At 44.5% G+C, this 72089-nt stretch overlaps 2 protein-coding genes and 1 long non-coding RNA gene across 3 annotated transcripts; 2 read left to right on the top strand and 1 right to left on the bottom strand.

Moving 5' to 3' along the window:
* Positions 1-444: 444 nt before the first annotated feature.
* paqr9 (progestin and adipoQ receptor family member 9) lies at positions 445-8955 on the top strand. Its single transcript, XM_005465288.3, has one exon. The coding sequence runs from the start codon at positions 1392-1394 to the stop codon at positions 2541-2543; it is 1152 nt and encodes a 383-aa protein (XP_005465345.1). The 5' UTR covers positions 445-1391; the 3' UTR covers positions 2544-8955.
* On the bottom strand, positions 8623-21354 carry aco1 (aconitase 1, soluble). Its single transcript, XM_013267279.3, has 21 exons — positions 21208-21354; positions 20017-20131; positions 19759-19927; positions 19169-19306; positions 19015-19084; positions 18757-18940; positions 16886-17025; positions 16624-16795; positions 16435-16535; positions 16209-16325; positions 15700-15859; positions 15482-15617; positions 14841-14925; positions 14528-14684; positions 13652-13776; positions 13454-13558; positions 12214-12356; positions 11843-11990; positions 9605-9727; positions 9346-9531; positions 8623-9269 (listed from the first exon to the last, which is right to left on the bottom strand). The coding sequence occupies exons 2-21, from the start codon at positions 20123-20125 to the stop codon at positions 9153-9155; spliced, it is 2685 nt and encodes an 894-aa protein (XP_013122733.1). The 5' UTR covers positions 20126-20131; positions 21208-21354; the 3' UTR covers positions 8623-9152.
* On the top strand, positions 16253-16765 carry LOC112842780 (uncharacterized). Its single transcript, XR_003214802.1, has 2 exons — positions 16253-16350; positions 16546-16765. It is a non-coding gene; the product is annotated as an uncharacterized LOC112842780 (long non-coding RNA).
* Positions 21355-72089: the final 50735 nt, after the last annotated feature.

Genomic DNA, 72089 nt, shown 5'->3' on the forward strand with positions numbered 1-72089 from the left:
CTCATATGTGGCTCTGATTTTTCATAAAAACAAAAATAAGGTAAAAAAAAAAATTCTGGTAATTCTTTGTTTTTACATTTATCGGGCCCCAATATGCCCAAATATCAAAGAGAAATTGAAAATGCATGCCGTGGAAGAGTTCGGGTCTTAGGAGGTTAAAGTAAATTCTGGTACTAAACTGTTTTTCACACCTAGCTCAGTTTTTGCTTTAGTTTTAGTCCGAATAATAAAGCTTGGCTCAAATCAAAGTTTCACCTTACGTGTCCTTTATTTGGTGCTGACCTTGGTGCGTGTTGTAATTAGAGACTGTGCGCTGGCAGTGCTGCACTGAGGGCATAATGAAAGCGGCTGGGTTATAATCAGGGACGGTTTAAATGGTAGGTAAGTGGACACAATGACCTCTTAGACGTGTTACATCATAGCCTCGGTGTTTCCATGTGAAAGTGCTGACCGGAAACTCGCTGTGACTGTGCGTAACTTGACGAAGGTACCTGTCAAAGTGCCGTTCCGCTCGGTATTTCGCAGAAACGCCGGCTGCCGTTGCCCTCCTCGGGCATCGCGCTCTCCTCCCTCATCGACCCTTTACGCGTGGAATATATAAAGTCACGCTCTCGGATCTAAAATGCTATTTTTAAACGTGACCTTGCGTCGAAGGACTGAACACCGGCTCGTGCCAGTCCTGAAGGATTTCTTCGTCCCCGCAGCGCACTGCATTGTAACAGATCGGCAGCTGAATGAATAGAAACCGGGACGTGGAGACTCGCTGCGGCACAACAGGACGTTACAGTGCTGATGAACAACACGGCCTACATACCACCGAGCTTAAGGGTCGCATCTCCAGGACATCAGTGCGGTATGAACTCCTTCACTGACGCGCTGTTAACCTTGTAACACAGTAATAATTGAGCTCCAATTTATTCGCTGCTGCAGAACTATGCATCACAAGACAGGTGAATGTGTGTGCTTGATCCACCAATCCTATGCAAGAGAAGGAAAGACCAGCAGGGAGATGGACTTTGCATGCTGGATGTTTTTGCTGACCTTCAAAGAAAAACCAAAATGAAAAATTAACCAAGCGAGTGGCCTAAGCTCTTTGGATATTGCATAACTCTTCTTTGCTCTTGGTTCACTCCTGGACTATGTAGTAGCTGCTCTCTGGATTAGTGTGCAGCTCATGAGGCCTGGAGGTGCAAACAGAGGGTGCTGAAAGGTCTTTTAGAGCTGGGCCCGTCTGTAGATGCCTTATCCACCCATGAGCAACGGATTGAATCGCAAACCACGATGTGATCAGCAATAAAGTCAACAGCCAAGCAATAAAAAGTGAAGAACTTATGCAAACAAAGATCCCAGCGCAAGTTTTTGGCCATCGGCAGCATAAATAAAGTCTAACTATGCTTCTGAACTGCGGTCAGCCATTGCCTCTCCTGAGGCACACGGACGTGCCGCCTCGAGTCATAGAAAACTTTATCCTGACGGGCTACCGCTTCCCAAACTACAGCCTGTGGGACTGCTTACTGTCAGCATTCAGGCCTACCAATGAAACCGGCAATTTCTGGACACACTTTCTTCCCGTTTTCATCTTTTTCTACTATTTTGTGGAGGTTTTTGGTTGGGAAGGTGCGCCCGATAGCGGTGAACCGTTCTTCTATCCGCTGTGGAATTACTTTATTGGGGTGTTCTGTTTGCTGATGGCCAGCAGCATGGCTCACCTGCTTAACTCAATGTCTCTTGTGGTAAGAGAGGTTTGCTTCTTCGTGGATTACGGCACCATCAGTGCGTACACGGTCGGCTCATCGTTGGCATACTACTACTACATCCACCCTCAGGCAGGAATAGCGGAGACAGGAAGCAGCTCCCGGGTGGAGTTGAAACGTGAAGCTGCAGCGTTTACCTCATCCTATGCAACCCCAGAGTACAGCGTGTTCTTCGAGACCTGCTACATCCCGTGTGCATGTGTTGTAGCAATCATTTGTGTTTTATCCTGCTGCAATACTCGGCAGAGGTGGAGGCAGCATCGATACATCATCCGGACGCTGGTTTTTCTCCTTCCGTTTCTCATCTCCTCCACGCCAATCTTCTACCGCCTCCTCACTCGATCCCCTTACTCCACCTCCTCCTCCTCCTTCACCGCTTCCACCCCCATGGCCTGCTTCTTCTATCGCCACTGCCTCTGGTTGCTGGTGTCAGCCATCTTCAACATCAGCAAGTTCCCCGAACGCCTTGCGCCAGGACGCTTTGACATCTGGGGGCACAGCCACCAGTGGTTCCACTGTTGCACATTTCTGTCCATCCTGGATGAACTTCACATGATCAAGGCTGAGATTAAGGCCATCTTGCTGAGCCCAGCTTTGCTGCTGCCCCCCACCTCCCTCTCCCACCTCCCTGGACCCACCATTGCATCCACCTACGGAGTGATGCTCCTCCTCCAGACCACCATCGTCTCCATCATCGTGTGGTTCTCCTGGCGAGCCAACTGTATCTATGGATCCCAGAGAGAACAGCTGGAAAAGGAGCCCCCCAAGAAGCACCTGAAGTGTCACTGATCACGGAGAACTCTGTTTTCATTGCCATCATTGAACCCGTCGTATGTTCCCGTCCCCTTTGGATTATAAGGATTATATGCTGAGCTCATGTGTGGTTGATGCATATCTTTGCCAGTTCTTTCCCAGACCTGCTGCAGCACGTTCTAACAGGATGTCTGAGCGCTGGGATAATAACTACCTCTCAGGGCTCTACAATTATGGTTGCTGCCCAGGAGAACTAATGTTCCACTTTATGACTGGTTAACATGGCTTAGACGTTAGTGGGACCATTAAGAACATTTGCTGATGAGCTGTCTGCTGTTAGGTCCTTTTTTGTTGTTCCGCTTCCCTTTTTTATTTCCACCTTAAACGGCCTGTTGCCGCGGCCTGTGCCGAGCCCATTGTTTCATGTCTAATGATTCCTTTGATAACATACCTTTTCTTCCTCTTACTTGCACAAACATACACACACGAATCTCATTTCCTGTCTGTTTTGCAAGTGACCCTTGCAGCAGGAAGTGGCCCTTGCACACGCCGACAGAAATAGCTGAGAGCTCTTATCGGTCTTACAGTGAAGCACTTTCAGGGGGCTGCTGGTACTTCCCCCGTCATTAAGAAGCCATGCTTAACTTTCAAATCTGTGAGGACACAACACTTCAAAGCGTCCTTCTGAGTTATTGACATGTGAAATGTGTTTGCGGTGGTGTGACTGTGTCTGCTGTCTGTGTGGTTTTCATCGCACCTGGAGCCAGTTCCCCATACGTTCTGCTGCGTACAGCAAACTCTCTTTTTAGACATACTGGTGCATTTATATCTTTATGGTGAGAGCAAAGTCTGAGCTTCAGAAATACTGCAGAGCACTGCTCCACTGTAAAGCTTTGCTTTGTTAACGTGAGCACAGTGACTGCAGCAGCAGTGGGCTCTGTGTCTGAGACCATGAACAGCCTGTCAGAGTCAAAGCCATAGTCTGCAGAAGTGTTGAGGTAACATCACAGTTTCAGTTCTTTATGCCTACGAGCTGATACGACCACGTGTGTTATCGTCTTATTACAGTCACGTAAAATGTTCCTATAAAAGTCTCCAGACTGCATACATGACAGCTCAGTTTGTCCACAGCTCAGTTTGTACACAGCTCAGTTTGTACACAGCTCAGTCTGTACACTACGTACGTCAGAAATTAGGAATCGATCTTACAGTTTCATACAGACGTGTTTTACCACAGGTTTAAACACAGTGAACAGACTGAGGCTATAAGTTAAATGTTAACTTTACCAGAGAAGCCACCGACTCTTTATTGAGCAAAGTTTAGCTTTATGGTGTTTGATCACAGCTCCTCAGCCATGAGACTTGGACCCTGTTTTGTAGGGTTTGGTTTAAACACCATCCATGTACATCCTGATATTTAGATGTGGATTGTCCAGAGAGAGCACTAGTAGATGAAGTGAACATATAACCTCTCATATGCTGAGAACTATAACATGGTGGCTGTGGCTGAGGAGCAGGTCAGCTACTAAACAGAAGGTTGGTGGTTTCATTTCAAGTATACTGGGCCAGATAAACCACCAGTCGCTCCAGTTTGAGTGTGAAAGATGTAGAAAAGATGCTCGTATGAATCTGTGGGTGAATGAGAGCTGCTGTATAAAGTGCTTTGAGTAGATTAGAAAAGCTGTATAAGAACCAGATTTCACCATACAGTGACTAATGTCCCCAAATCTGCACTGCTGAACACAAACGTCAGTGTGTAATAATAATAATAATGATTTTAGCCAAACAGAAATATTCTTCTGATCATTTAGTTTCACGTCTTCCATAAAAAGACATCGGTGTAGTCCGGTCCTCCGCGTCAGTGAAAACTGCCGGGGGATGAGACGTAGTTTGCACACTTTAAACCAACAATGACCGTCAGTGTTTTTCTCTTTGACCTCTTTTGTTAATCTCACGTGATGACATTGTGATTATGTACTAAAATCTGCACATATACCTGCTTATACTTGCACACCAGAAACTAATTAGACATGAATCCGAGTCGTTTATTACACTGGAGGATGTATGGAGGGAACATCCTGACAGGGTGAAATCATGCTGCACTTTCTTTAGGCTCCTCATGTGGTTCCTCTGAGGGTCTGTGGTACTGTGACATTTCTGTACATTTCAGGTTCAAGTACTGCTGTGTGATGAACGGCCTGAGACAGTCTGGTTATCAAGGATCTGGTGTTGAAGCAATGTTTTTACCTCAACTCAGCAGTGGAATGGTTGTTGCTGAGAGAAACCATCGCTGGGACAGCTCGTGTCCCTGAGTCTGTTAAGCTGTGTTCAGTATGTGAATGTTAGACTCACCGACTACTCATCTTACCTAGTGAAGTACTCAGGGTGAAGAAAACTCTAATACATTATTTACACATGCATTTAATGATGAATGACTTCAGGTCATTATAGCACTCGGTGTACAAATCCTTCTTAATCAAATAGTGTATCTTTGAGTTTTCAATAAATTACACAGAGAACTTTTGTCATTGTGGGTCTTTATTTTCTTTACTGTGCATATGTTTTCATAATTAATGCAACTTGAGTCCTGTCATTAGCTTTAGCTGCACAAACAACACGCTGGTGAAGAAACACTTCCTCAACCGTGTGTAGGTCAGAGACCAGGCTCTGCTTACACAGCAGGTAGTATTGAGCCGTGATGTGGAGCAGCTTTGTGTCTTAGGCAGCAACTGAACACAAAGCAGACACGACAAAATAATGTTTGGTTCACATGCAGATCAGAAAGTATTCAATGAACTGCAGTTTTTTTCGTTTCAAGCAGTTTTGAACCTGCAAACAGTGAAGCTGCTCCTTCCTGTGTGGTGGCTTTAACGTGTGCAGCTCAGCTCCTCTGTTGTTTCCCAGCTTCTCTTTTGCATCGTTTGGATTAAAGACGTGAGATAAAGCATATTAATTGCACCCTTATCTCTGTCCATACAGATGCTAGTAGGTGTATTTTTGAACCTTTGAACAGCGGATTTGTTATTAATCTGATCATTGACACAAGAACGTAAATGAAAATGTGACGTGTTCAGTGTCAGCCATCGCACACAGACCTGGTTCCTGGTTCCTGGTGTGGTTCGTGGCCCCACAGCTGCAAACATGTCTATAGATGTTTAGACTCGGTAACTCATCAGATCTCAGAGCTTTGAATAATTCAAATGTTTTCAAAGAAGTTCCCTGTCCTGCCCTGATTTGCAAGTCTAGCACTTCCTCATCTCAGCCTGGTGCATGCGTGGTTTCTGTGTAGGTCTGTGGACCCTACGCTCGGCCACGTACCTGCACACACGACGCCACTCCTTCCCCACTGCATCCCTTTGTCTCATTTTACTTTAACATCCACAGCTGCAAAAACAGTCAGAGGACATGAGCAGAGTGGAGATCATCCTCACGCAGAGCTACTGCTGAATCAGGGAGAGAAGTGTCGTGGAGGCAAAGGCGGATGTAGATGAAGAGTGGGAGAACACTGTTACAACATCAGATGTATGCAAAGAGATTTGTTTTATACTTTTATAATATGACTTCTTTAATGTGTTTTATGAAAATGTACCAGTGCTTTAAACAAAGCAAAAGGAAAAAGCAGGTACGAGCCCGTTTGCAAAAAGCCCACAGCAGCTCTCTGAATGTCAGATTCATCCACTTCATGTTCAGTCAGCTTCAAGTCTCGGCACCTCGACACGCCTTTCAGTTTGTGTTGCTGAAAAGCGTTTCCACAGCATGATGCTGCTGCCACCATGCTCCATGCCAGGTGACGACCACCACCTGATTTCTTCCTGACATGACGTTTGGCATCAGACCAGGTTTGCTGATCTGAGAGTCTGCCAAACTCCTGCCTTTCTCCACAGAGCGGTGCTGGAGCTTTGTCCGAGTGAACACTGGGCTCGTGGTCACCCCGAGTTCCCTTCTAAGAGTGCTGGTTGTTCCAAACTGCTTCCATTTCTGGATGATGGAGGCCACGGTGCTCACTGGGGCCTTCGGTACCCTCCCCCAGATCTGTCTCAGAGCTCTACAGAAGTCCTTGGACTTCATGGCGTAGTGCTCCAACATGCACTGTCCACACACGTCCTATCAGCTGAATTTATCACAGGTGGACTCCAGTCAGCTTGTAGAAACAGGCTGCAGTTTGAGTGTCGTGGCAAAGGCTACATATAGTTTTTACATATAACCTCTTAAGGCTGATATCTTACATATATAGATTAATGAGACTTTTCAAATTACTGCAAGTATCCAAAACATGTAATGTGGGCTCACTGGGTGGCTTCAAAACTGTGTAAACTCCAGTTTGAAGTGAGGAACTTTAACAACATGTGAGAACCTGAAGTCAGACTATTCAAATATCAGGTGGAATATTTGCAAATTTCTGTACATTCACAACTAAGACGGTTTGTTTCAGCTGCATCTCCTCATTTCTGACAGCTGAGAGCTGAGATAAGCTTCGTGGAAGAGGTCTGAACTGGGGAGGGGCCAGTGTGGTACTCACTGCTGATAGGCTGGAAACACGGCCCTGATGCGTCCACTGTTATTTTCACATGACACTGACACAGTGGGCTGCAGGTCGGTGAAACTGTGTGAAATAATCAGACTGTGCTGCATTTATTTTGTCTGGTGAGATAATCATGAGCTGAGGGACAAAGCCAGCTGCCCACAGCTTCAGCCATCGCTTCCTCGGCTGTCTGTGTTCAGTCTGGATCTGGTCTGCAGGACTCTGTGTGACCTCTAATGCTTTTTAAATGTAGCACACCGTTTATTTGAGAAATGTCACCAAACTCACAGCCCACACTTCTCTGTTCCCCCACACAGCTGGGGCTGATCAGCTTGTCCCCACCCACACAGCCCCATTCTCAGCCATTCATGCGTGCAAGTCTCAGCAGCTCCCTGAATGTTTCTGTGCTCCAAACAATCTCACCAATGCCTCCGGGTCAGCCTGGCTGCCACACTGCTGAGGAGTACTGAGATCTGAACCAGGGACTGGACTCTGGTGTCAGTCTGCCAAGTGTCTGTTCCCCTCTGTTGTACTGGTGGATCTCCACACCCAGTAGGTGGTGTTCCACAGAGAACCTCCACTTCTTTCTCCAGATGAGCTCATAACCCACAGCAGCTGTCTGCTGGTGGGCAAAGCACAGCATGGAGAGGAGCGAGCTGAGCCTTAAAGTCTGGATTTGTTAGCTGCTCTTTGTGCTGTTCCTGCGGTCATGAACCAACACAAGCTGAAATCTGTTTCCACGTTCTCTCTGCACACTGGGAGTAACTGGGAGTAACTGGGAGTAGACCTGCTGCTGCACACTGAGAGGAGCGAGCTGATTTGGTTGAGGTGCTTCACGCCCTCTGCTCACCTGGCTTTAGATATGCATCAGGTAGACCTCAGAGACGGGATCACAGCTTCATCGTGGCAGAAAGGAAGCGTGTGCATCTTTGCTTCGCTCGTTGGTGCTCCAGAAATCAGCGGTTCAGAAAATAAAATCAGCCCTGTGTGCGAACAGAACTTTAAACCATGGAGTAGCTGCTTTCATGTGAGCCGTCTGTGCCTTGGTGAGAAGCAGGAAGCTTCACCTGCCGGTAAACTTCCTGTTCTGCAGCTCTGTTCACCCTCTAGTGTCAGAAAAGAGCAGACAGTGAGGTACGCCAGAGAAACCCAGGCGAACCACAAAGCTCTCACTTCCTGTCAGAGATTTAATGTAGACGAAGTCGTTTCAGTCCTACTTTTACCTTCAGTCAGCTCGCAGCCTGTTTGTGCAGCTGAGGGGCGTTCAGTGACTGTTTCACGGCTCCATCTGAAGACCAGCAAAGAAGAGCAGCTACACAAGTGAATGTGATTCACATATGAACTATAAAGAACTGATGACAGGACAGCGGCTCCAGAAATCACCTTTTATTTCACGTATCACTCTTCTGATACGTCAGAGTTACAAAAACTGCTCTGAGTCATAATTAAAACGATGAAAAGCAGGACGACAGCAACATTTGTGAATGAAGGAATGTCTTAATGCAGACGAAGCCATGAACTTCACACACAGCGAGGATGGACCGAAGGTTTAAATCCCAGCAGGAATAACTGGGAGAAACGTTCAGTTTCCAGTTAAGACACTGGCTGTGAGTAAGTCTGAGCACAGAGCCACAGCTTTGTCCACTCAAACTACCTGCTGAACTACATGACCTAATGTGTTATTGTCATTATCACCATATTTATCCTGTCACAGGGGCACGTCTGGCTGTTCTAACATGTGTATAATACTGAACTTTCAAAATGAAGAAGCACTTTGTTTTAATGCACAGGGGAGGACAAACAACAGCAGGACAGCTGATGGTTCATAAAGCAGAGGTGTGACAGGACAGTGGACTCGTGCTTTGGTGCTGCTGCCTCTGAGACGCCCGATGACCCGGGGAGGCAGGAACCAAGGTGAAAGAACAAGTGTTGTTTTCCATGTTTGAATCAAGCATCATCTCATCTTTAGTATGGTTAATAAATACTCATCATCATCACCAGTCAAACACAGCTGATGGCACCAGTAGTAAAACCCGACTGCACCCGACGAGGGAAACCACTGATCAAGAATCACATGAATTCACTACAGTCGTGCTGCTGTAGCCCAGAATTAGACGCATTAGTTAGGATTCAGACATCTTGCGGATCATGTAGTTGAGGATCCCTCCATGCCGGAAATACGCCAGCTCCACATCCGTGTCAAATCTCATCCGCACCTGGAATGTTTTCCCCGTGTCGAGCTGTGAGAGCAGGGAGAGAGCAGGTCAGCGGTCACATCCAAACATGGCTGCAGCAGTTTACCCTCTCTGTCTGTACCTCGATGTCTACCACCATCCTGGGTGTGAGCTGCTCAGGGATGACCACGGTGTAGCGCTCTCTGCCGGTCAGACCCAGGCTGTCAGCAGTGTCTCCTGGTAGATACTCCAGAGGAATCACTCCCATCCCAACCAGGTTACTCCGGTGGATCCGCTCGTAGCTCTCTGCTAGAACGGCCTTGACGCCCTGCAAACAGAACCAAACACCTGAGACCTGCAAACAACTATGTGAGCAAAAGCCCCAAACAGTTTGGGTTTACCAGCAGAAAGGGGCCCTTTGCTGCCCAGTCCCTGGAGCTGCCAGAGCCGTACTCCTTCCCTGCGAGAACAATCAAAGGGATCCTGGACTGCTGGTACCGGTCTGCAGCATCGAACACGTCCAGCTGAAACAGGAACACACATGCTCCCGATCAGAAGACACGCCCGGCAACAGCACTACATCTGTTATCATGGTCAGTAATGCCACACAGTCTCTATACTCGGGGATCTAACAAGTGATTCTTTAAAATATGCTGTTATACAACAACCATGATTAACCCTGTGAGCTCTGAACCCTGACTGCCAACACCTGGGTGAACAACTAAACAATGACACTTTGGTTCAGGGTCATTGCTGATGAGGTTAAAGCATGAAGGAGAGAAACACACAGACAGTAACCTGTACGTCTCTGCTGTCAGAGAAATGAAATCCAATGATTCAGTTCAGTTTTAGGCACCATTCATAACCACTGCCTGTTGGGGGCAGTGTTTCAGGGTCCTGTTGTTGTAGTAAATAAAATGGAATTGAAGGAAAGGAGGTCCTGGGTTTGAATCCACCGTCTCCCCGTGTTTGCATTGGCTGTCTCAGGCTTCCTCTCACAGTCATGCAGCTGTGGGACTCTGCATCGATGTGAATGTAAATGTGAACTGCTGTCTCTCTGTGTATTGTTATTAATCTCTGGCTCTCTTCCACAGCATGTCTCTATCCCGTCTACCAGCAGATGGCCCCGCCCCTCCCTGAGCCTGCCGGAGGTTTCTTCCTGTTAAAAGGGAGTTTTTCCTTCCCACTGTCACCAAAGTGCTTGCTCATAGGGGGTCATATGATTGTTGGGTTTTTCTCTGTATGTATTATTGTGGGGTTCTTATCTTACTACATAAAGCACCTTGAGGCGACTGTTGTTGTGATTTGGGATTATATAAATAAAACTGAACTAAAGTTATTTAACAAACACCACAATCTGTTATGAGGAAGGTCAGTCTATCATTGGGTAGTTAAAGAAATAAAACTCCACATGACTTTTCCTAATATGGTGCTTATAAATGAATGATTCTTGGGGTTGGAAGCTCAGCGAGTCATCCAATATTCTCTCCATCTAAAGTGCTCTCATTATTATTATTATTAATATTATTAATGTACCAATTCCAACTGGTTCCTCCCAGCAGCGATGGCTGGTCCACAGTGTTTGGATTCACAGCTCCATTGCTCTGACAGCCAAACCAAAGATCTGGCATCTCACCAAACGGTCTGATGGAGCTAAAACAATAACCGGCCTCTTGGCGTCGTTATTACAGATATAGAGTCAAGAAGCTTTGACAGTTTCTCTCAGGCCCATTTCCTTTTTCTGCTGCTACATTTGATATCACAACAAGAACAAACCTAACAGCACCATCAGCTACACTGACTCGACAGGCAGCATTGGCACCAGTTACAAATGTAATAGTGTTTAATGTAAATGAATCTACATGTAGCTTCCACTTTATAGCTCCTGATGTCAAAAACATAACACACTTCTTCATAGCTCAGATATTATCAAGGCAAAGAGTCACAGCAGTCTTTGGTCATTTAAAGGTCTGATCTTTCTCTTTCAGGCATAACCGTTGATATAATACAATAAATATTGGAAACATATAGACGTGTCTAACATTTGTAATGTGCAGTTATTTATGTAGTCATTCACAGCCAGCTCACATTAGCTGGGTGTTTGATGTGAGCTGCACGGTGGCAGTTACACTGCCCTCTGATGGACAAACTATGCAACTTCAAACTGCAGGCTCTCCTTCAGTTCATGGCCAATTAATATCACCAGATTGACTAAAGACCATCAGAAAACTTTACATTTATGATCATTAATGAACTGTTCTTCACACTTCTTTAGATGCACTGAAAACAGAAGGTCATGTAAATATAGACAGTGTTCATGTAGTTTGGTTTTTAACCAGTTTGAATAGTGGCTGGTTTGTAATTTAAATAAAGAAAATCTAGTCATAAATTAAATCTAATTTAACATCACAGTTTAAATAGCATGTGTCTGACGTCTGTTGAGCAGTTGAAGTTGCACAGTTTGTCCATCAGAGGGCAGCGTGCAACCCTGACTGGGGACATCAGTGCTGGCTCGGATTCAGGCGGTCTGTTGTCAGGTTTGGCACAGCTGCGTCCCTTCTTGTTATAAATAAGTGTTGCACAGTGACTCGGCGTGAGGCTTTCTGTAACTCAGTGGTAACAAGGTGTTGCAGTCCTACCGTTTCTGCTGTCGGCAGGTGGATGGTTTGTGGCGCCTGCTTGTTGAGAAACTTATTGAAGAGACGGATGTTAGCGAACGTCCCTCTGGCCATCACAGCGTCGTTACCTCGCCGAGAGCCGTACGAGTTGTAGTCTCGAGGGTTCAAACTGCCAAAAGAGTAGCAGCAGAAAATGTTTATGGGTAGTTCAGGCATGTTTACACTACCCCAGCTCCACCCACCCCCACCTTAACCCTTTACACAGCGACATCATCAGGTGAAGTGAAGGAATATGAAAAGCTGCACAACACTGTGTGTGATGTGGGGTAATTATCATTATTATTCAGTTGCACTTATTAGAAGCTCGCAGTAACACGTGTGAGCTGACTCACCCTCTGCTGGTCAGGTAGCGTGCGGCGGGGCTGTTCCTGGCAATGTTCCCTGCAGGTGAAATGTGGTCTGTCGTGACCGAGTCTCCCAAGTTCAGAAGCACACAGGCATCTGTGATGGAGGCAGGAGGCTGCAGCTTCTTGGTCTGAGGTAATACAGGGCGGTACAAGACACAGTCACGGCTACACTGCAGTAGAAATGACAGCGTCTGCTCAGACAGAGCAGTTAGACTGAGGAAGCAGACGGTGTTTGGTCTGAATGTCTTCAGATGTGTATGAGACGCAGGTCTGCTTGAACGAGAATCAAAGCACCGCAGATGATGTTCAAGGTATCAGAATAAGATCTTGTTATTTCCTGGTTTTTCACCGCAGCAGAATCTCGTTAGTCCAACCATCATGTTGTGAGTTCAACAGGTTTTCCTCCTGAGCGTGCAGCAGGAACACGCTCGCCAAACCAGACGGCTGAGGACGGAAAAATGGTTGGCTCAAACTTTCTCACTGACCGTCTTAAGATGTGCAAGACTAGTCAACGAGCTGACTGTCACTGTTGTCACTGTGTTTTAGCTGAAGCTCAATCCCAGGAAATTACTGTGTCATAAATGTTATGCAGCCATCTTCCACCAGATGGCGTCGTTAGTGAGAAACACCATAAATCAATGAATCCATCTGTTTGTTAACAGTGGAAATGAGCTTCTCTGAAAGGTGGATAGGCTCTCCAGATAGGGGGCGGAGGTCAGAGGTTTAGAGAAGGCCCACCTCTCCGGCTGAGGTCACCCGGACAAGGTGTTAGAACTGGGCGTGTCCTACCGCGAGGAGGCCCCGGCGTAGACCCGGGACACGCTGGGAAAGGCTCAAGGTTTCCCCGGATAAGCTGGAGGAGGTGGCTGCCCCCGCGACCCAACCCCAGATGTTGATTTGTCCCATTTACCTGAACATAAGTGTTTTTCTTCTCTGCTGTGTGTCTGCAGTACAACGTGTAACGCTGATGATGATGATGCACGATGTGAGGTGTCACACTGTTAGGCAGAATGACTTTATGCAGACAGGCCCAACCAATAACACGACGGCCTCCTGGTGACAGGCTGTGGAGCTGTGGTGGAGCACAGGTCACCACTTTACACTGTAAGCTAGACCCTACACTAGTGGGCCAGTTGCTTTATGGAGGCAAGTCCACTCTTCTACTCAATAAAAGCAATGAATAAGTCTGCAGATGGACGTCGGTGTAAGCTCCTCATGTACTTACCAAACCATCAAAGAATGGTGGTGACTTGATGTAGGTGGATTTGTGGTCCCAGGTGTAGAGTTTATCAGAGGGAGCAGCCAGCGAGTTCCAGCGTTCATTCACGTTCTGCACGAAACCACAAAGACAGCACGAGGCTTTCTCTCAATAAGACCTTCATATATCAGCAGTGCATCTCCAACAAATGTACGATGACACTACCTCGATCTTCTCATAAACCTCTTTGAACATGGATGGAATGACAAACGTTCTCTCCACAGCCTGGATTTCCTCTCGAGTGGGCCAGATGTCCCTGAGGAAAACCTCTCTGCCTGCAGAGTTCATCGCTACAGTGGAACAGAGAAAGAAAGAGGACAGCAGTCAGAAGGCTTTTTGTAGTGTTTCAAGCTGAGAGTGAAAATATAATAACCTAAACTATATACAGACGCTTCAGTTTAAAGGGTATCAACACATTTAGAGCCAGGATAACATCTGGTGGCTTAAGATGAATTTAATCTACATCGAAGGAATTTTTAGGTCCAAAACCAAATAAAGTAAGGACGTGACAGGCTGGCTCCGTCACAAATGACCCCACAGAGCAGCGCTGTGAAGCCTCTGAGACGTCTCTACAGCAGGATGAACACTGCCTGCACGACGACTCAGTCAGGCTGAATGAGAAGCACAGCCTGCTGTGACTGGCTTCCTTCTGCTTGAAGGTTTAAACCTACAGGTTTCTTTCAAACAATATCACTCCTATTTATTTACACCTGTACCTGTTTCCACCAGTAAAAAACCCATCATCACTAAAAGGCTTCAGCTTATTATCTCAAATGTTTTGAGATAAGTGAAAGCTTGGAGACCCAACTCAAACCTGTGGCTTAAAAAGGAGAAAATAACTGCAAATGTCAAGACTTTCCAATCATATCCCATTGGATGCATCAAAATACTAACAAATGTGATATTCTTTGCAGATATTCCAGTTTGGGGGATTCAGTCATTCTTTAGATTTTTAAAGTTTTGTCTAAATAAAACGCCACAGAAACAAAAAGCAGGCAGAGATGGTGAGCAGCAGGTGTTTAAACTCAATCAGTGACGTACCAATGGGCTCATTTTCAAAGTCTATTCTCACTGTGCCAGCTAATGCATAGGCGATGACGAGCGGTGGGGAAGCCAGGTAGTTGGCTCTGGTGTTGGGATGCACTCGTCCTTCAAAGTTTCTGTTCCCTGACAGGACGCCTGCAGCGATCAGATCCCCCTGAAGCACAACGCAAACACATGAAACACAGAAGGCTCTCACTTATGGTGACTAAACACCAAGCTGCTTCAAATCAACACAAAGAGTGTTAGGAATAAAAAAAGCCAAACATCAGAGGAGGAAGGAGGAGGAGCCTCCGACGTAAGCCGTTAGTACCTGGGTTATGGCCTCCACCACTGGCTCTGGGAGCGGCCCACTGTTGCCTATACACGTCATGCAACCATAGCCAACAACCTCAAAGCTGGCAAAGACACAACGTGATTACTTATACAGCTGCACATCACACACTCACATCACATACTTCTTCAGATGTAAACACAAGAGACCAGTTCTAGGGGTGCCACACGGGTGGGTCACACGGGTGGGCCACACGGGTGGGTCACACGGGGTGCCACACGGGTGTGCCACACGGGTGGGCCACACGGGTGGGTCACACGGGGTGCCACACGGGTGTGCTACACGGGTGGGCCACACGGGTGTGCTTCAGAATCAAACAGCATTCATGAAGAGACATTAACGGCAGTGATGCTGAGCGCTTAGAAATGAACCAACAGTTCCCTCAAAGAAAACAGGTGTAACTGTGTTGTTAACACTCCTGAAGTCTTTTTAATGTAAATAATATTTAAAAATAATTATTGGAAACCTTCACTGCTCACTGTGCCAACACAGCAGCTGATGTCCCCATTCTGCTTTAAAACAATGATACTGGTTACACTGGATCCTACCTGGTCTCTACCAGGTGAGAGGTGTGAGTCTACACATAAACGTGGGATCAACAACAAGGCTGAGCAGCTTACCCGAGCTGAGACAGGTACTCCATGACGCCGCTCTCTCTCAGGTAGTAGGTCACCACTCCGCTGCCAGGGGACAGGCTGGTTTTTATGTACGGCTTCACACTCAAACCAGACTCCACTGCTTTTTTTGCAAGGAGTCCTGAGACAAGAGAGACTCTCATTCAACACCTGTGTCAGGAAACTGTGTGACAGTGAAGCTCAGAACATTGCAGAACACCCACCTGCTCCAAGCATGACTGATGGATTGCTAGTGTTGGTGCAGCTTGTGATGGCAGCGATAACCACTGAGCCGTGACTCAGCGCGTACTCCTTTCCGTTGAACTGGAAGGGGACTGAAGCGTTGTGGTGCTCCGGAGCCACCTGGAAACCCTTGAACCCTTGCTGAGGAGAGAAGTATAGAGAAGAACGTTTTCAGAGCATTTTATGTGACAAAGGTGTCGGTTATCAACAATCCTGTACAAGCACACGGGTGACTCCTGGAATCTCCTCCACACTGATAAGACTGTGCAGTGAATGAGCCATCCTGGAGGAGCTAAACACCTGTGGACCTTTGCTAGAGGCGAGGTATCACCTCATGCTACGAGCAGTGACACTGACCAAAGCTAATGCTTCAAGACTAATGAAAAACCTGCAGAGGGACCAGATCAATATGATCAATGTGTGGTTCATCAGATGTGTTTACTGTAAAACTTTGTTTCAGGGTGTAAAAAATAAACGTGTATGAACGCACCTTTGCTTCTAGACAAACTTCAAAATCTTTTTTCATGTCAGACACGGGAATTCTGTCCTGAGGTCTTTTGGGACCGCTGCAGCAGGGAACCACCGTGCTGAGATCCAGTTCTACAACCTAAGGAAGACAGACACATCCCATGGTACTTTATTCTTATTACATTTGCATCATGTCACAATTTTCTCTTGCCATTAATATCTGCACAAACATAAAGTCAGAGACTGGCCTGAGTGAACTCTGGATCCTGAGAAACATCGTTGTAGTCTCTGAAGATGGCCACCGCCTTCAGGTACTTTGTAATGTATGCTAACCTTTCTGGTTCCCGTCCTGAGTTTAGACAAACGAGTCAAGTAAAGAACAACAAACAGAATCGCCTGTAAGACCTTTGTGCTGCCATCAAACACCAGCAGCTCACCGGTTTGTTCCAGATACTGAAGGCTGACATCGTCCACAGGGAAGAAGGCTGCCGTGGCGCCGTACTCTGGACACATGTTGGCGATGGTGGCTCTGTCAGCGATCGACAGCTGAGCCACACCTGGGCCGAAGAACTCCACGAATTTTCCTACAACGCCCACCTGACGGAGGTGCTGCGAGCGCACACAGAGAGGACAGCTATGAGGTCAGTAATGCTGAGCACTGACTGCTGTGCTGCAACAGCTGCATCGACTCCTTCCTACCTTGGTAACAGTAAGCACGATGTCGGTGGACGTGATGAACTTGTCTGCAGCGCCGTGCACCTTGTAGCCCACCACCTCGGGGAGCACCATGCTGATTGGCTGACCCAACATAACAGCTTCTGCTTCAATCCCACCCACACCTGAAGGGGCGAGGCTAACTTTTATTTAGGGCCCAAAGTTCACACCTGTTTTTTCACTATTACACCAATACAAGCAATTCATTAATGCAAATCTTTCTGAGTAATCCTGGAAAATCAAACAATCTCCTAATACTTATGTATGGATGCATAAATACAAACAACAATATTACTACTACTAATGATAATAAGTTAACAAAGTAAGTGTTGAACTGTCAGAGGTTACACAACACTGTAAAATACTGCACATTCACAATGACACAAACAGGCCTTTTTCAGGGACAACACGAGTTAACAGTTTAAAGCTGCTCTGCAGCAGTGGAGGCTGATCAGCCGTGAAAGCTGCTGCTAACTCCTACAGGTGTTACTTCCAGCCCCCTCTGTGTGCATAGAGCAGTGTTGGACACACTGTGGTCCCAGACCCTCGTCAGCATCAGCTGAACAGTGCTGTACTGCAGAGAGTAGAGTGATGTGAGGAAAAGGGGATTAACGATGGACAGAGAGAGACCATCATAACACTTATAAATGCAGCTCTGCGCTACAGAGAGACTGCAAACAAAGTCAGGGTGTCAGTCAGTCCAGTTTCCTTCGGCATCAAACGCACTGAGAAACAACCTGTGACAGGAAGAGGTCTGCAGACCCAAAGACACAATCAGAGGACAAGTTTCTGAGAGTTAACAGCTTGTGTGATCGGCGGCTCACAGGACAACAGCTTCAAGCAGCTTAATAGTGGTCGTAGTAAGAAAGTCTCAGTTTCAGCTGTGAAGAGAAGACTTTGAGCTGCAGGTTTGACAGGACGAGCTGCAGCAAGACGTCAGAATAAAACAAAGAGGTTTGTCTGGGCCATGAAACACTGACACTGGACTACAGAAGACTGGAAGAAGGTGTTATGGACTGAAGGATCAACATTTGCATCACACAGGATCTTTGTACGCCGGGGAGTAGGTGAAAGGACGGTTCCACAGTGTGTGGGATCAACTGTCAAACATGGAGGAGGAAGTGTGATGGTCTGGGGCTGTTTGCTGGATCCAGGGTTGCTGACTGAACCAAAACAGCTCCCACAGCATCCTGCAGCACCCTCTGCTCGGTCAGGGGTTCATCCTACAGCAGGATGATGACCCACAGCATGAGTCCAAGCTGTGCCAGAACCACCTCAGGAACAAAGAACAAGATGGTGAGCTTGGAAACATGGAGTGTCCGGCACAGTCTGCAGACTTAAACCCCATTGAGCTGGTTTGGGATGAACTGGACAGAAGAGTGAAAGCAAAGCAGCCTACAGGTGCCACATTTATGGGAGCTTCTGCTACAGATATGGGAGAATATTTGATTTCTGTTGTAGACAGAATGACACGGCTGTGTTCAGCTGTTACATCTGCCAAAGTTTACAATACACTTTGATCTATAAACAGACTCCATGATTTCTGTGCTATGCTTTGATTTCAAAGTGCAATGAGACACTAAACTGCATCATTTTCAATAAAAAAAAACTGGAAAATTGGTTTATTCTAAAACTTCTGACTGGTAGTGTGTATTTTATAAGGTGAAGATCCTACACAGAGCAAAAGAAATCACAAACAATAAACATGGCAAAAAGAAACTATGAGCGAATATAATCACTCTCATTCATGGTGGGACGTCCCCCAGCAGCAGCCTACAGCATAACTGACAATAAATAAAAGAGCACGAGACAAAGGTTCATCATTAATAACGGCTCCTACACATTACACGTCTTACCCCAGCCCAGGACACCCAGACCATCGATCATGGTGGTGTGAGAGTCAGTGCCCACCAGACTGTCCGGATAGAAGAGCCCATCCTGGTTAAACACCACGCGGGCCAAGTACTCCAGGTTGACCTGGTGAACGATTCCTGAACCAGGAGGAATAATCCGCATGTTTCTGAAGGCTTTCGAGCCCCACTGCAAAGATCAGAGATCACATTTATGGACTGAAGCATCAGACTTAAACAGACATAAGAGGTTCAGTTTCACACCTTTAGAAACTGAAATCTTTCTTTGTTGCGGTCAAACTCCAGATCCTGATTTTTCTGAAGGCTGTCAGACCTGCGTGAGGAAAAACAGGTGAAATCAAGCAGTGAATAAAACATCTATGAACTGACACACAGTGGAAGAAAGCAAAGATCTTACTTCCTGTTAAAGTCCACTTGGATGGAATGATCAATGACGAGGTCAGCGGGACAAACTGGATTAATCTTTTCTGGGTCGCCACCTAGTTTCATCACTGCATCACGCATGGCAGCAAAGTCGACCACCGCAGGAACGCCGCTGCAGGACGCAGCACAGGCTGATCAGGGACAGTGCAGCTCAGAAAGTAATATTACCTTTTTAAATGTGCACTAAATATGACTAATAATAGACTCCAAAGCCATTTGTTTGGGCTCTATGTTAAAGTAGAAACCTGCTGCTTACACAGTGGATAACTTTTTTTAAAATACAGCTTGCTTTTAGCAGATGCTGCTGCAAACTGCACTTAAATCCAGATCTAGTTATTTCACTCAAAGGTTCTTTTCGGACCTGAGATGATGTCTGCTGAAACAGTGATTTAAGAACACCTGCACACACCTTGTGATATAACTTTCTTGTTACAGACCAAGGCGAGGTTATTTTGATGACATCACTGAGACACCAATGTGCAGTACACGTAATTAAATGAGTAAAAGGCTTCTTTCTCTGCTAAAACAAATCACTGACATTTAAATTCTGAGGAAAAGACATACGTGAAGTCCTGGAGGATGACCCGAGCTGGCCTGAACGGCACCTCCACAGTTTGGAACTGCGTCTGCTTCCAGTTCAGGATGCTTTCCACATCCGAACGCTTCACTAGAAACTCATCACAGTTCCTGACAGCAGATTCCAGGAGGACCCGGATGGAGAACGGCAGACGGTCTAAGGAGCGCATGTGCAAGTGAATACTCCTTGGTTGTATGCACCAACGAGATGCTTCACATTAGCATTAGGTGTAGATGTGCTCCTACCATATCTGGGATCTCCAAGCTTGGATAGATTGAAAAACTGCTGCTTTGGCTCTTTGGGGTCCAGAGGCTCAACTATGTGCTGAAAAGGATTTTTCACAGCTGCCGACATCTTTTCCTAAAAGAAGATCAAAAGCCTGACTCACATGATGCAGGATAAAGAAGCGTGGATAACAATAGTCCCTTTACCATCTGTTTTTCAAGTACCTTTCAAATATGTCAACAACATACAAACCAAACAAAGACTCACAGGAAGGTAGAGCCTCGGGCCTATTACTAGTCTCATAACGGGAGGTGGATTTGCTTGGATTTCAGGACAGGGTTAGTGGAGGGTCGTTGACCTCGTGCTATGAACATTGCATAACTCCATTTCTTTAACTAAAATGTGACAGTAACTGTGCATCAGTCACTTGCAGCTCAAACACACATTAAGTGAAATTCAGGTTGTGGGGCATGACAGACCTTAGAAAGAGGCGTTATCTGTGTGAAAGGTGAAATGTCTGCGCACCTTGCATGACCACATACTTGGCTGGTTAGCTGCAGTTCAGGCTAAACCTCTGCTGTCAAGTGCAAAGTCAAACTGCCACGACAGTGACAAAGACATGCACCGTTGCTTTTCTTCTAATGATTTAGTGTAACAATCTAGACGTCACACTCCTGCCAATACGTGACGCTGACTTTTAGCTCACATTTGTAGCCTCGGTTTATGCCAGCTGACATTTTTACCAGAATGGTCCCAGTTTCAACCAGAATGTTTACACTTGAAGCCTGATGATAGTACAGCTTTGTCTCCACATCAGTCACGTTTATATATCATCAGTAAAAACGTGGAAGTGTGAAGAAAACCTGACCTGCTAACTATCACGGCTAACTGGACCCGTTTAGGAATTAATGTAGTTGATGCTACGTGTTAGCATAGCTTATGGGTCAAAGTTCAGCATGTATGAAGACAGGTATCAGACTTTTATTCAAAGATAAACATTTAAATTGAATACTAAAACCAAGGAAAGAAACAATAAGCATATTATTAGCTAATAATTCAGATATAATATCTTATTAGCGTGAGTTGGTATAAAGCATAATGTGAATAAATTAGCTTTCATAGCGACATAACGAGAATTTCAGTTCAGATTTTCTTCTGGAAAATCGTCAATAAGCCAAGAAACTAAATGTGGTCGGATAGTTATCGCTTACTTTAGATGCAGTGTTGAAGTATCACCGGATCACAGCAGAGTTTGGTCACAACCAGCTAGTCGCCACAAAACCTGCTGCTGGTTCCGCCCAGGTTCCGCCTCCACTGGCGACACTTCCGGTTAGTTTTTTATTCAGAATAAAAGCTGAACCGACGCCGGGCTTTGCAGCTTCATATCCACGTATATCTGACAACTATGGAAAGGAACTGGAACGGGAAATGGATTATTTATTTATTTATTTTCGGTGGGAGAAAACAAAACAATTGTTTGGCTTTTATTTATATTTTATCTATATTAAGAGGGAGAGAAATGCTGAGTGTGACAGAAAGACCACCAGAACCACAGTCAAGCATGGACTGTTATGCTTTGGAGCTACTGAGGGTACAGGATGACTTCACCACATTGAGGGGCCAGACGGGTCTTTCACCATAAAATCTTGGATGTGAACCTTCCTTCAGCCAGAACACTAAAGATGGGCTTCCAGCATACCACTGAGTGAAAACATACTGCCAAGGCAACAAAGCAGTGACTAAAGAAGGAGAACATTAAGGGCATGGAGTGGACTAGCCAGTCTCTAAACTTCAGTCCCATAGAAAATCAGTGGAAGCTTGAAAAAACAAACTAGGTGATTAAGAGAATATCACGTAGTCTGGGCATTTAGTTAGTATTAGGCAAGACATTAACTAATGCTATTAAAAACTATCATGAGCAAACCAACATGAACCAAAAATGGGGAACAGCAAACCTAACACAATAATTTATTTCTTATATTGTACACATTCATAAAGAGAATAATGACCAGCATGTTTCACTGCAACCAGGGAACATAAGATAAGATGAGATAAGAACACCTTTATTAGTTCCACAGGTGGGAAATTTGTTTCGTTACAGCAAAAGTGCAAAGTTATGCAGCAGTAATTAGAAAACACTGGAATGCAATAGAATAAAGTAGAATACAAATGCTATATACAACTGAGTAAGAAAATACAAAAGTACAACTTTGTCAGAAAGAGAATTGCACATATAGCATCTTATTGCACATGTGTGTGTTTGATCAGCTGCAAAAGTCTTTGTTGTGGAGTCTGACAGCAGTGGGGAGGAAAGACCTGCGAAATCTCTCCGTCCCACACCGTGGGTGCTGCAGCCACTGAAGGAGCTGCTCAGCTGTCACAGTCTCCTGCATGGGGTGGGAGATGTTGTCCAACAGGGATGACAGCTTAGCCGCCATTCTCCTGTCACTCACCACCTCCACTGGGTCCAGAGGGCATCCCAGAACAGAGCTGGCCCTTCTGATCAGCCTGTTCATATACAGGAAGGCAGCAATCCGACTATCGCCTTAAAATTGTATAAATGAGAGTTCCTCCGACTGGCCAAAGCAGCCGTCCTACCTGAGAGTATAACTCACAGTGGTGAGTGTGAGATTTACAGTTAGTGATGAACCTCAGGGAAGCACAATACACAGTATCAACTGTTCAAAGACGTTGAGCAGAAGCATTCATATATAGAATATCTCCATAATCCAGCACAGGTAACAATGTTGCAGCAACTAGCTGCAAACCCAATGCTACAATATAGCATAGTGCAGACTGTATACTAAAAGATTAGCTGCTTTTATCAAAATGACCAGTAGATGGTGCTGCTGCTATGTTCTTACATGTATTGTGTCATTGCTTTACATCTTGATGACATAGTAAATACAGCACGTATTTGACAAGGGTCAGATAACAGTCGGTGTGTGGCTCGTGTTAAGCTAACACATCTTTATGGTTAGTAGTTGCAGAACTACTTACTTACGCTGGTTGTGTTTTACACAGTAGCATACTGCAAGTACAGCATTGCTTGCTTCCAAGACTGGCTCTGTGTGGACATGCTGGTTGAGATATAATATGAAATGGACTGGTGCTTGTATACAATCCAAGGAGCTTGAAAAGAAAGCGTCTGGACTTCTTTAAGTTTTCTTGAAGACGTTTCCTGTCATCTGAGAAGCTTCTTCAGTTCTAAGTGTAATTGTTGGAGAGTCCCAGATTTTAAGCTCTATGGGAGAGTCCTATGGGACTGCTTATACACGAGCAACTACAATGCTCAATACAGCATGGATGTAGCTCCTGGAACACTGTAGAAGGAAACAGTCATCCCCAGTCAACACTTTCCTGATGAGTATTTTACCAAGATGACAACAGGGCAAACATTCATCTCAAGGTTTCAAAATGAGACTTTACAAACCACATTTGACCTTTTACTTTTCCATCCATCTTCCATTTATCTGGAGCTGGGTCTGAGGGGCAGAAACCTAAGCAGAGTAACACAGACCTGCCACACCACAGCCAGCTCTTCCAGTTTATCTGGGCAGACACTGTGTTGTTTCCAGTCGAGAGATCTAATCTCTCTAGCATGTCCTGGTCTTACCCCGGACCAGGACCCAGCAGGACACGCCCTGAACACCTCGCTCATGAGGCGCCTAGGAAGCATCCTAGACCTGGCTCCTTTCAGTGTGGAGGAGTAGCGGCTTGTATCCACAATCTCATTTTTTCCAAAGCTATCCAAAGCTTGTGGCCACAGCTGAGGGTACGACTGTAGTAAACTGACAGCTTTGTCTTTACATTCAGCTCCATCTTCACAATGACTGACATCTACCCATCTGTCAATCTCCTGCTCACGTCTTCCCTCCCTTTAGTACAAGACCCCGAGATCTAAAAACGCCCCCACTTAGAGCAGTGACTCGTTCCTCACTGGGACATGGCTGAGGATCGTGGCCTGAGATTTGTGGGGCCTCATACCTGCTGTTTCAGCTACTGTGCTGTGGCTTCAATACTGATGAAGAAATCATACAGATTTCTTTATTCAGTACATCAGGATCAGCGCATCCACGTAACTGTCAACTGCTAAGCTAGCACACGCACATACAGCCGGCGTACCTGTGTACTTCCGCTGGTTTCAAAATAAGAGTTCGAACATTACATACTCCAGTGTGACCTGGAGGTCACCTGATGATGGCACAGACCCACCAAAGCAAGACTCAGCTCACCTCATTCCAGGCGCTTGTCTGCTGGAGACCATGAGCCTTGTTAGTCACACATTAGCACCGTGGTAGGAAACAGCCTCCATCATTTCATTAGATCTGAATTTGGACTGTTTCCCTCTGGATGAGAACCAAGTCTGTCAAATCTATTGATCCAACACAAACTATCAAACACATTGGCTCACAGTCAGATTGGCTTTGTATGGATGGTGTAACAGGGGCTGGGAAAGGATGCTGAAAGCTGAATATAATACAGAACAATAACAGGACATATAATCATGTAGAAACATGAAACATAAAACATAAATAGAAGAAACTGGCAGCTTTTTCTGTTCTGTGCTTCTTTATATTTGACACACATGCTTCTCTTTGTGCAAACACACATCGCACTATAAGGGTAACCTAGCACACAATGATTGGACAGCACAGTGATGATGCTGGGAGATCCTATACGAAGCAACACAGAAACACTGAGAACTTTAAACATTGATTATATTGAGATAAGCAGCCGACCCAGTCTAGATAAAGGCGAGCAGCTGGGACCGCTGCTGCACCAAAAACAGGTTTCAGTGTTTCCATGTGTGTGTGTGTGATGTCTTTACTTATACTGGTCAATAGACTTTAGTCAACACATGATTGAAAGGTGTTACACATGAAATAAAAACAGTGTTTCATCTTTATTCCTCTGAAGCAGCTGCATTATAACCAATCTGCTCCTTTGTGGCCTTTAAAACAGCTTAAATAACTGTTGTTATATTTGTTTCTGCTCCTCTTGGACAGACGACTCTTGAAAAGACATTTTTGAATTTCAATGTGACTTTAACTGGATAAATATGGGATATATAAACGTCCCTCTGCAACAAACTGATTCCAGCTTCTACCTCATGATAGGAATGTTTTTGTGGCTCAAGATGACCTGATATCTTTCATGATGGAGACATTTGACACGTTTCACATATTATAGACCAACAAGTTATTCATAGCAGTTTAAATACGGGGAGTCACTTTTGGGCCCAGCAGATAAAACAGAGCCAATATTTCCTTCTTTATTTAAGTGACGTGTGTCACAGATGTGACCTAGTAAAGTGTAGCTGAACATTAGTAACGTTATTAACACTCTCAGCTGGTCCTTGTTCCAGACCTGAAGATCCTCTTCTTTCATTCAGCAGCAGCTTCAGGTCTCTGATGGTCCAGGGCTTGTTGTTGGGAAACAGCCCTGCTGGGATGATGGTGTCCTCACAGAAACAGTCAGTGATGCTGTTGATCTCCATCACAGAGCACGTCCCAGTCTGCAGTCTCAGTCCTGCAGGGCCTCGCTGGCTTCCTGACTCCACCCAGTCAACAACAGGAAGTGTTTGCAGGAACAAAGTGAGGCTGTGGTCAAACAGGAGTTTTTATCTCCTGGCTCTGACTCTCACTGCGGCCCCGCTGCTGTGTCAACATGTGTTTGTGCTAAACAATGATGGAAAGTGTTATAAATGACTTGTTGGCCTCTGATCTGTCACAAACAGCTGAAACGTGTCTCTCATGAGTCACATGAAGGTTTCTGACAGAAAGGACAAAAAGTAGCTGCAGTCAGTTTGTGTCATTTTTATATTTATTCATCTGGGAGAAAAATCTGAGGGACATTAAAATGTGTTTTTCACCAGAGACAAGAACATAAATATAACGTCACAGGTAAATGAACATATTTCAAGTAAACAGCTGGACTGATCAGGTCCAAACACAGAGTGATCAACAAACAGCTGTCATATCTTTATATATAAGCTCTTTATAAATCCTGTTCACTGCAGTCTGTTTCCTAATAATGTCAAACTGTTAGAAACACAGAAACATCAGAATCGTCTTTGTTGACATAAACCTGTCTGGGATCCTTTGTTGTTCTTTGGATGCAGAGTTACATTATAAATATAAAGAGTTATTTCAGAGTCTCATCAGTTTTCCTGCATGTCTTTATTGAACACATCAGCAGGGCTGAAGCTCTCATGTTAAACACACACTGATCTATGGACACGTTCATGTGTTTCTAACAGCATCATAACCAGGCTGTTATCAGCTGCACTAACATGATGTCACACACACTGAATGTAACAGTGACAGTTTACATCATCACACAATCAGCTGTGATTGTTTCACTGTCATCAAACTAGTCAACAGGAAGTAGAATCAATAGAAACAATCATTTACTGACAGCATGTCTGATTGAAATAAGTGCAGATTATGTATGAAGTCTAACTGCACACAGTAACTGTGTTACAATAAGGACTTAACAGCGCCCTCTGCTGGAGTGTTTCAGTACTGCGTTAACTAGAATACACCACCTCCTCCTCCTCCTCACACCACCTGCTACAGCTCTACTCTTCTATGACTACAGTCATCCACAGCACTGATGTGAGGTCACATGGTTCATATGTAAGGAGCACAGAGACGTCCTAGCAGCTGACCTCAGGTCAGTTTAATGACTGTGAGCAGCAGCTGTGTTCTTGTCACTGTGACAGGGAGACACTCTCAGACACAGCGCTCATGTCAGCTTGTTCTCATGCAGGAGGATCAGGAGCTCCATGTTTGTCTTCATGTTTGAATCATGATGTGTTTGTGCCATCAGAGTCTGTCATGAGTACTCAGGGTTTCACAGCAGCTCTTCTGGATGCTGACGAGGACTCCAACCTCATGTTTCACCTCTCTGAGCTTCTGCTGTCTGTGAACACTCGTGTTTCTTCTCTGGGCTCATCTGGACAAAAACACCTTTCTGTGTTTGGCTCCAGCCTCATTCTGACTGACAGGAAGTGTGTTATCCATGAGCTTCTTTGTTTCCTGCTGTGTTTCCTGTCTGTGGACAAACACGAGTGTTTCAGCTGAGGACTTGGTTCCTTCCACCTGTCCATACAGGACATCACGCTGTCTTTTGTTTGTTTCTCTGACTCGTGTATTATGAACTAAATGTATCCTGATACACACAGAGATGGATGAGCAGAGGTCACATGATGAAAGAACAAACATGGAGTCTTTGATTTATTTAGATATTTATTGATGAATGCAAACAAACCCTGACACTGAACCATCGTCCAGCTTTCACAGAACAAACCTGATCACATGACCTGCTGACCCAAACAGTGAAAAGCTCCATGGCAACAACAACAAACAGCCTCACATATGTTAACAGAGGCTGTTAGAAGCACAGAGTCTTTACAGTCTTTCTCCTGTTTGTACACAGATCTCTGCACATCTTCATCACAGTTACTCACAGACGTGCAGAGTGTGTGGATATCAAAGCTAAGTTTCCACCATGTTTGTAGTCTGTACTGGGACTCATGGAGCATCTCTCTATGAGCACTCAGTGCTTTAAACAGTGAGTCCCAGTTTAACCAGCAGCCTTCACACCACACATCACACAGACATGGAAACTTCAAACCCTCAGACTGAAGACACCATCAGAAATGAATAGATTGTGATGAAGATGAAGAACTGGACCAGTTTGCTGTGGTTTCTTCTGTTCCTGTCAGAAATAAGAGTCTGGCAGCACTTTGCTCTCCTTCCACATGTTTAAGGAGGAAGTGAAGAAGAGTGAGAGAGTCGTCTTCCTCTGTGGGCCCAACATCAGGCAGCAGCCACGTGTTTTTAAAAACCCAGCACACTGCTTCAGAAACACTGAGTCCAGGTGACCAGAGTCATGTGATCAGTGAGGTCTTCACTCAGGACGTCACAGCTTCAGGACCTGATTCAGAGGTTTATAAGGACGTGGATCATTGGTGCTGATGTTGTGTGAGAGCTGGTGAACCATGGGGAACATAAATAACAACCAGGCCATCAGCAGTTCTACCCCCAGCTCTAAAACCTACATAATACACTATACATATAGTTATATAGGTTATAGTATGTTATATATAAACGTAGCTGAAGCAGTTTAATTTGTAGCTTCACGCTGCACTTCATATGTTTGTCCACCAGATGGCAGCACAGAGGCCTGTGTTGGAAAGCTTTGAGTAATGAAGCGTTTTCAATCCAAGCTTCAGAAAGCTTCATGTGGTCATCAAGGAACCAACCAGGAAACATCTGCTGTGTGTAAAAACACCAACACAAGAATCCAGGATGAAGACAAGAAACTCAAAGCTCACAAAACAGGTGGAGCTAATTTTGTGACGTGTTTCTGTAAAAACACCACAGAAGTGAATCATCAAAGTTTCCATGTGAGCTGATGATGCTGCTGCAGAGTTTCTGTGAACCTCCTGTGACCCCGCCTCCTCATACAGAGACATCTGATTGGTCTTCAAACTGCATCACGTGGACACATGTGATTGTGTAGTATTGATCCCAATGCTGGTATTAGTCCTGGATCAATAACACTGGATGGATGCGTTCAGCATGGAGCCCCTGAGCTGTGTTACAGACAAACATGAAACTGACAGGTCTGTGTCATTCACAGTCTGTAACACTTCTAAACAACAGAGGCTGACCCAAGTGCCTCAGAGCCAGGCACGCTCACATCACAGCTCTCTAAAGAAGTTTCAAAATAAGAGCTGAAAGCTGTGTTTGCTTGTGTTAGCTTATTATTGTGGAGACTAACATTCAGTGATCATGTGTTCAGACTCATAATGATTACTCTCAGAAATCCTGATCTTTGTATTTACTGTGTGTTGGATCAATAACTGAGATTCATGGTATCACACAGCTGTGCTGCTGCTGCTGGTGATGTCAGCACATCTGGAACAATCCGAGGTATCTGCTACCAGACTGAGCAGGACGTGAGACCTGTGGACTGTTTAAAGCTGTCCCTCCACAGGTCACTCAGACCTGATCCACACCTCAGTGAGATTCTCTGACTTCCTCAGTAGAGACAGAAACCATTCAGATCTGGGACCATCAGCTGACTGATGATGTCACACAGACTGTGTTTTTCAGGAACAGTGATTCTGATGTGAGCCTGCTAGCTGACAGCAGACCTGATGAAAGCACATGTTGACATCTGTGAGGACAGACTGGACTCTTTGACTGCACCTTGGTTCTCCTCAGAGGTCTGTACAGGAGCATGTCCACCCCCACTGAAGATCTCAGTCACTGTGAAACATAGAAACCTGCTTGTGTGGCCTCTGCCTCACATGTAGATGCAGCTACAGGTTTCTCTGTCAGTCAGACTGAAACAGTGTCCTGATGCTGCATCATTCAGCTCTGTGCCCCAGTCAGCATCACTGTGTCTACCAGTGTCAGTGTTTCTTTTCCTGTAACACTCAGCACAGGCCCAGCTGGTATCCAGTGTTGGACTTTCAGCTGCTGTGATAGATCCTCTAACATAGATCAGCTCTGCTACATGTTGTTAGATCAGTGCAGCTGCCTGTCATGTCCTGATGTTTCTCTGGGTCAGCAGCTTCTCCATCAGAGGTTCACATGGAGCTGATCCAGTATCTCCAGTAACTGTGTTCTGTGCCTCACTGGTTCATCCTTCTGTCTGTGTGACGTCAGTCAGATGTTAAACTCTGTAATCTTCACTGTGTCACAGAGTTCAGTGAGTCCCGTTATTCACAGGATCAATCAGATCATCAGAGATGATCAGCAATCAGTGGTGCCAACAGCGCCTCCTGTGGTGAGAGGATGCAATAATGCAATGGAGCATTTTTACACTGAACACTTGCAGTCATGGAAACTGTCTGTTGGATCTGTGTGACGTTGCTTTCTTGTGTTGCTTTCTTGGTTAGAGTTCCTCACAAATGTCCAGATGATTCTTCTAATGAGGCGTCGACCATGTTTTCAGTTCTTTGGAAGAAAACATCGCCCTTTGCCATCCTTACTTTTCTTTGACTTCTTCAAATGCAGCTGAACTCCAGCTGGTATTTGATTGGACTCTGCAGCTGTTTCTGGTCATCAGTTCATTCCTGCAAACCTCTGAACCTGAACAACAATGATGCTGCATTGCTGGCTGATCCCAAAAGGTTGATTCTGTTCATCTGGACGTTTTCAGAAACGTTTGCTCACTGATCAGGTGACTTCTTCAGTCTCAGCTGACTGCAGCTTTACAACCTTACAAACAGCACATTTGCACCATGACTGAAACCAGCAGCAGCTGATATATATGATACTAATATAATACATATACATATATAATCCATACTAATGATGAAGGAACTGAGCTCACAGTGTTCATTCAGTGAACTACTCAGTTTATTTTGGCCTCAGAAATGCTCACTCTGTTTGTACATCACTGTCAGCAATAGACTCATTCTGCTGTGTGGACAGGAACACATGTGACATCACTTCCTGTTTGTTTGTGACTGAAGAGGAAGAAGTTTACAAGGAATCATTGAGAAGAGTTTCAAACATCAACTGATTGAATCCATGAATGTGAAAACGTGTTTGTGAGTGAAAGAGACAGACATGTACAGACTGAACTATCTGTTCAACAGTCAGAGTGTTTCTCTAACAGGAGACACTCTTTACACTCAGCACAGGGACACTGAGGAACCAGGAGACCAGAAATAAAACCCAGGATAAAGAGTTTGAGTGAATGTGGTGTTGAAGGTGTGGAGGTGGATCAGAGTGTCAGAGGAGACTCTGTAGAAGGACAGAGTGCCAGCAGGACAGTCCACATACACTGCTGCTCTGTTAGAGACAGAGGAGGAGGAGGAGGAGGAGGAGGAGATGGATGTTACCCTGTTATTGTGCCTGACAGAACGAGGACCATCATCAGTGCAGATCAGACTCCAGGACTGATCATTGTTTCCAAACCAACAGTCACCACTGCCTCCTTTCCTTCTGATGCTTCTGTAACTCACTGATATATAAACGTCTCCTCTCCACTCGACCTCCCAGTAACAGCGACCAGTCAGACCATTTCTACACAGCAGCTGAGCCCAAACATCAAATCTGTCTGGATGATCAGGATATGACTGAACATCCTCCACACGTGTCACCTTCCTGTTGTTGTCAGACAGTTGGAGCTTTGTGTTCACTGTGTTTGTGTCGATTGTGAGTTGACAGGAATCTGATGGAGAGAACAAACACAATCCAGCTGCAGTTATTGATCCATCATCTGTTCATTGATTGACACTTTGATGATGACTCCTGACATGATGAAGATGGTTGAATGTGTGCTGCTTTGTTTTCATGAATCCCATTAAAAACACACTTACACTTCCTCAGACCTGGTCTCAACCATCGGACTCCAGCAGGCTCCGCCCTGAAAGGAGGAGGGGTCAGAGCAGCACAGTCAGCATGCACACATGGACATTACATGGCTCTCACACACACACTGTTACACACTGAGCTCAAAGCTCGGCTCCACTGTTTGATTCAAAGAAATCTACATTTATTTATCAGCACATTTAAAAACAGCTTGAGCCAAAGTGCTGCACAGAGTAGAGATAAAATAGGAAACATACACAGTAATTACTATAAAGACTCGTCAGAATTGAAAGCTACAGAGTAGAAATGTGTTTCCAACCGGGTTTTAAACATGTCGAGTGTTGGTGACGACCTGATGTGAAGGGCGACTGTTCCAGAGTTTGGCTGCAGCCATCGATAAAGCTCACCTCTGTTTTTACGGCTAGTTCTGGTCAGAAGCTGCTTATCTGCAGACCTGAGGGCTCGACTTGGATTATTTTGTTAAAGAGAGATAAGATGGAGCCAATCCACTCAGAGATTTAAAGACAAACAACAAGATCTGGAAGTGGATTCTACCACGTACTGGTAACCAGTGGAAACAGCTGGAAAAAGCTGGTGATGGGTCGTCTAGCACAGAGCCACCGCTGGAACCAGACAATTCATGAGGGAGAGAACTGTGACAGCGCCGTTCCTTCACTTGACCTCAGTCGCTCTCGTCTGCTCCCTCGTAACACTGCTCTTTATTGAGCTTACATGAATATGCATAAGTTCATTAACATATGACATCTTACACAGGTATGAACAAAGAGTACCAGTCTGTGCATAGTGTAGGTATGTGTGTGTGTGTGTGTGTGTGTGTGTGTGTGTTCCAGATGTGACCCTGTGACCCCAAAGCTGGTGCTAAGAGTCCAGCGGTCCCCCTAACAAAGGGCTCTTATACTTAACCAGACACAGAGTAGGTGTCCTCCTACACCATAAATCAGTAAGAGAAGGTACGACCTCTCTCATGACCTTAAGGTGTGTGTGCATGCCAGAGCACTCTGGAAGGCACACAGAGGGCGTTTCTCAATATGCGTACTTGTGCGTACTTGCGTTCTCGTGTACTCGTGATACGTCATCAGTCGGAGACCAAGTACTGTTCCAATTCGAAGTACGCATCAAGCCGAGAACGCGAAAAAGTCCCGGATGTGTTCTCGCTCCGCCCGTTTTATCGAGCATGCATCGGTGGTGACTTGTGTGGACTTGGTACAGCTAAATATCCCAGAATGCATTTCGTCCAAAACTCAAACGTGGCAATGGCGGACGAGCGGGGCTAAAAACTTTTAAATATTACTCTTTCTGGGTCACAAAATAAACTTTTAAGTTATTTTCAAGCGAGAATGTAGCTGTGTAAACTTCAAATATCTGCTCGATTTATCAAGATATCATATATTTCCAAACGCGCTCCGACGTTTTCGGAGACGTCTGTGACCCGCCAGCTCCATAGCAGACAGCGAGGTCGAGGATTATTAGAGCCGGCAAGAACAGCGGACTCCCGGCACATCGTTTTCACCCCCCCCCCGCCCTTTTCACTACTCCGGTTAAAGAAACCCCAGCAGCTGTCTATAGTATTGAGTGTCCACTAAAATAGAAATAAAAGCGTTCTAACATCTCACCTGCTTGTTTTTATTAAGGTATGTACACGTATGTACATGTACACTATTTTTATTAATAGAGGTTTCACTACTGAGGTTAAAAATGATATATAAGTCACTTAGATCACTTCTAAATGTTAATGTTTGGTTTATTTCAGTGTTTTATTTGTTCCTGAGTAAACCGGTTTGGCTGTGATTACAGTTAAGCTTCATAACATGTTACTCACAGTTAAATTGAGTGGACGGCAGTAAAAACTCCGGACCTGTGACATCATCAAGTACGCTGGTGTTCCAATTGTACAAATCGCGAGTCCGTGCTCACGGTCTCGGCGGGTACGTACTCCCATGCGTTCTCGGCCAGTACGTACTCGCGTTCTTGAGAATTGAGAAACGGTTAGAGTCTTCACAGACTACTAAGGATCGAACCTCTATCATTATGCAATCGATTATAAAACTCATATATGAGTAAATATTTCTAAGCAAACCTTACAGCTGGTTTTAAAAGCAGAATTTGTTTCTCAAATGAGAAAGAGCTATTGAGAAACACTCCTAAATCTTTAGTTCTGAACTTTTGCAGTGGGCCAAGGTCAACATTATTCGATAATGCTAATTATTTTCCCTTGCATTATAACAATGTGAGGAGTTAATGCTAAGTATACTGCCATTAGCGGCTAATTCTAATTAGGGGTGAATAATTATTACCAGCTAATGCTAATATCGTTTTCTCTTCCCTTTTAACAATGTGAACAGCTAGTGCTAGGTAGGCTGATGCTAGCAGCTAATGCTAATTTGACGTGAATTAGCATTATATAAGTGAGGAGTTAATGCTAAGTAGACTGCCATTAGTGGCTAATGCTAATTTTAGGTGAATAGGAATTGGCATCTAATGCTAATACCATATTTTCTTGCTTTATAACAATGTGACCAGCTAATGCTAAGTAGGTTACCGTTATTAGCTAATACTAATTTGAGGTGAATGAGCATTATCCGTTAATGCCAACAATATTTTTTCTTACTTTTTAACAATATGAGTAGGTAATGTGAACACTATATTTCATTCAATTTTAACTTTTCCCCTGCGATGTGAAGAGTTAATGCTAAATAGGACGCCATTAGTGGCTAATTCTAATTTTAGATGAAAAAGCATTATCAGCTAATGCTCATATTGTTTTCCTTTGCTTTGTAAGAATGACAGCAGCTAATGATACGAAGTCTACCATTATTAACTATTGCTAATTTGATGCGAATTAGCATTATCCGATAATGGTAACCCTTTTCCCCCGCATTATAACGATGTCAGGAGTTAATGCTAAGTAGGCTGCCATTAGGGGCTAACTCTAATTTGGTGAAAAATTATTAGCAGCTAATGCTAATATTGTTTTCCCTTCCCTTTTAACAATGTGAGCAGCTAATGCTAATTTGATGTGAATTAGCATTATATTAGTGAGCAGTTAATGCTAAGTAGGCTGCCATTATTAACTAATGCTACTTTGACGTGAATTAGCATTATGTGCTAATGCTAATACTGTTTTCCCTTACTTTTTAACAATGTGAGCAGCTAATTCTAAGTACGCTGTTGTAAATAGCTAATGCTAATTAAGTGTGAATTAGCATTACTCAATATGCTAACACTGTTTTTTCTTACTTATTAAAAATGATAGTAGCTAATACTAATACTCTTTTCCGTTGGGTAACAACGATGTGAGGAGTTAATGCTAAGTAGGCTGCTTTTAGCGGCTTATTCTAATTAGGGGTGAATAATTATTAGCAGCTAATGGTAATACCGTTTTCTCTTTCCTTATAACAATATGAGCAGCTAATGCTAATTTGATGTGAATTAGCATTATATTAGTGAGGAGTTAATGCTAAGTAGGCTACCATTAGCAGCTAAAGCTAATTTGAGGTGAATAAGCATTAGTAGCTAACGCTAATACCCTTTTCTCTTGTGGTATAATGATGTGAGACATTAATGCTAAATAGGCTTCCATGAGTGACTCCTTTCCCTTGCATTATAAAGATGTGAAGAGTTTATCCTAAGTAAGCTGCCATTAGCAGCTAATGCTAATACTGTTTTCCCTTGCTTTATACAACTTGAGCAGCTATTGCTAAGTAGGCCACTTTGCTCTGCTAAGGATTTGTGTGACCATGATGGAAACTCTGATAAGCTAATGCTGCTAAGCTAATGCTGTTTATGGGCCCTGTTAGAATCAATATTTCATTCTCATTCTGTTGTTTGAGAACAATAACAGAAAAATGTGCACTTGAGAACAAATTTATTGTGAATTCAGCTGTGAATGTAGAGTTTGTCATTATTTAAGCTTCCATTTCCAAATGTTAGCTGACACTTTATTAGGTACACTGGCATCTATCTCAGGTACACCTGTGACCTAGATGTTCCTGCAAACAGACTCCTTGGAGACCCCCTACATAAATATCCACGTACTATCCAGCTAGACTAGTGTGTCTGTCCCTGAAAATATTCCTGCATGTGTGATTGTTCATGTGTCATCTGCAGGAAACAAACAGGAAGTGAGTGAAGGACACAGGAAATGTTTCCAGCTCTTCCTCCTCTATCAGACATTCTTCATACCTGAGAGTGTCCAGCCTCCAGCCTGGTTCCTTCAGTCCAGCCGACAGCAGCTTCATTCCTGAGTCTCCTGGATGATTGTAGCTCAGGTCCAGCTCTCTCAGATGGGAGGGGTTGGAGCTCAGAGCTGAGGCCAGAGAAGTACAGCCTTCCTCTGTGATCAGACAGCCTGACAGACTGCAGACACACAAAACAACAATCTATCTGTCAACAATCGTTTTCTCTTTGTCACAATAACATCTATCCATTTACATCCATTCAATGTAACTTTATAAGTGACAATACCCAACAGACAACAACAGTCATCTGAAGCTGTTTAACAGTGTAAGGTAACAGCCTCCAATATTAGAGAGAAAGCCCCAACCATCAGACAATCCACTGTGAGCAGCACTTGGTGATGGTGGGAAGAAGAAGTCCCTTTGACACAAAGATCCTCCCAGTGAAAACAGGCTCCAGGAGGAGCATCTACCATGACTGGTTGCAGGGTGAGGGGAAAGAGAAGAGATGAGCTCAGAGAGACAAGAACAAAACACAAACTAAGGAGAGAGAAGACAAAAGTTAAGGACATGCAGTAGTGACATATAAAAGCATCAGGAGTGAAAAGAGGGGAGAAGAAAGCAGAGCATCATGGGAAGTCCACCAACAGCCTGAGCCTATAGCAGCATAACTAAGGGAGGGTTCAGGGTCACCTGATCCAGCTCGAACTATAAGCTTTATCAAAAAGGAAAGTTTGCAGCTGATCTTCAAAGTAGAGAGGGTGTCTGTCTCCTGAACTCAAACTGGGAGCTGCTGCCACACCCAGTCCAACATAGCCAGGCTTTCTTTGCTGCTTTGACAAAACCTCAAATCCCAGTCAGAGATGATGAGCATCATCACAGTGATGATCATTTCTCTGTTAACCCAGGCTTTCTGCTTCAGGATCTGTGCACGCTCACAGAACAAGGAGACCTTTAAACATCATTTCACTAAATGGATGGACTGAGCTCAGCCTACAGATGAACTGGTGCCAGAGATCATAAAGAACATCAAACAGTCAAATTCAACACTTTAGATGGAAATATGAGATTAATGCTGCAGACAATCATGAACCTGCTGAATTCATGAACATCAAGAATGCAGCGAGTGGTAAAATAAAGATTTGACCTCAGTGTTACTGTCTATTCCTAACATATTCCTAACATGATAGCTGCACTTTAGAGCTCTAAAACTGGAACTGACACATGTTTAAACTCTACATGTTACTCAGTACATTCAGTTCTGACACTCGCCCACAGTCCAACAAAGGAAACATGGAGATCACATCAGTTTGTCATCAAAGTCTAATTATTAGGGCAACTTAACCTGTTATTATCAAGTTAACTCGTTAATTGATTAACGTCAGCAATGATTTTAATCACAGTTTCTAAAATCATGATTATTGTGAAAGTGCTCACTGGCTCTGAATATAAAGCCATGGGTCACAGGAGGGATGTTGACCAGTGCTGGCTTGAAATGGGCGTCATTATGCGTCTCAGCCAATGAGAGCATTGAGGGTGGGCCTAATACTACTGCAGCGCTCACATGACCCAGGACAGAAAGAAAGGGGCGGGGACAGAAACATGGAGACAGGTACAGATCCTTGACATGTTCATTTTAAACTGTTCCAGGAGGCAGTGTTGATACAACTAAAGTTATCTGGAAGCAAAGTTGACTTTTTTATCACCGAGTGCTTCAAGTCTGAAGAATCACTTAAATGCATTACACGCTGTTGATGGCAGCAAACAAACCACCCAAACAAACAGAGGTGGGAGGCTTGGGCAGACTACGCAGATTCAGCTGGTGGGAGGAGTCTAGATAAACCAAAGAAAGACAAGCTAACAAACGCCACAGTGAAGTGAGTAGCTACAAACTGCAGGCTGATTAGTGTTGTTGAAGAAGTCGGTCTGAGGAACGTTCTTAGGACCAACAAATGACGGCATGTATGAGCCTCAAGACGCAGCATCACAAGAAGAACACATGAGCTGTAGAAAAAGGAGAGACTACGAAAGCCACGGCGTTACAACATGAACCTGCTGTTGGTCTCTCTGGAGACTACTGGACGTGGCTGGGTAACCATGGTTACCTGGGAGTTACAGAAACGTGCTAACATGTGATTCATGTTGCACAGCAGTGGGACATTTGAAATAAAGTCAGCACACTCAGTACAGAGAGTGCATCAAATATGATGCTGCTGCCAGACGTCTGCCTTTGAACACGTCCCTGCATCGCGCACAACACCAAGGTTGCCATGGCAATCACAGCTAACAGGGACAACGTGCACAGCTGGAACCCTGCAGGTATATTTAACATGATGTATTTCTCAGTGTCCTGTCTGTGTGTGAGAGACAAACAGCCTCTGTATGTGTGTGTAAATACAGCATGAATATGTAGAGGACATGTTTGTGTATATAAGGACATGAATGCTCTGCATCATTTGAATCTTTGATTCTTGTTTCTGTTGCAGGTCTGTGACTGAACTTCTGGGAGGAGAAACGTTGGTTTCATGCTCTGTGATTCTGTGATTTGTCGTCTCTCTCAGGTGATGGAGAGCTCAGATGATGACCCCGCCTACGTGGTCAAATTCAAGTCTACATTCAGACCAGACCTGGAGACACACAAGCAAAATGCCAACATTGTATATGTGAAAGCTGCTGCTGCACTGGAGCCAGATTCAAGGAGCTCAAGTGTTTACCCAGATCTTACTGACCTTACTGAAGGAACAGAGGGTTGTTGGAGGGAAACCTGTGGAAGCAACAACATCCGAGCCACCAGAGAAAAAGTTGCCCTATTGGTGCTTCATCAGAGTGTGAACAGGAGGAAGACTCAGCTGAGAACAGTGTGGTGGATACAGAGCAGAGCCCACCATCAGTACAGAGGCCTGTCCATTAGAGTGCTGCTCCAAACATGCAGCACATGTACTTGGCCACAGCTGCAACATCTGTACCTGTGAGAGCTTGTTCTCTGTTGCTGCTCATATTGTACAGAAGAAGAAGAGTTTCTTTATCATCAGAAAATGTCAGTGAGCTTGTGTCTTAGCAGCTGGCTCGATGCAGAGGAGGAAGAACATGTCAGTCAGAGGAAGATAAATGCAGTTCATGTTGTCAACTCAACCTGGACTATTGAAAGAGTTTTTCTTTGTCTTGTTTCTGACTGAGATTCTCCAAAGGAAATCCAGCACAAACACACACTTCACACACTCAAAGTCCTGCACAGTAAATGAGCTGATGAGCGTTTGTGCTGCTGCCTGATAACAGAACAATAGTTCTGCTGCTTCCTGTTCTGAAAACACACATTTATAAATGTTCACTTGCTGTTGGTCAAAGGTATGTTGGTGGCTCTGGACTCTGAGGGGAACTTTGTAAAAAACTAGATCAGATGTTGACGTCCTGGCAGAGACAAAGAACTTTGATTTGATATTTGATTAGATTCATGTTTCAGCTCAGACTGACAGAAATATTTGAACTGCTGCTGTGTTAAAGGGAACACTGCTGTTAGAAAGCACCTGATTTGTTTCTGCACACTGAATGTTGCACTTCTCATACTGCAGTACTATTAACATAAGGACACAATACACTACTTTGAACTCATGATTGAATGTTGCTGTAACAAAGCCATTAATGGTGATTCAAAGTGTTCATGGTTTCCCAGCACAACAAATGATTGCACAAGTGTGACTGATCCACTTTCTAATGTGTGTGTAGCCACACTGTGTGTCACTGTGTCACAGGTGAGTCTGTGTATCCAGGTTCTATGAGGAGAACAGGATATAGTGACTGAGTCCAGCAGCTTAAAGTCTGACTCCATCCTCCATTTAAATAACTCACACCAACAACTGAACAGCTTTGCCTTTGTGTAGCTGACACTTCATTTTAATGTCCTTCTATTCTGGTTCATCTGGTTTCAGTTTCTATGAGCACACAGGTTTCATCAGTGACTCTGTGACCTCAGTAATCTTTGCTGGGCCTTAATGCTCTGAACAAAGCTGCACATCACAAGACTAAATAGAATCAGTCTTTCATTTCTCACTGCTGTTTGACTCCAGCTCTCAATGTCCCACCATAACCCATGGAAAGAATTACTGTCCATCCAGGCTCCTGAACATGAAGCTGATGAAGGTGGAGTATTGTGAGGGCTGATGGAGATGATGATGAGGAGTCCAGGAGCAGTGGGTGGATGGCAGCATCAGCATGAAGGATCAGTGTGAGAACACATCATCATCCACAAAGAAAACCAGTCTGAGTGTCTGACGCTCTGGTTAGAAAGACGCAGTCCCAGCAGTTAGCTTGTCTGCTAGTTAGCTGAGAGCTAACTCGTACATTGAATACCAAACTGTGTAAACCAGGGGTGTCAAACATATGGCCCGTGGGCCAAATCCAGCCCTTGAGATAATTTCATGTGTCAAATATTGATGAATTTTCAGGCTTGCTGATAATCAATGTGAGCACGGCTGAGATGTTATTCTGATGAGCAAACCATGTGGCCAAACACTCTAAGAGACAGACTGGGATCATACCATCATGTGAAAGAAGACATGTCCCATAGACAGCAAGGGTAGTGGTAGAGACCAGGTACACAGAGAAATGGGAGCTGTACTGAAATGCAAGCGTGTCAGGAAAGAGTGAAAAGGCAAAACGAGCAGCATCTGGCTGCATGTCAGTGATACTGGAGACCACAAAGCTGAGTGCAACATTTATATAGGAGATATACAGGAGACGCTGAGAGTAGGACTGATAAAATTAGGAGCTGGCTAAAGTGAGACCCATTTTTATTTCCACCCATTTTCATTGTGGAGGACAAAAGGTTTCAAACTGGTCCAGGTCTTAAACCTCACGTGTTCTTCCTAATAGCAGTAAATGGATAAAAATAAGGCTTTTATGAAAACACTGAATACAAATTGCTGCCTTTAAAAAGACTAAATGTACAGTTCAGTATTGAATACTACATAAAATAAACTATATATAAGGTGTGTCTGAATGGCAGAGATGCAGAAATATGTGCATGTAGCACAGAGCCACGGCTCAGTGTCTGAATGAGTCTCACAGACCTGAATGTGCTGTTGAAGCCATTTATAATTATAACGTAATTCTTTACTCGTTTGATCTGCTCCTTACCACAAGCCACCAGACGTAGAAGGTTTTGGACTTTTAACTATATTTTCTTAAGTTTTACAACTTTTCTTACTGTTAAAAACCTCGTTATGGCCATTCATGCTATACAAAGTAATTAGACATGTGTGGTATCTACAGAAATGTCAGAATCTCAGCTAAAAGGTCACAAAACCATCTCAACAACCACCAAACAGCTGAAACAGCAGGTGAACAGATTACACAACAAAGATGTAAACACAAATCCCCCTGATCATCTGTTTTTTAAACATGAAGCGTAGTTTTGGACGTTCATTTACTGCTGGTTCAGTGAATTTTGGTTGGACAGTGATGAAACCTGCAGTCTCAGAATCTGTGAGAAGTCTGCTTTCAGCACGCAGCAGCATTGTTGTGTTGTGTGCTGTGGATTCACCTCTGCAAACTCACTGTTTTACCATCATGTTTCTACTTAGACAATAACAAAGGAAGCAGTTCCCAGGAACTACTTCCTGTCTTGTTAACATAAGAGTATGCTGCCCTTCGAAACACCTCCACTTCTCCTCTTATTAGAGGACTGCCTTATTATTAATCTGCTAATTCTGTCAGTTGATGAAAGAACAATGCTTGATCTCACCTGAGAGTTTCCAGTGTACAGTGTGGACTCTTCAGTCCTTCAGACAGAAGCTTCACGCCTGAATCCTTCAGGTTGATGTTACTCAGGTCCAGCTGTCTCAGATTAGAGGTCTGAGAGCTGAGAGCTGAGGCCAGAGCTTCACAGCTTCTCTCTGACAGGTCACAGTGACTCAGTCTGAAAAATAACAGATAAACAATTACAAAAATAAAACACTTATGTTGACGTGTAATGAGATACTATTATATTTAGCAATATTTAATCTTGTTTTTGTCAGGAAACTGAGCACTGATGCAGAGCAACATGTGGAGAGAATCAGAGGAGAAGAAGTGAAGAGAGAACAGCAGTAAAACAACACTGAATTGTTCAGTGTGCTTTTGATATCAACAAAATGTGTCAAACTTCTTTATTTTGTATTTGTTTTAGTAGAATTGATGATTATCACTTAGATAACAAACACAGCCAGGTCTAAATTGGTAACAGTTACACCCAGAAATATTTCAGAAATGTGGACAATTTGTGCTCCAATGTATTCAGTATTGAACAAACTGAGTACCGATGACCACTTAATAGTTTTGATATTTGATTTGAGTTGTTCCACCTGATCTGTGTTAACTAGAATAAACATTTAAAAACTAAAGCTATGATCACATATTTACTTACAGAGCTTTGTTGGAGGCTTTGACCACTGGCAGCAGCCTCAGAAGAGCCTTTTTAAAGGCTCATGTTCTCACTTAGATCATTTATTTCTACTTACATTTCTTTCTGGGAAAAATGGGGATTACTTTGAAAACAGGAAGTATTTTCCCCAATAAGCAGCCCTGGATTAGTAAATCACTCCAACATGTTCTCAGGCAGAAGAAGCTGTCTTGTTATGAGGGAGAGAAGAAAAAGATTGAAGCACAGAAACTTGTTGAAAGAGAGATAAAGCAGCTAAAATCAGGTGTAAAAGTAAAGCAGAGGATGAGCTGAATAAAGGACACTCAAGGCTGGCTTGGAAAGGAATGAAGTCCATGGTGGGGATGCAGAACAAGGAGCAAAGATGAATGTGATGCTGAATCAGCAGAAGACTTGGACTCATTGGATTCCAGCTTTGATATCATTGATTTCAATGAAGAGCTTTGTGATTGTAGCAAAGGGCTGGTAGCTCTGAGAGTCCCACTGATGAGGTGTCTGTGAAGGTTCACGGTCATCTAAAGAGCTTAGAAAAAAAGGCATCTGGACTTCTTTAAGTTTCTTGAAGACGTTTCACGTTTCATCTCTCATCCAAGAAGCTTCTTTATTTCTAGGGTCAAATGGTGGAGAGTCCCAGATTAGCCTGTGTACAAACAGACTTCAGCCATATGAGAGTGAGTGTGAGTGAATGAGAGCACACAGGACACTCTGATCTCTGAATGTGTGACTCAGTGAAGAAGAGGATTGTACTGGATATACTGTGACTGACAGAGTTTAAAGAGAAAGGTGTTTGGATTCAAATGGATTATGCTAAAGTGAACGTGCTAATGAAATCTGAACTGACTGAAATGTGAAGTGAAGATAATTCAGATGTGAAAGAGAGAAACTGATAATAAGGTGGGGCTGGAGATCAAACACCTGATTGGCTGAGTAGATATCAGATGGACAGTTTCACAGTTTTCCCTGTGGATTATAACTTTAAGAAGATGTGACATTCATCAAGGAATCCTGCTCTCCGGATTATTTCCATGAACACTGAGCTGGAACACATCTACAGTGCTGGAAGTGCCCATCTCACCACCAACCTCTCTGTGCACATTCACTTTTTAACCCTTTGTGAGACACTAAAGGTGTAAATCTGAGTATTTCTCTATGTTAGTGCAAACACCTCTAATAGGTTGGTTTTGTCTTTCCAAGTAATATCTTCCCTTGGATCTGCGGTCCAGGCTCCTAAAATCATCCTAGTTTAACAAGCACTACAATCTAGAGGAGAGCTGCACTAACAGGTGTGACTGATGAGATCTGACCTGCAAGGATACTCATGTTTATGTGTATCAGGACAAGCAGGGAAGACCTGGACATCAACTCTGTCAGGCTGCCTGAGTCCGCTCACCCACATCAGCTCAGAACTCTGCATTATCTACTGAGTCAGACTCAGAGGATCAGGGATCAGAAGTTCTACACAGAGCTGAACCAGACTTCCTGTATAGAGGTCTGTGGGCCTACTGATCCACAGTGTCAGCACAACTTTCACATCATATTCATCTCAGCACAACTAAAACATGTGACTGACCTCAGAGTTTCAAATCGACATCGTGGATTCTCCAGAAGAACACACAGCTGCTTCACTCCTGAATCCTGCAGGTTGTTGTAGGTTCCACTCAGGTCCAGCACTCTGGGATATGAGGGGTTGGACTTCAGTGCTGCTGCCAGATAATCACAGCTGATCTCTGACAAACTACAGTCCATCAATCTGTATAAAGAATGAAAGATGTAAGTTTATTAGACAAAGTGCTTGAAATCATTCAGTGTTTCATCATCTGTTCAGAGCTGAAGAAGGTTCAGAATGTAGAAGTTTAGAAAATGGAAACTCCAAACAGCTGAAGCCAACAGGAAGCAGCTTCAAACAAACACAACAAGAGAAAAAACTCTGAACGTTTCACATTAAAGTCGTACATTTATCATAAAAACAGGACAAAGACTTGAAAAAGTCGTGTTTTTCCTTCCAGGAACCACAAGGCTTCACTTTTAAAGGTGAAGTGTGAAAGAAACGGACATATTTGAAGTCCAACACCTTTTTCCAGTCACATGATTAAAGCAGACAAACTACAAGCTCATTTTCATTCCAACAAGTCATCTTCTGACCCTTTATTATTATTGTTATTATTCAATATTTATGGAGGATGTTTTTAAATTAGGCTCAAATATGTGACAGACATTTCATCCCATGTCAGTTTGGCCTCATCCTGGGCCGGATTATCCAGCACACACTCTGACCACAGGCCCAGGGGCCACGCACAGCTGGGCTCCATCCAAGAGACAGGAAACAAACCAACACAATAATAAAAAGCACCATGTGATCTTCTTACATCTTCAAGACAAACATAGTAAAAACATATTTGTTTCCTGATAAAATGATGTGACAGGTAGAACAGAGTAAAGTGGTGGTGTTACAGCCTTTCTCCCCTCTGCTGCCGAGGCTGTTAGTCTCTCCCAAACTCAGCTACAGGACTTCAAATGAATGAAAGCAGCAGAAGTGGCTTTACAAATGAAAGAGGAAGAGGAGAAGAAGAGGAGAGGGAGGCCACCCTGACCATCACTCCAGCTGAAAACATCACACTTCCATTAAAGTTGGTGAGAAAATGTTGAGCAGGATGAGCTGCTGGCTAATCTGGAGGCTGTAGCAGCAGCTCACAGTCACAGTGGATTTCCACTCATGAAAAAGCTCTGGCTGCTTCATTTCTCATCTCATATCAGAGACTTTAGTGAAGCTGTACTGTGATGCTTCCATATTCAGCCCAATGTGCTCTGTATTGTTTTATGCAGGTCATCTAAACAGAGATGAGCAGCTCATTTCACTATAAAAGGTTGGAACTGTAAAGAAAACAAACAGAGCTCATAAACTGAAACTGATTTCATTTTTTCAGCTGGAACATTTTAGTTGTTCCTTTTTCAATACATACATGATTATATTTACAGTGAGTCTTATCATTCCCCTTTTCCCTGTCAGTCACCGCCAATGTTCCCTCTAATGTTTCATGTGTCTGAACACACAAACTCCCTGAGCGTCCCTTGGACCACTGTGAGCGACATCAGACGTGTGCACTGTGGTCACGCCAGCGTCTAATCCATCCAAGTTATATGGTTTATTAAAGTAATCAAATTACAGCATTTACATTTATGTTAGACTACTTTTAATTAACTGCTTTAGCCCACTTACAATGAAAATTAAAAACAACCTTGTTCATGACCTGTGTAGTATGTTAACACTATTGGAAGTAAAAATAACTTGAACTCCAATTTTGAAAACACAACTTTATTTCTTCTATTTTTATAAAGCTCTGACTTGTATTCTGAGTCTGTGGTCTGGGAGAGAGTCTGTAACTCTGTCTGCAACATACAGGAAATAATGACCAATGTTGGGCAATTAATTATATAGTTACTTCTTCAAAAAAGTTACTGAGTTTTGCAAACAACAAAGTTTGTTGCAATAAATACTGAATACTGTCGTTGTTATAAACAACGACAGTATTCAGGAAGAAAACCAAACATTGCAGATATTTTATCATAACTCTGGTTTTACGGCCGATCAACACAATTTAAAAACTGGTATAAAGTCCACACTTTGTCCGTCAGTTGTTGCGTCTGTCCTGCTCACATCTCCAATGGTTGGACACGTTGTCATTAACGTGGCTTCACTGCACATCAGCCGCTTTGCTAAAACACCGGTGTCGGCACATAAGGACGCTGTCAGAGCCTGTCAGCGACGTTGATTAGCTGCGTATATACGAATGTGAATCACATCATTGGCTGGACTATGGGATAAGGCGGCATCGTACGATGCCGTTCTGGGATCAGAACGCAGCCAGTCACTGACTGACACTGCAGAACAGAATTGTTAAAGTTTTAATTTTAATTTCAACTGAGATTTGATTTTTCTTTTTTTGGTGCAGAACAGATTTTCTGTGTGCAGAGACGTGCCAGCAGTGCACAATTGCGCACGTGCGCAGCTTAGAGGGAACATTGGGCACCACCACAGTTCACTTCAACAAAACTTTACTTCAGATTTGTTTTCATGTTTCGATCCAGTGATGAGAGCCGTTTCCCCCATGTCCAGTCCTTGTGCTAAGCTAGGCTAAACATGTCCAGTGCCTGTCTCTGTGCAGCTTTTAATCTGATGGTAATAAGGTAGAAATGGAGGAAGAAGAAAATGACTTCATCAATCAACATGCAGCTACCAACCCAAATGGTGAGGTGGTGGTTAGTTATTACTGTTGTTGATGATCCCCTACATTATCCTACATTCAAATATATTCTCCAGCTACAATAGTGTTTGTGTTCCTAACAGGATTTCATGAACGTGTTATTGTTCATGTCACATCTGTATGAAACAAAGAGGAAGTTTATCCTTCATGATCACAAACTGTTCCAGCAGGTAAACCTGAGATCTGTGTGGAGCAGCTGACCTGTACGATGTGCTCAACACAAACATTATTCACCATCAGTTACTGTGTGACTGAACCACGTGGGTGTATGAAACATCGCTTTTAGTTTGAATAGCACATGGCAACATTCAGACGTGAATCTATACAGTAACACTTTGATTTGTTACAGTGAGGAGACTGTTGAAGGGAACGATGAGGGGAAACTGTAACAGCAGCAACAGAAGCCAGGAGACAAAGCTGAGGTCTGGGTTCCTCTATGCTGCACACAGCCTCCTGCTGCTGGACTTTAGTAAACACATAAATATCTCCAAGTACACTTACTTCAGAAACTCTATTAAACTCATTACAAGTTTACTTCAGCTTTAAATTACTCACAACATCAGCACACATGAGTAAACAAAGTAACTCACACAGCTACTGTTCAAGTTTAGTCATCTTTAATACAAATATACCTCATTATTATGAATCTCACAGCTACCTGCTCATTGAACTGAACAATAATTCTGTTTTACCATTAAAACAAAATATGTGACTGTAAAGAATCTTCAGACAGTAATTAAGAATCTCCTAAGCAATCCAAAGATAAAGAAAAGTTCACCTGCCAATTCTATAAAGCTTGGTTGTTTATACAATAATATCATTTAATGATCAGCAGTGGGGATGTTTGGATCCTGACCTGAGAGTTTCCAGTGTACAATGTGGACTCTGCAGTGCAGCAGACAGAAGCTTCACTCCTGAATCCTGCAGGTCGTTGTTACTCAGGTCCAGCTCTTTCAGACTAGAGGACTGGGAGCTGAGGACTGAGGACAGAGCATCACAGCTTCTCTCTGAGAGGTTACAGCCACTCAGTCTGGAAGAAAAACAAACAAAAATTAATTAAATCAGTCAAATGAAACATTTTTTAATGCCAGCATGCAATACAATTATTGGTTAACTAAATAGCTTCATTAAAACACAACTCTTCTTCTATATCAGCACTTACTCCTTGTAAGCTCCACCTGCTCCACCTTCTGAGTCAGAAGACATGAAAACAAACTGTAAATCTAGTAGAAACATGATTGGAGATCTTCTCAGGTCCATTTGTACATTTAGAGCCTGATACTGAAATATAGCAGCACGGACATTCACAGCAGCAAAGGGTTCTTGCTGATCTGAGCTGGCTTGGCCCTGGCTTATTGAAGATTAAAGAAAGCAGAACCAGCTGTTCAAAATCCCACCAGGCTGCCCGCTGTGACTGAAACAATGGGACGGGTCGTGACTTCTCAAACTGGGCTCATTGAACGCAGCACGGATAAGATCTTGAAGAAGCTCATGGCGGTCGTGAGTTCTCAGACTTTGCTCTTTGAGCACAAAACTGATAACCTCTCGGAGAAGCTCGTGGCTCTCCAACGGGAGATTGAGAGACGAGTGACGGACTGCTAGATCAGCTGTGACATGCAGTTGTTGGCACCAAAGAAAACCACCATCATTTCATGCGGCTAACATACCGGCGCCAGCTGTGGTCTCAAGGCTGGAGCTGAACATAACAAATCTCACCCTGATACCAGACGGTGTTTAGACTGTTCCTTCCACCCTAAGCATGCTTATCCCCTCCCGGTGCAGACGGTGGGTGGAGGGGACCAGCGCAAATGCTGCAGGCCCGGATGCGCTGTCTACACCGGCTGTCTCTCACCTGTTACCCATCCCTGTTGCTTGTCATGTGTTTCTATGGCGTATTAAGAGTTTTCATGTGCTCTGCGCTGAGGTCATTTTTTCTGTTCTCAAACTGATCTCCCTGTTGGAGCTCAGTCTGGGGGGAGTTCTTTTTTCTCCTCATCTTTCCTCATGTTGTGCATTTTCTGCTGTTCGGTTCTGGGTCGCTGCTCTAGCGGCTGACCGGCCAGCTACCTGGCCTGACCTATCTCCCCAATGTGATGTTTGTGTATTGTATGTACGGTTGGCAAGGTCAGGATCCTAATTGCCCCTTGAAAATAAATACAGTGTTCTGAATCTGAAAAGATTACAGAAGACGACTCTGTTCAGTAAATATTACGCTCATGCTGTCAAGAAACACCAAAGGTAGGTAAAACTCTGGTTGTTGCAGTTCCAGTATGACATGCTTTGTACTGCTCTGCTGCAGTTTGTGACACCTGGTTGATGAGCTGTGAAGGATGATGAAACAAACACTTCACTCAATGTTTTTCTTCTAACTGGATGTAATTTTGGCAGCCGAGTTTTTAACACTCTATCCCAGCTGCAAATAGGAACACAACAAATAACTAACTTTACCCACTTGGATCCTTATCATTCAAGATTGTGAAAAGATTCTCTACTCAGAGAATACTGGTGATTTTAGATGAGAGAGATGGAAGATGATGAAGGGGAAGAGTTTTCAGAACTTGAGGCCTTTTGTCTTCACTGTATAGGACAGAGAAGACAGGAAGTGAGGAGAATAACACACAGGAAATGGTCTTGGGCAGACTCAAACCAGGCCCTGGGGTCAGGACTCTAACCTTCAGTACATGGGTCACATGCTCAGCCAGGTAAGCTACAGCAGTCAGCAGTGTGTGAGTTCATTTGAAGACAATGATGACTATAAGTCAGGTAAAAAAAAAATACTTATCATCAGCCAACAAGGGGAAACAGTGAGCTTGAATGACCAAGCTTTGACCAAGGGTGGCTCACTCCTCGGTCTTCTTGCCCAAGGAGTGAACCACCCTGCATGGGTGTCAATGTGGTGCAACCAAGGCCATCATACAGTACAGGCCATCCAAGCTGATTTTTAACTTTTCCTCCCAGATACCACCTTAAAAATCATCTAGATTAGGATATGTTGGCTGATCTGAATTGTGTTCTAGATCCAATCACAACAAACAGAGCTGTTGTGTGTCCAAGGTGAACAGGAAGAACATATACATGCATAAAGTCAATAAAGTCAGAAGGTTTGCTTTAGACTGTGCTGCAGTTTATCATCAAACAGGCACCATGCTGCCAATAAATGGCATCAAGTCTGACTTTAGTTTGTTCTTTTTAATCAAGATTAAATTTTATAGCAACCACAGCAGAGATGACCAGGGAAGGTGTGCTTGAGGGGATAAAACAGCTGGTTTCAGACTGAAGATGAACTGAGGTGCTGCACCCAAGTCTGCAGGTTCAGGGAGGGACAAACATCTGCTGCAACCAGACTGGAGTGAGAGGAGAGAGCAGGCCAACAACAACAAAGGAACAACAAACACACTGTGGAGGACCGAAGCAGAGATTAAAGTGGAACTAAGGATGTTTCTCTGGCTGCCATCATTCACTGAGTAATTCAAATGCTTTAATGCAGCACCCACCATGCATGTAAAAGCAAGTGTTTCACCAACATTTGTGACTAAAAATAGGCCTGCAGTAGAAATGTATCTAGGAGCATGCATGTGAATATAAAGTATCACAACATCAGGCACATGCAGCCTAAGTGTTTAAACAAAGACTGATAACATAACAGCAGCAGTGATGTCAGAGTTTATGGTGGATTCAGCGTCTCGAGTGCACCGAGTTCTGGAGCCATCAAAGAGGTTACAGTTGTATTGGAGAAATCCCAAAACTTTAGGATACAAATTCATACAAAGAAAGCCTGGTGAAATAAATTACTGACACAGTTGGATGTTAAAGTAAAGACATGAGTACAAATGTACTCACAGAGCTTTGTTGGAGGCTTTGACCACCGGCAGCAGCCTCAGAAGAGCCTCCTCTGAAGCAGAGTATTTCTGCAGGTCAAACACATCCAGATCTTTTTCTGATGACAGTAAGATGAAGACCAGAGCTGACCACTGAGCAGGAGACAGTTTATCTGTGGAGAGACGTCCTGATCTCAGGGACTGTTGGATCTCCTCCAGCAGAGAACGATCATTCAGTTCATTCAGACAGTGGAACAGATTGATGCTTTTCTCTGCAGACAGATTCTTACTGAGCTTCTTCTTGATGTACTGGACTGTTTCCTGATTGGTCTGTGAGCTACTTCCTGTTTGTGTCAGCAGACCTCGTAGGAGAGTCTGATTGGTCTGCAGTGAAAGACCCAGGAGGAAGCGGAGGAACAAGTCCAGGTGTCCATTTGGACTCTGTAAGGCCTTGTTCACAGCACTCAGGTGGAGAGATTGAAGTTTTAGTTTGTTAAATAGCTTAGACCATGTAGAGCTTGTTTGTTGTTGTTCCATCAGATTGAGTCCAGAGTTAATGAAGGTCAGATGGACATGAAGAGCAGCCAGAAACTCCTGAACACTGAGATGAACAAAGCAGAACACCTTATCCTGGTACAGTCCTCTCTCCTCTTTAAAGATCTGTGTGAACACTCCTGAGTACACTGAGGCTGCTCTGATATCGATGCCACACTCTGTCAGGTCTGATTCATAGAAGATCAGGTTTCCTTTCTGCAGCTGATCAAAAGCCAGTTTTCCCAGAGACTCCATCATCTTCCTGCTCTCTGGACTCCAGTGTGGATCTGTCTCAGCTCCTCCATCATACTTGACCTTCTTCAATTTGGCCTGAACCACCAGGAAGTGGATGTACATCTCAGTCAGGGTCTGGGGCAGCTGTCCTCCCTCTCTGGTTTCCAGCACATCCTCCAGAACTGTAGCAGTGATCCAGCAGAAGACTGGGATGTGGCACATGATGTGGAGGCTTCGTGATGTCTTGATGTGGGAGATGATCCTGCTGGCCTGCTCCTCATCTCTGAATCTCTTCCTGAAGTACTCCTCCTTCTGTGGGTCAGTGAACCCTCTGACCTCTGTCACCATGTCGACACACTGAGGAGGGATCTGATTGGCTGCTGCAGGTCGTGTTGTTATCCAGAGGCGAGCAGAGGGAAGCAGTTTCCCCCTGATGAGGTTTATCAGCAGCACATCCACTGAGGTGGACTTTCTAGGGTCAGTCAGGATTGTAGTTTTGTGGAAGTCCAGAGGAAGTCGACACTCATCCAGACCATCAAAGATGAACACAACCTGGAAGTCTTCAAAGCTGCAGATTCCTGCTTCTTTGGTTTCAGTAAAGAAGTGATGAACAAGTCCCACCAAGCTGAACTTTTCCTCTTTCAGCACATTCAGCTCTCTGAAAGTGAATGGAAATATGAACTGGATGTCCTGGTTGGCTTTGTCTTCAGCCCAGTCCAGGCTGTATTTCTGTGTTAAGACTGTTTTCCCAATGCCAGCCACTCCCTTTGTCAGCACTGTTCTGATTGGTTGGTCTCTTCCAGGTGAGGCTTTAAAGATGTCTTCTTGTCTGATGGTTGTTTCTGGTCTGTCTGGTTTCCTGGATGCTGTTTCAATCTGTCTGACCTCATGTTCATCATTGACCTCTGCAGTCCCTCCCTCTGTGATGTAGAGCTCTGTGTAGATCTGATTCAGAAGGGTTGGGCTTCCTGCTTTAGCGATGCCCTCAAACACACACTGGAACTTCTTCTTCAGAGCAGATTTAAGGTTACGTTGACAACCTGCAGCTTGAAGTTCTGAATGAGAAGAAAAATAAACACTCAATTCCAAAAAGAACTAATCTTTAAAACATGTTGCTCCATCTTCCATCTCTGGAAAATGTTCATTTATCCAGCAGCTTAAATCTTTAGATGAATCCTCTTACTGCTCTGCAGACGGTCAGCCAGCTCCTCCTGCTTCATTCTCCTCAGGAAGTCCACTGTGATCTTCACAAATGCCTCTCTGCTGCTGCTCCTCTGACTCTCTAAGCATTCTGGGTAATCTGGACTCAGAACCTTCTGGATCTTCTTCAGCTCGTTCTTCACAAAAGTGATGATGTTGTCCTCCAGCAGCTGGAACAGAATATTTATGAATGAGCCAATCAGACTGAAATCATGGAGCCAAACATCAGATCCATGTTGGACACACTGACACTGGTCTACAAAGAGCAGCATGGAGATGACTGTGGACAGAACAGATGTAACAGTAGTTGTTGTTCATGTACAGACCATAAATATGGAGTCCAGCTGTGTTTGATGCTGCTGGGCAGACTGACCACTGGGAACCTCTGAGCTCTGCTGGTCCACTCTGTGGAGGAACCATGAAGGATTAGATCAACACAGGATAAAGATCCAGGAGTTTCTGCTCAAATAACTTCATCTGAATCAAGTCTGTCAAGTTTTAAACTCTCAGATTGTGAACATATCAGTAATTTTCAGTCTGTTTTCATGGACGTCCTTTCAGTGGTGATGTCAGGGAGGATTTTGAAGAAGCTCATTAAACTGAACCATCAGCAGATCACTGCTCCAACACCAGAACATGATCCGAGGTCTCTCCACCACCAGAACACCAGCTTTACTAACGTGGTAGATCAGTGTAGTACAGATCAATAACTGATGAGTCATTTGATCAAAATCACTGAGTGCTTCACATCTGACCCTCTGATGCTTCTGTGGACATTTTGCATATTTAATGAATGTCTGACAGTTTTACATTCATTCTATGAATACAGTGAAATGTTGTGTTATTGTCTCCATGTTTTTTCCAGCATCATAAATTCTTAAGTTCAGAAAATAAGATTCTTTTTCACAGCTGGAAAACAACAACATTTATTCTCTATTGAAATCTGCATCGTCCACTCCAAAGGTCACAGTCTGAAGGTCACATCTGGTTTTGTTCCCTGTGATTAACTCTGAGCATCAGCATGGTGGGATTATCCACTACATCCACCCACTGTGGTTCAGTGTTGTCCTGATGGAGTAACAGCAGCCAGTATGATCCAGGCTTTAGCTGCTGGGTCTCTGTGTGACCTCTCAGACTGTTTCACAGATCAGACACAAAGAGAATCAGAGCAGCTCTTTAAAGACAAACATGAACCCACTCAGGTCACACGTTCCCCACAGATATGAGCATCACTGTCCTCAAACAGCAAATGACCAAGTCTAACATTTGGATCTTTTCTCTTTCATTGTTTTCTTTTTAATGAATCTTTGTAACAATCTGAGGATGTTTCAGGTCAGATTTATCCAGGAAACACAAACATGTAAAGGAGTCATCACAGCTCTCTGACCTCGTTGGTCCAGGTTCAGCACTGAAGTCTGGAGTTTTATCTTTGGACCGGTCACTCCTCATGGATGGACAGCTGGACCCTGCAGACTGTGACCTCTGACCTCTGCAGACACAAACATGATTGAAGCAGCTGTGATCACACAGACTGCAGATGATGCAGCTGTTTCCTGTCAGTAACATCCTCTTAGATTAGAGTTCAGCTTTTTACAGGAAAACTGGACAAAACTGATTTTTGTTACAAACTCATTTTCATTTCCTCTCAGCTCACAAACACAGAAAATCAACCAGAATCAACACTGATTATAATGTCAGTGCAGGATTATTTCTGTTACTCAGGGAGTTCAGCTCTCTGACCTCGTTGGTCCAGGTTCAGCACTGAAGTCTGGAGGATTTAGACCTTTGGACCCGTCACTCCTCACAGACGGACAGCTGGACCCTGCAGACTCTGCTCTGTCCTCCTCTTCCTCCATCATCATCTTCAGTCAGTCTGAGAGGTAAACCACAAACACTCAGTGAGTCACATTAACAGGAGTAACTGAGTTACAGTCGCTGACCTCTGACCTGTCATGTAACCTAGAAACCAGGTCAATATGTCTGTAGGTTCTCAGTCATCCAGGTCATGTGATCTAAGGAGCTTGGAAAGAAAATAGAGACTTCAAGTTTCTTGAAGACGTTTCATCAGAGAAGCTTCTTCAGTTCTAAAACCAAACGGTGGAGAGACCCAGATATTTAAACCTGAGACGGAAAGAAAGCATGTCGCTGACCCACTATTGACCCTGTTATTTCAAGGATGAAACTGAGAGCCTTCCCACCAGGAGCACAGACATCTGGAACACAAACATCTGGAGCACAAACATCTGGAGCACAGAGATCTGGAGCACAGAGATCTGGAGCACAGAGATCTGGAGCACAGACATTTGAAGCACAAACATCTGGAGCACAAACATCTGGAGCACAGACATCTGGAGCACAGACATCTGGAGCACAGACATCTGAAGCACAAACATCTGGAGCACAAACATCTGGAGCACAGACATTTGGAGCACAGACATTTGGAGCACAGACATCTGGAGCACAGACATTTGAAGCACAAACATCTGGAGCACAAACATCTGGAGCACAGACATTTGGAGCACAGACATCTGGAGCACAGAGATCTGGAGCACAGACATCTGGAGCACAGACATCTGGAGCACAGACATTTGAAGCACAAACATCTGGAGCACAAACATCTGGAGCACAGACATCTGGAGCACAGACATCTGGAGCACAGACATCTGAAGCACAAACATCTGGAGCACAAACATCTGGAGCACAGACATTTGGAGCACAGACATCTGGAGCACCGACATCTGGAGCACAAACACCAGGAACACAGACATCTGGAGCACAGACATTTGGAGCACAAACATCTGGAGCACAGACATTTGGAGCACAGACATCTGGAGCACAGACATCTGGAGCACAAACATCTGGAGCACAGACATCTGGAGCACAGACATCTGGAGCACAAACATCTGGAGCAGCATGTCGATGCTGTTGGTTGAGATCCTGAAGACTGAAGTCCAGGCAGCTCCAGCAATGATCCACTGATGTGTTTTTATTCCATGTATGAATGTTGTTATTGACAGAGATGAAGTTTGTGTGTCAGTGATGCAGTGACTGTTGTTGTTACCTGTACAGGCTGGTTAGACTCTATGAAACAGATCATACAGATCTCTGCATGTTAGAAGAGACTATTAAAGGTCATGAATGAGACAAAGGCAGGGAGGCGTCCTTTACAGCTAAACAGCAGAGTGAGAGAACAGCCAGCACCTCTACATTTATCACATTATACAGTACATGTATGATACTGACAGGGATGATAAGAGTTTAGTGATTCCATCATTGATATTACTTATTGATTCTCAGTAGCTCTGCTCTGACAGTCACCACCATCACTGAGCAGCATATCAAAGACATTTGTGCACATTAACTGCATGTTGTGGGTCAAATGTTTGTGCATGTTGGAAGCATTTCCTCTTTGTTGTGATCAGTGTTGGTCATTACTCAAAAAAGTCATTATTACACATATTACACAGAATACTTTAATTAAAAGTAATGGAGTACGTTACTTCATTACTCCTCATAACATTACTTTGATGTTACTGTGTAAAATGAGCTGAAACACTGTCTCATAATCACCATAATCTAAAGCTGAGGTACAGCCCCACACACCAACACAGATCCTGATGAGGTCACGTGATCTTTCTCTGAGTGTTTATGAACACAAAGATGAAACAGCACAAAGACACTTCAAAGTGATTCTACTGTAGAAACATGAACAGGTAGAAACCTGCAGCCTGACTGCTCATCACTGTGTTACCTGTTCAGGTTCAGCAGCAGCAGCTCACTTTATCACAGTGCTGGTCTGGGGTCAGTGTTTACTCAGCTTTAACGTCACTCTGGGCTCTGGGCTCTTGGCTAGCTTAGCGTTAGCTTAGCGTTAGCATGCTGTCAGGTGTCTCCTGTCGTGTGTAAATATTAATCACAGGCTGTATCCCAATTCAGGGTCTGCAGCCTTAAAGGCTGCATTTTAAGACCGATTACGTCACAGCGGCGCGCCGAAGGCTGTCCCAATTCAGAGGCTGCTCGAAATGCGGCCCTCAAGTGCGTCCTTCATTTCCCTGAATTTTAAGGCTGTGGCGGTGTAGACTTCGTGGCCCAACATATCCCACAATTCATAGCGCGGCAGTCGGTGTGGATAATTTTGCCGCAGATGGCAGAAGCGGAGCGGCCGAAGAGTAAACTGTTAAAAGTAAGTACTGAATATTATGTCACGTATTTATGTGCAAATGTTTAAGAACATTAAAACATTACTGTTGGCCACATGTCGGCAAAGTTATTTGACATTAGCGATGTTTGTACTTTCAGCGTTTACCTGGTTTTAAAGCCTTTAAAATATAATAATACAATAGTCGACCTTAATCTTACAGAGACTGTGATGATTTTATGGATAATTAAAGTCAGTCATATATCCACAAACACAACAAGCTGAAAGTCAGTGATGCTGCTCGGTTTGCAGTCCTGAATATGACGGCACAAGCAGGATTCACTGCACTGTTAATGTTAGCTATGTTATATTGCTGCCTCTGTTCGGTGGTGTCGAGCCAAACGGACTTTAACGTGTGTTTGAACGAGCTGACGGTTCACTCGTTAAGCTGAAAGAAAGATGCTTTAATCACAGGAGTCACACATGTGTCCACTGTACCATCTGGAACTCTTCTTGTTTAGCACTCGTAATAACACAAACACTGAATCCTCCTTCTCTTGTGCTGTTTTGTAGCAGTGTGTACACCTGAGACTGTCACCTGTCTGTCTGTCCTGCACTCTCTCTCTGTTTCTTTCTCTCTGATTGTGGAATAAAAGTATGAACATGTATTTATAAGTTACACTTGTGTTTGAATCCTGCAGCTTATCACACATTTGATTTCCATGTGTGACGACTGCAAGTGTCCAGAGTGAGGACAGACTGAGGGACCCACTGCTGCACATCATCTGTGAGGCTTTGCACCCCTGATGATCCACCAGGACAAACTCAGCAGTGTGTGAGGAAGAGGAGGAGGAAGAGCCAGCAGCAGCTGACAGATGGAGAGAATAGACAGTCTGTTCCCTGTTTGTGAAGGACTGCTAGGAAAGTTTAACATCACTAATTGTCTGTCCTGAATCAGTCTTATTAGGTAATGTTCAAATAATGTTATCATCCCAGTGTTTTCAGTGTGGGAGAAAGTACTCAGGGCCTTCAAGTTACACACTATGAAAGGCAGCAACAAGTTTAATATTCAGAAACCTAAAGTATGTATCAGCAGCAGAATGGAGCTAAAAATAAATGTTTGTTTCAGTTCTATGAAGCTTTGAGTATTTTGGATTAGTAGCACTGCTGTGTTTGTTGCATCATATTGCTGTAATTGTTTATATGCTTTATATATTCTGAGGTAAGTTGATCTATAGTGTTACATCATATTCTATAAGGATGTTATGTGTTTGTAGACTTTCTGCCCAGTTTGACCCATTTAGCAGAAGTCAGCCTGTTTAAGGCTCTGATATCTATTCTGTATGACTTAAAGCAGTTATGACATGGTCTGATTTTCTCACCCAATAAAGGGATATTTCATATATCAGTCTGATCTTCATTCTATCAGAAACAGTTATCACAGCTCGTTTGTTTTCCTTTTTACACATATATGTAAGCATTGAGCCAAATTTAGTAATGCCAACATATTAAATGAACAATATTTGTCTCTTATATATAACACATCTGTATATACACTGTCAAAGACACTTGTCTTTGAGTGAAGATTTAAGGTGATAGGAAATATAAATAACTGCAACTTGAATCTTTACTGAAGCTCAGTGTTAGACACAGAGTTCACATCACATGTGCTGTACCTGCACATGTGATGTGACAGTAGAAGTGATTTGATTTGAGAGTTCAAACTCACTGCTGTAATAACTTATAATAATTAACATAATAACTATAATATTGCCATATCATATTTACACTGACTTTAGTCTCATAAACAACATTACCTAATTGTTATTTACTAGCTAATCTTAAATGACTGTTCAGTACAGAAATGAAGCCCAACAATCATGTTTTACAGTCCTGTGGTCTCGGCCTCAGATACTTATTAAATCACACAAAGCTCATGTAGAAACAAACAAACGAACAAAATATGTTCTCCTTCATTTCTGTCAACCACACGTTTCCAGCTATCATGGTTGCTAGGCAACCTGGGCAGCGCGACGGAGGCTAGACCGTCCCATTTCACAAGCCTCGCACTTCCGGCCTTAGCGGTCTTTGAGTAAGCGGCCCTTGAGGATCGTTGAGGCTGCGTACTTTAAGGCTGCAGACCCTGAATTGGGATACAGCCACAGTGACAGTAAAGGAGGTAAAGGGCTGTGACGTCATCACGTACGCTGCGTCCTCTACGGACTGAGTGAACTCACAAAGTACAAACTACAAGTACACAAACACGAACGTGTGGCGGACACACTCGGCCTCGTTGGTCCAGCTGTGAGTCCGTTACCGTGAACTATGGAGCGGCAGATTTGTGCTGAACTAAGCTGCACACAGCTGATGTTAGCCAGGAAACATTACACACTGACTTTAATGGAGAGACCGGAAATACAAACACACACAGTTTGTTGTGTGAAGAAATCAAACATGAACAAACAGTAAAGTTCCTAAAGACAAACTGTTAAAGGAGGAAACAAAGCAAACTTACAGTTTCTTCACACACCAACAACAAGCTCCACTGCACGAAGTTCAGGAAGTGAAAGTAAACTTTGAGCAGGAAGGAAACACCCAAAGAGAGGACAATCAGGAGCATTGGACACTGTGTGCTGCGTTCAGGTGCACCTCAGAAACTTCCAAACCTCTGGCAGGCTGTGATTTATTTCTGCTGGTTTTCCAGTTTGAAACACAAACATCTGTCATTGCTTTGTTATTCTTCTTCCTGCAGCGTTTAAATATTTCAACACTGAACTGATGTTTGTTCAAAGCTCATTTCAACCTGTTGAAGTCATGAATGAAAGTGCAGACTGAGAGTGGATCACATGATGTTTAAGGTGTGTCATGTGACATGTTCAGTATTGTCACACATGTCTAGATTGTCCCTGATATCATAACTGCTCAAACACTGATGATTATATGTGAAGAATTATTACTGATGGCAGCAAAGTTTGAATGGAGCTCTCTGTCTGTGCTGATTTGTCGCCCTCTGGAGGTCAAAGCACAAACTGCATGATGTCACTGTAACCACCACAGTGACAGGAAGTGTTTTTATGACTGAAACACTGAAATGATGCTAACGGCTGTCGTTAGGCTCACTGACAGCAGTGCTGATGTGTTCATGTCAAACACTGGCTCAGGTCAGACTCCTTCATCCTTCTCCAGCGTGACTGCATCCTTCTGCAGGCGTTTGCGCTCCATAGCAGTGGTGCTGCCGTACCATGCAGTGATGCAGCTGGTCAGGCTGCTCTCCACAGTGCAGCTGTAGAACCTGCTGAGGATCTTGGCCAACATACCAAATTTCCTCAGCCTCCTCAGGAAATACAGCAGCTGCTGAGCCTTCTTGACCAGCTGTGTGGTGTTCAGTGTCCAGGTGAGGTCCTCACTGATGTGGACGCCCAGGTACTGCTGCTCACCCTCTCCACTTCACGCTCCCGGGTAAACAGCGGCTGGTGAGGCCTCTTCTTCTTCCTCGTGTCCACTATCATCTCCTTTGTCTTATCAGTGTTGAGGGTGAAGTTGTTGTCCTCACACCGTGACACCAGACCAGCCTCCTCTCTCCTATAAGCCACGTCGTCCTCTCCAGTGATGCGACCGATCACTGCAGTGTCATCCGTGAACTTCAAAATGATGTTGTCTTTGTTGGAGGCGACACAGTCATGGGTGACCAGGGTGTAGAGGATGGGGCTGAGGACGCAACCCTGTGGGACGCCAGTGTTTGTCTGCCAGTCAAAAAGTCCTGTAGCCAGTCACAGAGGGTGGAGGCTGCAGGCCGAGTGTAGCCAGTCACAGAGGGTGCAGGCCGAGTGTAGCCAGTCACAGAGGGTGGAGGGTGCAGGTCGAGTGTAGCCAGTCACAGATGGTGGAGGGTGCAGGCCGAGTGTAGCCGGTCACAGAGGGTGCAGGCCGAGTGTAGCCAGTCACAGAGGGTGGAGGGTGCAGGCCGAGTGTAGCCAGTCACAGAGGGTGGAGGGTGCAGGTCGAGTGTAGCCAGTCACAGAGGGTGGAGGGTGCAGGCCGAGTGTAGCCAGTCACAGAGGGTGGAGGGTGCAGGCCGAGTGTAGACAGTCACAGAGGGTGGAGGGTGCAGGTGTAGCCAGCTTGTGTGGGATCACAGGATTGAAAGCTGTAATCAACCAAAAGTAGCCTGATGTATGAGTCTGTGTTTTCCAGGTGGGAGGGGTAGCAGTGAAGGGCAGTTTTCCCACAAAACAGCACAACCAAGGACTCAGAAGCACAACATCAAATACAAGAAGTTAAAATGCTGGGTCACAAAGACCCGTGACAGACTCACCTTTAACTGCCCAAGACTGCGTCTGAATCTTTGGACCAACTTCAGGGATGAACTCAGTGATGTCAGTAAGACAGAAAAGGTTTTCACATCAAGCTCACTGGGTGTGTTGCAGACTATATAGTTAGTGTAGTTGTTGTTTTGTGTGTCAGTTCTACTACTAAGTGTCACAGTTGCTGCAAAAAAGCCACCAAGTAATAATAATTTACCTTCAAATTGTTCCTCCAACTCATTTAGTCGCATTCAAGCAGTTTGTTTCTTACAAAATCATCCAAGAAATGAACCTGACAGATAAACTGTAATATTTAACCAGACCAGATCTGTGTAATACATTTCTGTGTCATGTTCCTGTTCCACACAGGTGCAGACTGTGGAAATCTCTGTGGCCATGTAGTGGTGAGGTTGCTACCCAGTGTGGTTATGGGGTTTAAATAGAGCGGCTATTGGACGAATTTCACCAATGTCACCAATTTTCTACAGAAATATATTTCAGAAGTTACTGTTGACATGAAAATCTCACCAGATGTGGCAACAACCCATCAAATCCACACATGCAAAGTAATCAAACCACACGTTTCCATAGATTATGTGTAATAAATAGAAATAAGACGGGAAAAAGTCTTGAACACACTTGCTGCAGTTTGTTTAACACTTTGTACAAAAGCCTTTGCGTATGATGACATCATCAAGATGGCTCCTGTGTGGACAAATTAGTCGTACGCATGTATTCTGTGCGCTGTGGGCGTGGCTCTACACAGAGTGACAGATGGTCTCCGAGGTAACCACCATGAGATGCTCAAATGCTCTTAGCTTGCACATCACATGTGCTCAGATGTTTCTCCACATCAACAGGGCCCCGTCTATAAACTGTGAGGATTCAGGTCAATGGAAGAAGAAATGACATAAAAGTTTATATTAAATAAACTGAAAGTAACAAACCCAAAGCAACAAATGAGTTTTGCATCAATCATTGTTTTTAATTTGAGATCTACGTAAGAATGCTAATCACAAACTGCTCATGAACTTCTACCATGGAGATCCTTCTGCTGCACACTGTGGTTCAGCTGCTGTGGAGGACAAGAGGAAACTGCAGCGGGTGGTGAGGGCAGCAGAGCGGCCCTGGGCCCGACACTAACCTCCCTCACAGACATTTATATACTGGCAATGTCGTCCTCAAGGACCCCCTGGACACTCACTCCACCCCTTCCCTCTGGTAGGTGCTACAGGTCCATCAGGTCGATGACAAACAGACTCAATAAAAGGTTTTACCCACATGAACTTACAATGCCCCACTGTGTGTGTGTGTGGAACAAAGATGTGAAGCAGCATAAGACTCACATGTGATGCTGTCCTACATGCATAGAACTAAGTGACAAAGTGACCATGAAATAAAGAAACGTCCCATCACAGATGTTTGCCTGACAGCTGTGTTCAGCTCACAGAATAAAGAGTTTGAGTCTCTCACTGACTCAAACTCCTTCAGTGACACTTGCAGCCTTGCAGATTAGTTGATCCTGATGCATCTCTGGAGCTGCTGCTGTCCCCCAGCAGACAACAACAACATAGATGCTCTCACTGGTCCACTTTACCCTCTAATCACATCTCTGACATCTGCAGGTTGCTCCAGTAGAGACTCTTGTGCAATGCCAGGTGTTTGTGTTTGTATTTGTCTGTAGGTACACATTAGATATGACCATAGACACACACAGGAGCACAGATGGTTTCCATCTCCACCTGCTTCCCTCTTTCTTCACACAACTGTGAGGATGATGAAGAGGTTTCAGGACGAGGTGGTCAGCAAGCACAGGATGAAGCAGGGCCATGAAACTCTCTCTGCAGCAGATGTTTAATAAGACTCAGCTTTAGGGATCTTTTTCCACCTGGCAGCAAAGTAACAGCTTCACTCATGTGAACAGTCACAATGTTAAATGTTTCTATATTTTCATATATTTTTATACGTCATCTGTTGATGCTGCAGAATAAAGTCTGTTAACAGAGTCCAGGATGTGTAGAGCAGGTCCAGCTCTCCCTTTACTGTGTCCACCTTCATCAGCCCTGTGAAGTGACACAGAGTGCATGTGTGTCTGTCAGCTGTTGTTTATTGTGAAGAAGACAGATGGAACAAATGAACACACACTTTTAGAGAAACCTGAAAAAGAAACACGTGCTTGGGCTCCTTCTGTGCTCGTCTTTATTAATGCTGATCTTTCTTTGCTTTTGTTCTTTGGCACAAGCTTCAGTCTTTTCTCCCAGGGCTCCTTCACACTTAGAAACACACCTACATTCATTTATACACAAACAGCCCGAGCCTGTACAGCCAGTGTGACAAGTGAGCTCTCCAACTCTCCCCATGTTTATTACTCTTTCTTACCAGTGGTTTGGCATCTCCCCCTAAAGTTTCTTTTTTCTTTTTCTCATAGATCCACCCTGCGTGCGCGGGTAACCCCTTTCCCTCCGAATGCGTGTCAGCCTCCTCCCCTGGTTTCCCTCTGTTTATTCATCAGTATTATCTCATCCCGTGTAAATAAGTTTGACACAGTAAATAAAGAGCACTCCCTGCATTTTCTGCGCTTCTGTGTATTCTGCCATAGAGTCCGTTCACTCAGCATAACAATAGAGGTGTAGTTTATGTCTATGAACAGTGAACACCCGTGTGCACACCTGTGTGGATCAGCGTGCTTGTATTCAAAAGGTTTCCCCATGTAATGCTCTGCTAGAGGGTGTAGAGAGCCATAGCCCCGCCCCCCAGGGCATGAAGCAGGCATGGAGGAGATCCAGCCTCCATGCCTGCTTCTGTCTGTCCCGTCTGTAACAACTGAAAATAAAATAAATAATAACAACAAAGGTCGATCAAATGGACCAATGATGATCTATTTGGCAAAGTAAATCCATTGGGTCTCCTTGTTGGTCTTCAGACAACAATTCTGACGGCTAAAGAACCAAATGGGACAGACAACAAACAAACAAAAACAAAAAACTAGAAAATAAACGATCACGTTTTGAGTTGAAAACAGTGACAACAGATACAAAATCACATAGTTCATAATAAAAATGACTGCTGTGAATCTTCTAAATCCAGTGGATGATGTTCAGGTTGTGTTTGTGCTGATTACAGAACCATGTGATGTGATGACTGCAGTGAAGAAGAGCAGCATATACTGTCACACAGCCCCGATAGCAACATGACTCTGGACCAGATCTGTAGACCAGGTCTGGACTGGAGTCCACCTGTGCAGTGGAACAGATCAGGATCTGTTTGTTGTTGTCACCTCTGAAGAGCTTTGACGTTCAGTTTTACACAGTTAAAATCATTATTTGCGCCTAAGAAAGATCCAGTGTTTCTGGTCTAAATGTGTCATATAAATGCATAAACCACAGGATTTACCACTAAGAGCTCCTGTCTGGCCAGAATGCTGTTAGCCCCCTGTGTGGATGTTATAGCGTGGACAGGGTGAAGGCCACATCAGTGACAGATAGAAGAAAGCAGAGGAATAGAAGAAAGAAAAGGGACAGAAAAGAAGGGTGGTGGGGGAAAAGTCGAGGGTGAAGCAGATGTACACAATGGGTCTCCACCTGCTGCCACAGATGGAGCTCCCACAGCCAGGGGAAGGAGTACTAGCGGTCCAGTGCAGTGGCCAGCCAATCGCTGCAGAGGCCGGCCACTTCAGAGAAAGCCAAAGACGGGACCCTGGACCCCAAGAACCACCCGACACCTGGGGGAACCCCGACCGCGCAACTAAGAGGAACAAGCCATCCCCGGAAAACAACCCTCATAGGAGCAGGCCAGCAAGTCTCGCACCAGTTGTGACATCACATCCTGTGTCGTGCGACACAGTCGTTGTGGTGCGTTGGTCAGTATCAATGTTTGTAACTTGATCCATTGTGCCGTGGTCGTTGCAATCATGCTCATTTTCCCACCATTTTAATGATGATCCTGCACCGAAGCTCAGAGACACACGAATACACAGAGTGAGATGTTGAAGCGGTTTGAAAACTTGAATTTGTAGAAAGACCTTTGCAAAAAACACCCTCAACAAAGTCGTGGCTTCCAGTTTTGGCTTCTCCTTATCAGCTCGTGTGACGTGATCCTGTCTGAATGGTCTAATGTAGGAGAAGAGTGCAGCGCCTTCTCCCGCCTTAACCACAGTTAGAAACGACTGCATCTGTGTGCTGACCAGATGAGTTCAATGACCATTGTGGGGGTATGATGGTGCCAGGAGTGGTTCCAGGGGTGGCGCCACAGGGGCACTGGTCCCAGCTGAAATTTGATTGGCCCCCTGAAGTGCCCCTGTGCTGTCACTCATCTGTCCTTTGCGGGAGTGCTCATCAGATTCAAATCCAAGTCCCAACACTAGTGGTGCTAATGAGAAAAATGGGAATTTCCAGTGTGAAATCTTATAGAAGAAGATTTGAACATCCTGCAATGAAAGCTTTTCAACAACTGGTTAGAGTCGACATTTTGAGAAGTTTGTTGGTATGTCATAAATCTGTATTTACCCACAGCTGTCATGTAGCTGAAGTCTGACAAACATTAAATGAGCCCCAGTGCTCCCAGTATCGGTGCAGAGATCCAGTTTAATCGACTGTAACACGAGCTTTGTAATATAAGTCCCGGCGTGTGTGGTACCTAAAAAAAACTGAATCTCAGCTAAAAGCTCCTTTAAACCATTTCTGCAGCCACCAAATACAGCAAGAACAACAAACAGTTAGGAGCCGTTACGTCATTTCACAACAAACACAACGCAGCCTCGTTAGTGCAAAACTGCAGCAGCAAAACATTGTTTAAAAGCTGAGATCTCACAGATTCCAAAACTGCGAGTTTCATCACGCTCCGACCAAAATTCATCGAACCAGCTGAAACAGCAGACCACAAATATGCACAGCGTTCAATAAAATATAAGGTAAAATTCGCTCCTTCCAACGTGTGAACATCCAGTCGGGACTCCAGAACTTTCCCCTCCTCACTCGATCTCCCACAATGCCTCAGAGCCGTTTCCCGTCAAAAATCACAAATTTTGCCTGGCTACAGACATGTGATTGGACCAGGGTGAGTGTTGTAAATTTATGGTTACGTGTATTTTTTGCTCTGCAACTTCTGATTGGTGGACCTGACGTAAAAACGGTGATGTTAACTTGATTCTCTTGGCTAAAATTATTTTAAAAAGAGGGTCAATCATGCAAATCTGCCAATAGAAGCCAAAGTTACAGCCCCTCAGAGTTTAAAGAGAAAAGGCACGTTTCCAACACTCGGTTATGCAAAGGGAAACAGGCCCACAGTGCCTGAGTGGGTAATTCTTCAAATAATATTCAAAAGCAAACATTTTTAAGCATGTAAATAAAATTAAATCATTTCTGCTCTTCAATACCTAAGAAATTAAAACTGGCAGATGGTACCAAAATGTGAAACGCCTGGCTATCTGTGCATTTAGTGCTGTAAGGTTTCACTGTTTACCTTCAGAAGCATAAATCTTTGCACAGATAATGTTCATATGTGGATTCCTGGTTTTCTGGAGTTAATTGTGACCCAAAGCATATTTGTAAAGTGGTTCCAGGCAATAAAATCTAAAAATAAATACATCTACTTCCTTTTTCAGTGTTCCAGCCTCAGTGACTCTGACACAGTGCTGTAATATTTACACCTCTGATGAAAACAGAGTTTGTAGTTGCAGAGAAATACTCGACTCATTTTGGGCATTTACGAGCAGGAACCTCAGAAAGCCCCTCGGTGCTTCACTGGTTAAGAAGCAAAGCAAACATTAGTTAACAGTAATGTTAATTAAGGCCCAAAGTTTAGGAAAGAACGTCAGCACTTCACTAATGAATGTAATGCAGATTCATGTACTTGTTTTGTAATGTGCATGTTGTGCATGTTGTGCGTTGATATTTCCCATATTCTTTGGCACTGATAGATGACATGAAAAGTCTCAGGCAGGACCTGAGCCTGCCAGCTGCTGACAGTGAGCAGGGAGAGAGCAGCAGAAGCTGGTCAAGAGCACCTTCAGTCCTCCTTCATCAGGTCAGAAATCATTTGGGTGTCTGTGTGAAATGTCTGAATTTAAAAAATCTTTTTTGTAGACATATTTATTAAATGTTTAACAATTATATAGAAGAAAGACGATGTAAAGAACAAAACCTTTGGCCCATAAACACGGTCAGGAGTCACAGTCGAGTGTGAGCTGCATGTATACAAAGAAATAAGAAGGAAACAGCAGTTAGAAGGAGCGTTGTACGTGCTGTTGGAGTAATACTTGGCCCCTCTATGAATACTGTGGCCTCTTGATGGCCCCACACTCAGAAACATAGATCCACCACTTTCTTTCTACTGCACTGAGGTCTAGCAGGACAAGCACAGAGATGAGTCCACTGTCACCACCACTTGTCTTTTCCCAACCATTAGTCCTGTTATTGCGCCTCTCCTTATGACTTCTCATTAACACCAAAGATGGCGGCGCACATAGTTGCAGCAGCTCAGTGTTCCACCGATCTATGCTATGTTTGGATAATTTTGTACGCCTTATGTTTGTTTTTGTGTTCTACCAGCCAAGCAAATAACATCTACAGCCGACATGATCTCCTCAAGATTGGAGTAAGTTACCGCGAGAGCGTGACCAGCAAATTTGTCCGCTTACACAAGATACGGGTGGAAATAGCGAGGAGTCCGGGCTCCCCATGGATTGTTATCCCTTCGGGGTTGAGGCGCAGGCGGCGTCGAGAGAGAAGGAGACGGCGAGGCTGCAGGGCCGGCGCGCTAGCCAGGTTATGGAGGCAGCCACTCAAACCACCACTCCCCAGCCTATTCATCACAAATGCCAGATCCCTCGCGAACAAGTTGGATGAACTGAGGTTGCAAATAGCAGCGAATAACTTCATCAAAGACTCATGCATCCTTCTTATCACTGAATCCTGGCTACATCAATCCATTCCATACTCTGCTATTGAGCTAGCAGGCTACACCACACAGCAACAGGACCGAACAGTGGACTCCGGTAAGCGCAAAGGAGGGGGGCTCTGTATGTATGTGAACAACAGCTGGTGTACCAACACAGTGATAACAGACCGTCACTGTTCACCGGACATTGAATATCTGACTGTCAAATGCAGGCCCGTCTACCTACCTAGGGAGTTCACTGTTGTCATAATAACAGCTGTTTACATACCACCAGATGCTAATGCTAACTCGGCGATCGCACTCCTGCACACAAACATCAATAATAAACAGAGCATGTACCCTGACGCTGTACATATCGTAGCAGGGGACTTTAATCACGCAGACTTAAAAAGAGCAATCCCAAAATTCCACCAGCACGTCAAGTGTGCCACTAGGGGTGACAAGATTCTGGAAAAAGTTTATTCCAACATCAAAATGGGCTACAGGGCCAGACCTTTGCCACATCTGGGTCAGTCTGACCACTTGTCACTGTTTCTAATCCCTGCATATGCCCCCCTCAAGAAAACTGCTCCTACCATCACAAAGAATATTACCATATGGCCAGAGGGTGCCTCTCAGCAGCTGCAGGACTGTTTTGACAGGACTAACTGGGATATCTTTGAACATCAGGACTTGGAAATATTCACAGACAGTGTTCTCTGCTATATAAAACACTGCATAGACACTGTTACAGCAGTCAAATGTATCCAGGCTTATCCCAACCAAAAGCCCTGGATGACCCGGGAGGTCAGGCAGCTGCTGAAGGAGAGGAACATTGCGTTCAGGACTGGCAACAGGGATCAGTACACCACAGCCCGATCCAACCTGAAGAGATGCATCAGAGAGGCGAAGGGGGACTATAGGAGGAGGATTGAGGACCATCTGAAGAGTAACACCAGCCGGCAGGTGTGGCAAGGCATCCAGCACCTAACCAACTATAAGATCAATCTCGGAGCTGCGGACGGTGACCTGGAGCTGGCAGAGGAGCTGAATATCTTCTTCGCCCACTTTGAGGCCATGGTACCGGAGGTATTGGAGCCGCAGCAGCAACACGCCACCCACAGCAACACCACCCTCACCCTGGAAGAGCACGAGGTGAGGCGCATGCTGCAAGCTGTTAACTCGAGGAAGGCGGCGGGTCCTGATGGTGTGCCAGGTTGAATATTGATGGATTGTGCAGAACAGCTGGCTGGGATCTTCACCAGGATCTTCAACAAATCCCTCGCACAGGCAACTGTCCCACTCTGCCTGAAGTCCTCCACCATAGTCCCCTTGCCTAAGAAGCCCCACATCACCGGCCTGAATGACTACAGACCGGTGGCACTCACCCCAGTGGTAATGAAAAGCTTTGAGAAGCTGGTCCGCAGACACATCACAGCAGCCCTCCTGCAGCCTGGATCCACACCAATTTGCCTACAGAGCAAACTGGTCCACAGAAGACGCTGTAGCCACAGCACTCCATGCTGCAGTAACACACCTGGAAGAGCATGGGAGCTATGTGCGGATGCTCTTCGTGGATTACTGCTCAGCTTTTAACACCATCCTCCCACACAAACTGGTGGCCAAGCTACAAGACCTGGGGCTTCCATACAGCACCTGCACGTGGATCTATAGCTTCCTCTCGGGCCGTAGACAGAGAGTCAGAGTTGGCCATCACACATCCTCAGCCCTGAGTCTCAGCACTGGCTCACCCCAGGGCTGTGTGCTCAGTCCACTGCTCTACTCTCTCTATACACACGACTGCACTCCTCGCCACCACAGCAACATCTTTGTGAAATTTGCAGACGACACCACAGTGGTGGGGCTCATTTCCAAGGGAGACGAGTCTACGTACAGAAACGAGGTGGAGCAGCTGACGTCATGGTGTAAGGCCAATAACCTCCTCCTCAACACTTCAAAAACCAAAGAACTCATAATAGACTTCAGAAGGAAAAAGGCAGAGATCCAACCACTATTCATTAATGGGGCCTGTGTAGAAAGGATGGCAAGCTTCCGCTTCCTGGGAGTCAATATAGAGGAGAACCTTTCCTGGAGTGTGAACACCTCCGACCTGCTGAAAAAGGCCCAACAGAGACTTCCTGAGAATTCTCAGGAGGAATAACATCACACAGAGACTGCTGGTGTCCTTCTACAGAGCCACCATTGAGAGTGTTCTGACCTACTGCATTTGCATTTGGTACACTAGCTGCACAGGAGCTCAGAGGAAAGCACTACGAGGGATCATTAACACCACCCAAAAGATCACTGGCTGCCCACTCACCACACTGGAAGATCTACACAACATCCACTGTCTTAAAAAGGCCCAAAACATCATAAAAGACACCTCACATCCTGGCCACTCCCTGTTTGAACTGTTGCCCTCAGGCAGACGGTTCAGGGCAATCAGTGTAAGGACTAATAGACTCAAACACAGCCTTTATCCAGCTGCAATAACACATCTGAATACTGCAAAAAAATGTCCATCACGCCACTCTTGTGTTAATCTATGCATGGTCTGAAGTATGTATGTGGGAATCTATGTGAATGTTTACTGTTTCGTCTTATTAGTATTTTAAGTATTCTATCTATTTTATTTATTGAATTTTATTGTTTTATTTATATTTTGATATTGCTAGGGATGATGCAATGATCGGGGATCATTCTTAATTTCGTTGTACCTGTGACAATGACAATAAAGTTTCTGATTCTGATTCTGATGTGGGTGTGGCCAATGAAATGTCTCCATTACCTGTGTTGACACCAGGCTGTGACATTCTACAGGTGATGGTGACTGTTCAGTCTTGGTTTTGGATCCTGATGTGTGGAGCCAGGGCTTTGGCCACAGCTACTTTCCCCTGTAGACCAAGCCCCTGTAGAACAGGCTGCTTACAGCACCCCCTGGTGGTGTGAAAGTGGAGTAGAGCCATGAGTGAGAGATGATCTCTTTGCTTTGGCTCTGCTGTTTGTCCTCATATGATCCTTCTTCCTGGCAACAGTGGGATGCATGAGTTGGTTGTCATGGTCACTGCAGTGTCCTCTCCTGCTCAGCCAGAACATTGAGACCTCTGATTTCTTGGGGACGGGAATGATGATGAAGGATGTGGGGACCACCAACTGCTTCAGGAAGAGGTTGAAGATGTTGGTCAGCACATGCTCTAAAACATGACCTGGAACACCCCAACACATCTGGAGAGCACTGAACTCCGAGAAAGCACCAAGTGTGTAAATCCATGACTCCATAACCACAGACTGGGCTCACTTTAAAAGCTAGAGAGGAAATTCTCACTCACTGGGACACCGATCTGCACCACGGAGCGGTCCCATCAAAACATTATCTCAGGACACCACGAGCAACACACTGGAGAGGAATCATAGCCAGAGACTCAACTTTGTCTCTGTTTTCTTTGTACTATTGTAGAGTCTTTACCTTACAAAGGAACAAAAACAGAAGGTAAAGAGGGAACAACAATCCTGTGCGACCGCCAACAAGCCCACTGTTTTCTGAAATCACACCCTGCACCGCACTTACGGTGTGTTCACACCGACGCGACCAGAGCGTCAGGTTTACATGTAAAGTCAAGGTAGAAGCGCGATGACACGCGATTGCGGGTCCCGCAAAAATTCGGAAGCAGATTTGCGTCGCAAAAATGCAAAAACGCGTGAAACGCGCGTCATAGCAGCGCGTCTGGTGCGTTTGACTCATGAATAAAACCACGCGCGTCACTTTTTGTGTTGCATTTTGTGCATAGGCGCGTATCGCATCTACCGCTCGAGTTGGAAAAATTTGAACTCCAGCGTCAAATCGCACGGCGACAACCAATCAGGAGCCTGGTGACGTGGCTCTGACCTAGGTCAAAGGGGCAGATCCAGCCAAAGCCCTTCATTCTTCAATGGAGGGAAGTCTAATCAACGCTGTAGCAAACAACCCGTAGCTGTACGACACCAGCTGCTTTCTGTACCGAGACAGGAATATAAAGGACGAGCTTGGAGGAAGATATGTGAAGAGATCAACCTGGTGTTGAGACAATGCCGGTCTCTGCGATTCTTTTGGTCCTGGTAGAGATCACGCTGAGATGTTTCCATGTTTTACACAAACCTTTTATTACCCATTATTCTTACAGATGCATCTGCAGATCAGCACACTGCATCCCTATGCAGTCCTATGCTAAAGGCTGATCTAAAGAACTCAACACAACAGTTACAGTTATAACTTCTGGTCTCCTCCCCCTACAGTAAACACCCCCACAATGGAAATACACTAGTACAGTGGCCAAGGGTGCTGACACCCTGACCCCCATCTCCTTTTATGGTAGTGTCCGTTTGCCCTTTGTCTGCTCCTCACCCTCAGTAACTCTTGCTACTGTCCTGGGGGTTGATTGTCCTTCTGCCCTGCACCTCAGTTCTTTGTTTCCATCCCAGGCCTATTTTGTATCCTTACACCCATTACCACAATATTATAATGCTGCAAGCAATCACAACTATATTCTCTTTTAAAACACACACTACACAAGTGCACAGACTACAGGTAATAACAGTATCAAGTATCCATATATATTGTGGCGAGCTCAGACAAGGAGGAGACAGAGGTATCGTTTGGTCTTGCTTCCGTGAGCTAGCCAGGGAGCACAGCCGTTTATTAGCATAGGCAGACGGGCATACAACGCTAACACCACCGCTCGGCCAGCCACAACAACAACAACACAAAATGGCGCTCTCTCACCCGGAAACACACAGA

This window comes from Oreochromis niloticus, linkage group LG3 (genome assembly GCF_001858045.2).
Source record: "Oreochromis niloticus isolate F11D_XX linkage group LG3, O_niloticus_UMD_NMBU, whole genome shotgun sequence".
Lineage (NCBI taxonomy): Eukaryota > Metazoa > Chordata > Actinopteri > Cichliformes > Cichlidae > Oreochromis > Oreochromis niloticus.

What these genes read in the sequence shown, in the direction of transcription:
- paqr9 (XM_005465288.3), top strand. Translation starts at nt 1,392, where the DNA reads ATGCTTCTGAACTGCGGTCAGCCATTGCCTCTCCTGAGGCACACGGAC.
- aco1 (XM_013267279.3), bottom strand. Translation starts at nt 20,125, where the DNA reads ATGTCGGCAGCTGTGAAAAATCCTTTTCAGCACATAGTTGAGCCTCTG. An exon ending in GCTTGGAGATCCCAGATATG is followed by an intron (nt 19,928 to 20,016) that starts GTAGGAGCACAT and finishes TGCGCTCCTTAG; the next exon opens with ACCGTCTGCCGTTCTCCATC. An exon ending in GGATGGTGGTAGACATCGAG is followed by an intron (nt 9,270 to 9,345) that starts GTACAGACAGAG and finishes CTGCTCTCACAG; the next exon opens with CTCGACACGGGGAAAACATT.